The 66,071-nt window shown below is 44.7% G+C and overlaps 1 protein-coding gene across 1 annotated transcript; it reads right to left on the bottom strand.

Moving 5' to 3' along the window:
- Positions 1 to 24,358: 24,358 nt before the first annotated feature.
- Positions 24,359 to 60,182, bottom strand: RMND5B (required for meiotic nuclear division 5 homolog B). Its single transcript, XM_069244468.1, has 10 exons — positions 60,074 to 60,182; positions 58,414 to 58,590; positions 53,167 to 53,312; positions 52,530 to 52,667; positions 51,357 to 51,457; positions 49,133 to 49,299; positions 48,294 to 48,459; positions 47,426 to 47,528; positions 47,162 to 47,316; positions 24,359 to 25,390 (listed from the first exon to the last, which is right to left on the bottom strand). Exons 2-10 carry the CDS (start codon positions 58,550 to 58,552, stop codon positions 25,327 to 25,329), a joined length of 1,179 nt encoding a protein of 392 aa, XP_069100569.1. The 5' UTR covers positions 58,553 to 58,590; positions 60,074 to 60,182; the 3' UTR covers positions 24,359 to 25,326.
- Positions 60,183 to 66,071: the final 5,889 nt, after the last annotated feature.

Genomic DNA, 66,071 nt, shown 5'->3' on the forward strand with positions numbered 1-66,071 from the left:
CGCACTCACAAAGTCCAGGGAAATTGCCCTGAGCAATGTGGGGGCACCTTGGCTAGTGCCAGGGTGCCCACACACTAAGTAACTTTGCACCTGACCTTTACTAAGTGAGGGTTAGACATATAGGTGACTTACAAGCTACTTAAGTGCAGTGTAAAATGGCTGTGAAATAACGTGGGCGTTATTTCACTCAGGCTGCAGTGGCAGTCCTGTGTAAGAATTGTCTGAGCTCCCTATGGGTGGCAAAAGAAATGCTGCAGCCCATAGGGATCTCCTGGAACCCCAATACCCTAGGTACCATATACTAGGGAATTATAAGGGTGTTCCAGTAAGAATTGGTAAAATGAGTCACTAGCCTGCAGTGACAATTTTAAAAGCAGAGAGAGCATAAACACTGAGGTCCTGGTTAGCAGAGCCTTAGTGATACAGTTAGGCACCACACAGGGAACACATATAGGCCACACTTATGAGCACTGGGGCCCTGTCTAGCAGGATCCCAATGACACATATCAAACACACTGACAACATAGGGTTTTCACTATGAGCACTGGGCCCTGTCTAGCAGGATCCCAGCGAGACAGTAAAAACACCTTGACATATACTTTCAAACAGGCCAAAAGTGGGGGGGTAACCAGGCTAGAAAGAGGCTACCTTCCTACAGATGTTAGAACTTCTAGTCAGTAGCCATGGTGTACCTCCACTAAGACACACACATACTGGATGTTATTTCCTCCCAATGAAGAAGGAAATCCTGTAGGCTCAGGGTAGGTGATTTTGGAACTGGCCCAGTAATGGTGCCTCAATGGATTAATGTCTGGAGGGTACCCATGGGTTTGGCAGTGTTCTTTATTTCTTTCCCTCAGTATCCAGTCAACCTGTAGACCTAATAGGTGTTCACCATCGAAGGGCAGGTGGGGCAGCTGCTGGTGGACTTTCAGTTTAAAACCTGATATGGTGAACCATGCATGGCACCTGCTCAGGACGCTTTTGTTGACACCCTGGGCAGAACTATCTTCAACATGTAGAGCACACCATATAGTGGTGTTTGGAATGATCTTCCCTTCTGCCACTAGCTCCTTCTCATGTTTGAATTTCCCAGGCAGGTGTTTGATTAGCTGCTGCATTTCATCCCACTGTGCCCCGTCATAACTAGACAGCCAGTTACCTGAGTTTGCTATTCTACATCTGAGTGGTGGCTTCTACAGGTCCTCCCCTCCCAGCAACTTCCAAATTTATTTTTTTTGCTCTGCTTATCAGGCAAGGGAGCGTCACCCATGCCATGAGAGCTGCTGTACTTATGCACTGTGGTAACCTGTGTCCGATGTAAGTGGGGTTATTGGGGGAAGGCTTACATTTTTTGTGCCCTTTGGGTGTTAGTGCCTTGGCCTTGACTTTCCCTTTAGAGGTATCTGTGGCCGAATTTTACATACCTTTGAGCATGGACAGGAATTGGACTGTCCTATAATTTAGACAAAGTTGTTGCCACAAGGACATCATCGCCTTGTAGAGGCGTTGCATGTCTGCCTTGTGGAAAGCAGAAGCCCTTGTGATATACAGTTGTGTTGTCTGGGGGTGACGGCTTAGCTGGATAATGATCCATACCTGTGTACCCCGGGGATTGACATCGTAGTTGCCCCACAGATCATTGCTAGGCACCGGGTTGAGTGGTGCATCAACTGGATGGAGGGGACCCTCTGGCAAGTACGGTAGTGGTGAAGTGTGAGGTGGTGTAGGTAAATATGGGAAAGGGCCAGTGCCGCTCTCCTTGATTTTCTCGCACGTGAGAAGCAAGAGGCTTCAAGGCAAGTTTTTCTCAAAGGTGAACTTCGATGTCTTGGTAAAGGCTCCAAAGCCTTTTGGAGGTCACGCTAATATGGAAGAGGGCACATTTTTGTCTCGCATCTGGATTCTCACGAAAATTCGGTTGCTCTGAGTCATCGGAACTCTGCACGGAAGGCATCATCGGCCCTATTGAGGCTTTGGATCAGACTGTGTTTACTGCGAATGGCTTGGGTGCCTTGGGATCAGACTGTGTCTTGAACAACGATGGTGGTTTCAAAGCCGAAGATGGCTTTAGCATCAAGTGGAGTATTTTCAGGCTTGGTGGTCTGGATGAGAGCAGTACAGGCGCAGAGGGTTTTTGGTCAATGCAGACCATCGTTAGAAGGTGCCAAGGCCCCAGAAGGCTAAGTCTTGGTTGTGGGGGCTCAGTGGCTGGCCTTTTGGGGGCGGTGCTCTGTCTTGACTCAAGGCTTTTTAGGATACCTGGCATGTGTTTCTGCATCAAATATTCTCTCGTCCCTTCGCTAAGGTCTTGATTTGAGGCCCAGAAAGCATAAGGTTGATGGAAGCCTGTAGATCTTCGTGCTCCAAGTTGGAGGAGAGGATGGCCTCTGTGCTAGGGGACGGCTGGTGGAGCAGAATGCCCAAAGGGCTGCCCTCCTCACCTACGGTGTCAGAAGAAGGATGTTCTCCAAAGATGTCAAGGGTGTCGCCAGAAAACTGTCACTGCATTTTTGTGGTGTGCCCATTGTCTCTCCCATCTATATCGAAGGTTTTTCTTCAAATGTATGGTCAGGTGGGCCTCATGTGGTGTGGTCAGAGGTCAGGCAAAGGGTCAACATCTGCGGATCAGTCCATAGGAACTTTGTGTGATACCGAGGACAGTTCTGAAAGGGCATCTGTTCGATCAACCCAGGTATAGTCTACACTGGATATTGGAAGACGACAGACACAAAGCCCAGCATTTCAGAAGTCTCTGGGAAATGTTGTTCTAAAGAGAAGGTAATGTCTGTTTCTTCCAAATATCAGAGTTGAATAAACCAGTTGGGCCTGAAGGTAGCGTGAGGAATGCATCAAAGATCTGAGCTCAGCCATACATGTCCAAACCCGATGACTTTTATTTGGGGGTGGGGAGGCGGGGGAGGGGGGTGGGGGGGGAGAATAGGGCAGGGCACTAAAATGAGGATTTGGTACACATTGCCAGCTAAGGTAGGAGTCACCATATTCCTCGGAACAAAAAAGACGTCTTCAAAGAAAAACAACATGCTAACACATCTGAGCCTGAAACTATCTACAGCAAACACATGCTATGAACTCACTGTAACTGCTTTTGGAGGTGGTTAGGCCATTAGTAAAACCAGTTTCCTCATAGTAACATTCTTTGCAAAAGTGATTTTTGTGTTGGTTCCCTTGTGGATTGCAGGTTAGAGTGAGTCCTCTTGTGGTTTCTAAAGGAATCACAATTGCCTTTTAGCTACAATATTAGAAACAACTAATACAAGTTTTTTTTTGTTTAGTTTTTTTGCACGAGACCAGTCTCCAGTCCTCTGTTGCGAAAGTGGAGGGGCAGAAGTTCCTACGGTGCTAAAAAAAAAAAAAGTGTTTCAAAGACAAGTAATGGCTCTGAAAAATGTGGTTACTTTTTGAGGCAAAGGGAAGGCCACTACGTTCTGAAGTCTTCCAGCTCATTTTAAAATGGTTATTCTGACTCATATTTAGCAGTTTCTCCACGATTACTTTGTGCCACCTTGGTTTTCATTTTTGTTTGGCTGCCAAAACGCATCTTGTTTGCGGTAGGAAGCATAAGCAGCCAATAGCAGGCCTTTATAATTCAGCCTTCACTTAACTTCCAGAGAGATTGTAAGGTTGTAAGTCCCCTGTGTCACTTCGTGAAGATGTGCCGTTATGCACAGCAATGTTTTCCTTGACAACATGGTTTTCTCCCACAGTTAAGTGAGCTTGGCAGTTGTGCAGCACCATTGCAGATGCTTTGTAGTTCACCTCTTTTCTGAGTGAGCAGGTATGGCCTCCTCATCCCAGTACATGAAGTGGAGGCAGTTTTTTCTATTCCGCAGGCATGTTTTTTTTTTTTTTGGTTAACCCGTACCTTGAGATACTGCCCACTAGTTGTATCAAATAACTTTGATCTAGTCTGCATTGTGTCTGGGAAATACATGAAGAGAGTTTGGGGCAAGCACTGAACTGGAGAAGAAAACTTTGCACTGAGGAAGACCGCACACATATTTTTTTCAGAGCACACCAAGGCCCATATTTATACCTTTTTAGCCCCGCATTTGCATCATTTTGTGACGCAAAAGCGGCACAAACTTACAAAATACAATTGTATTTTTTAAGTTTGCGCCACTTTTGCGTTAAAGTATAAATATGGGCCCAAGTGCGGTCAGTGCATTTCCTACTTGAGAATTTTTAGTCAGGAGTTCTCCCCAACAGTGCCCTATATTACCTCAGCTGTATAACTGATTACCAGCCTTTCAAACAATATTGTCTAATTTTATGTTGCGCTGATACGTTATTTCACATGTATCTCCAGCATGGACCTTATTACCTTTTGTACTCAGGACAGTTTGTTTTAGTTAAGTGAACTATTCATTGTGTCCCTCATGACGTATTTCAAAAGCATCTGGATTGGTTTCACTATGGTTAGGTTGGCAGGTCACTGTTTCTCATTTCACACTTTCGTAAACATCACACACTTGGCAGCCCCTTACAGTGTATATCTAAAGGTTTTTGATTTGGCACGCAACAGTCATGCACGTGCATCAAGGACCTCTGCCAGATTATAATCAACCCAGTGCAGGTCTCTGCAGTCTGGAAGGACACACAGTGTACATTAATTATTTTTTTTTTTTTAAGGTCTTACTTACCATTGTGGTTGTTCGTGGTCTAAGGCTTAATGTGGAGAAGGGTGGCACAATAGTTAGAGCGGCAGACCCTGATGCAGAGATCTGGCCCAGGACCAGGGTTCAGTTCCCACCTCGGCGGGTCTTGGGCTCCTAATCTAATTAATGGGTCCCACTCTGTAACTCTGGGCAATAGCTTGCTTAATCTCCACAACGGCCCTCACAGCGCTTGGATGCCTGGCTTCACCCTGGGGCTGTCCAGAGCCTTGAGACCCTAACGGGTGAGTAGTGCGCTATACAAGTGCGAAGTTTACAGTTTAATGTCAACTCTACAAATGAGAGAGTAGAGTGAGTGGCTTCCTTGTCTTATCATACGTCATGCTTCTTTTTGATGGCCTTCCGCCCGTATTCTTTAAGTTATAGCAGCATAGCTTTTTTTAAAACATAATTTCTGTTTGGGTGACTTGTATCCTTCCACCTCTGGCATGAAGACTAATATGGGTCTGTTTCATCACTATGTGGGAGTATATCACTTCTCTCCCCAGCCCTCCCACAGCTTCAATTTTTTTTTCTTTATAAAAATATATATATATATATATATATATTTATTTATAAAAATATATATATACATACATATATATACACACAATATATATATATATGTATATATATATATATATATATATATATATGGAAAATGTCACTTACCCAGTGTACATCTGTTCGTGGCATGAGATGCTGCAGATTTACATGCTGTGCATTATCCTGCCATCTAGTGTTGGGCTCAGAGTGTTACAAGTTGTTTTTCTTCGAAGAAGTCTTTTCGAGTCACGAGACCGAGGGACTCCTCCCTTTCGGCTCCATTGCGCATGGGCGTGGACTCCATCTTAGATTGTTTTCCCCGCAGAGGGTGAGGTAGGAGTTGTGTATATAGTAAAGGTGCCCATGCAATGGAGTAAGTATGTATGTACATAATGTGTCTAAAAAATAGTATATATTTACAAATTTACAAGTTTCATCCAACTTATAACGGCTACAGGCTACCGGGGAGGCGGGAGGGCGCATGTGAATCTGCAGCATCTCATGCCACGAACAGATGTACACTGGGTAAGTGACATTTTCCGTTCGATGGCATGTGTAGCTGCAGATACACATGCTGTGCATAGACTAGTAAGCAATAATCTCCCCAAAAGCTGTGGCTTAGCCTGTAGGAGTTGAAGTTGTTTGAAATAATGTTCGTAATACAGCCTGTCCTACTGTGGCTTGTTGTGTTGTTAACACATCTACACAGTAATGTTTTGTGAATGTATGAGGCGTAGACCATGTGGCTGCCTTACAGATCTCTGTCATAGGTATATTTCCTAGAAAAGCCATTGTGGCGCCTTTTTTCCTAGTGGAGTGCGCCTTTGGTGTAATAGGTAGATCTCTTTTTGCTTTGATATAGCAGGTCTGAATACATTTCACTATCCTTCTGGCAATGCCTTGTTTGGATATTGGATTTCCTGCATGAGGTTTTTGGAAGGCTACAAACAATTGTTTTGTTTTGCGAAACTGTTTTGTTCTATCAATGTAATACATTAGTGCTCTTTTAATGTCTAACGTATGTAATACTCTTTCGGCTACTGAGTCTGGTTGTGGGGAAAAAAAACTGGGAGTTACACTGTTTGGTTTAGGTGGAACAGTGATATAACTTTTGGTAAGAATTTGGGATTTGTACGGAGAACCACTTTATGTTTATGTATTTGTATAAAGGGTTCTTGTATAGTAAATGCTTGTATTTCACTTACTCTTCTAAGAGATGTGATAGCTATCAGGAAGGCTACTTTCCAAGTTAAGTATTGCATTGCACAAGAGTGCATGGGTTCAAATGGTGGTCCCATGAGTCGTGTTAACACAATATTGAGGTTCCACGAGGGGACTGGTGGTGTTCTCGGGGGTATGATTCTTTTTAATCCCTCCATAAATGCTTTGATGACTGGGATTCTAAAAAGTGATGTTGAATGTGTAGTTTGCAAATAGGCAGATATTGCTGTGAGATGTATTTTAATAGAAGAAAAAGCTAGTTTAGATTTTTGTATAAGTGTATTAAGTAGCTTACAATGTTTTTTGCGGAAGCATGTAGTGGCTGAATTTGATTATTATGGCAGTAATAAACAAATCTTTTCCATTTGTTTGCGTAACAATGTCTTGTAGTAGGTTTTCTAGCTTGTTTAATAACTTCCATACATTCTTGTGTAAGGTCTAAATGTCCAAATTCTAAGACTTCAGGAGCCAGATTGCTAGATTGAGCGATGCTGGATTCGGGTGTCTGATCTGTTTGTGTTGAGTTAACAGATCTGGTCTGTTTGGTAATTTGATATGAGGTACTACTGACAGGTCTAGTGTTGTGTACCACGGTTGGCGTGCCCAGGTTGGTGCTATTAGTATTAGTTTGAGTTTGTTTTGACTCAATTTGTTTACCAGATAAGGAAGGAGTGGGAGAGGGGGAAAAGCGTAAGCAAATATCCCTGACCAACTCATCCATAACGCATTGCCCTTGGACTGAGGGTGTGGATACCTGGAAGTCTTGGTATTTTGCGTTTTCTTTTGTTGCGAATAGGTCTATTTCTGGTGTTCCCCAGCGTAGAAAGTAATTTTGTAGTATCTGGGGATGAATTTCCCATTCGTGTGTTTGTTGGTGATCTCGACTGAGATTGTCGGCCAACTGGTTTTGAATCCCTGGGATGTACTGTGCTATTAGGCGAATGTGATTGTGAATCGCCCAATGCCAAACCTTTTGTGCTAAGAGACACAGTTGTGACGAGTGTGTCCCTCCTTGTTTGTTTAGGTAATACATTGTTGTCATGTTGTCTGTTTTGAGAAGAATGTGTTTGTGGGTTATTAGTGGTTGAAATACTTTCAATGCTAGAAACACTGCTCACAGTTCTAAATGATTTATATGCAGTTGTTTTTGGTGAATGTCCCTTTATACTGTGCTGGTAAAGGTGTGCTCCCCACCCCATCATGGACGCATCTGTTGTGATCACGTATTGAGGTACTGGGTCTTGGAATGGCCGCACTCGGTTTAAATTTATAGGGTTCCACCATTGAAGCGAGAAGTGTGTCTGGCGGTCTATCAACACTAGATCTTGGAGTTGACCCTGTGCTTGGGTCCATTGCTTTGCTAGGCACTGTTGTAGGGGCCGCATGTGTAGTCTTGCGTTTGGGACAATGGCCATGCATGAAGACATCATGCCTAGAAGTTTCATTACAAACCTCACTTGATAGTGCTGGTTTGGGTACATGTTTAACATTATATTTTGGAAGGCTTGTACTCTTTGTGGACTTGGAGTGGCAATCGCCTTTTGTGTGTCGATTGTTGCTCCTAAATATTGTTGTATTTGGCACGGTTGTAGATGTGGTTTTTGGTAGCTTAGAGAGAACCCTAGTTTGTGTAGGTTTTTTATGACGTATTGTGTGTGTAGAAGACACTGTTGCTGAGTGCTGGTTTTTATTAATCAATCGTCCAAGTAAGGGAATACGTGCATTTGCTGTCTCCTGATATGAACGGCTACTACTGCAAGGCATTTTGTGAATACCCTTGGGGCTGTTGTTATCCCGAATGGTAACACTTTGAATTGGTAATGCACGCCTTGGATTACAAACCTTAAGTATTTCCTGTGGGAAGGATGTATGGGTATGTGGAAATAAGCATCCTTGAGATCTAATGTTGACATGTAGTCTTGTTTTTTGAGCAAGGGAATCACGTCTTGAAGTGTCACCATGTGAAAGTGATCTGATTTGATGTAAAGATTCAGTGTTCTGAGGTCTAATATGGGTCTCAGAGTTTTGTCTTTCTTTGGAATTAGGAAATACAGGGAGTAGACACCTGTTCCTTTTTGATGGTTGGGCACTAGTTCGATTGCTTGTTTTTGTAACAATGCTTGGACTTCTAGTTGTAACAGGTCTAAGTGTTGTTTGGACATATTGTGTGCTCTTGGAGGCACATCTGGTGGCAATTGTAGGAATTCAATGCAATAACCATGTTGGATAATGGCTAGGACCCATGCGTCCATAGTTATGTGTTCCCAGTTGTGGTAATATGCGGTAAGTCTCCCCCTACTGGTGTTGAGTGGTGGGGGTTTGTGACATTGAAGTCACTGTTTGATTTGTGGGGTTTTTGGGCTCTGGAATTTCCCGCTTGCTTTAGGGAATTGTCCATCCCTATATTGTCCTCGAAAACCGCCTCTCTGATACTGGCCCCGATATGTGGGTCTGACTTGTGAGGTGGAAGGCTCTGTGGTTTGGGGATGAAGCCCCCCCCCCAAAGTGAAGCTTTCTAAAAGTGCCACTGCTCTGTGGGGAGTAGAGCGCGCCCATGGCTTTGGCCGTGTCCGTGTCCTTTTTGAGTTTTTCTAAACAATTGTTCTTGGTTGAACGGCATATTCAGCACAGCCTGCTGGATTTCTGGCTTAAATCCGGAGCTCCGTAACCATGCGTGCCTACAAATGGTTACTGCAGTGTTCACTGTCCTTGCCGCCGTGTCTTCCGAGTCCATAGCCGACCTTATTTGGTTGTTAGAAATAGTTTGACCTTCCTCAACAACCTGTTGGGCACGTTTTTGGTACTCTTTGGGAAGGTGCTGAATGAGATGTTGCATTTCATCCCAATGTGCCATGTCGTATCGAGCCAGTAGAGCCAGAGAATTGGCAATCCGCCATTGATTGGCTGCCTGTGCTGCCACCCTCTTGCCTGCTGCATCGAATTTCCGACTTTCCTTGTCGGGCGGTGGTGCGTCTCCTGAGGATAGGATTGGGAGTTTGCCCTCTTTCGGGCTGCTCCCACTACCACCGAATCAGGAGTTAATTGTTGTGTGATAAACACAGGGTCTGTTGGGGGAGGTTTATATTTCTTCTCAACCCTAGGCGTGATGGCTCTGCCTTTTACTGGGTCCTGGAACACTTGTTTGGCGTGTTTTAACATGCCTGGCAGCATTGGCAAACTTTGGTATGAGCTGTGAGTAGATGACAAGGTGTTAAACTAAAATTTGTCCTCTATGGGCTCTGCATGCATTGCTACAATATGGAATGTAGCTGCCCTTGAAACCACCTGCATATATGCAGTGCTGTCATCAGGTGGTGACAGCCTTGCCGGGTAGCAATCAGGACTATTGTCTGAGACCGGTGCATCATACAAGTCCCATGCATCCGGGTCATCCCCGTGTGTGTCGGCGACTGCATCATTGGGGGTGTTGCTACTGGGGACAGGTGTGGCGAATGTAATGGAGATTGCTGTGGCGAGAACCTTGGTAGTGTTTTCTCTTTAGCCACTTTCACTTTTGGCTGCATTTTCGTCTCCTGGAATGCTAGCTTTCGCTTGATTTTTATTGGAGGAAGAGTTTGAATTTTCCCCGTGTCCTTTTGTATGTGCAACCTCCTCTGGGTATGGTCTGGCTCTCCCATGCCCAGTTCTTGTTCAAATCTGTGCCCTTGCAACTCAGTTGAAAGCCCTTGCTCTTCTGTATAGGAGCCTGGTTTCAGCTCCGAGGCTGCATGTTTCGGCACCGAAGCGTTTTGTAGGAAACCTTCTTGACTTTAGGGGTGCCGAACTCTCGGTGCCAAGATGGTTCGGAGCCGGTATCTCGCACGGAGTCGGATGTCTTCGGCTGCTGGGAGGCCTTTTTCGGTGCCAATGTTTGGTCCCCGTGTTTTCGGGTTAAGCCATGGCCTGTTGGCGGTGGCATCCCCTTGGCCTTTATTATCTTTGAGTGAGTCTTTGCCGGGGCCGGTTTACTCACAGTTTGTTGCTGTTTCGGCTGCTCACTTTCGGACTCGTCCGAGTCCGAATCTCGAATGGAGAATTTCTCCTCTTCCTCGACGTCGATCTGCTCGGCCGGTGTCGATGCCATCTGGAGTCTTCGAGCTCTTCGATCTCGTAGTGTTTTCTTGGATCGAAATGCCCGACAGGCCTCGCAAGTATCCTCCCTGTGTTCCGGAGATAAACACAGATTACAGACCAAGTGTTGGTCTGTATAAGGATACTTTGCGTGGCAATTGGGGCAGAAGCGGAAGGGGTTCTGGTCCATGAGGTTTGAAGATGGATGCGGTCGGGCCGACCAGGCCCCGCTGGAGAGTGGAAGCCCCGAAGGGCCGCCGGAGCGCTTCTTTCTTCGGTGTCGATGTGCTAACACTAAACCGGTACCGAGCGCGAACAATACCGTCAAATTTTCTGATAACTAACTAACTTTCTCGAATCTAAATACGGAGCGAAGAGGAACACGTCCGAACCCGATGGCGGAAAGAAAACAATCTAAGATGGAGTCGACGCCCATGCACAATGGAGCCGAAAGGGAGGAGTCCCTCGGTCTCGTGACTCGAAAAGACTTCTTCGAAGAAAAACAACTTGTAACACTTTGAGCCCAACACTAGATGGCAGGATAATGCACAGCATGTGTATCTGCAGCTACACATGCCATCAAACATATGGAAAATGTCACTTACCCAGTGTACATCTGTTCGTGGCATTAGTCGCTGCAGATTCACATGCTGTGCACATCCCGCCATCTGGTGTTGGGCTCGGAGTGTTACAAGCTGTTTTTCTTTGAAGAAGTCTTTTCGAGTCACGAGACCGAGGGACTCCTCCCATTTCGACTCCATTGCGCATGGGCGTCGACTCCATCTTAGATTGTTTTCCCCGCAGAGGGTGAGGTAGGAGTTGTGTATGCTAGTAATAGTGCCCATGCAATGGAGTGAATACGTATGTACATAATGAAGTTTAAAGTAATATATTTACAAATTAACAAATGTTCAAGATCAACTTCTAAACGGCTACAGGCTCCCGGGGAGGCGGGTGGGCGCATGTGAATCTGCAGCGACTAATGCCACAAACAGATGTACACTGGGTAAGTGACATTTTCCGTTCGATGGCATGTGTAGCTGCAGATACACATGCTGTGCATAGACTAGTAAGCAGTTATCTCCCCAAAAGCGGTGGTTCAGCCTGTAGGAGTTGAAGTTGTTTGAAATAATGTTCGTAGTACCGCTTGACCTACTGTGGCTTGTTGTGAAGTTAACACATCTACACAGTAGTGCTTGGTAAATGTATGAGGCGTAGACCATGTTGCTGCCTTACGTATTTCGTTCATTGGAATATTTCCTAGAAAGGCCATGGTAGCACCTTTCTTTCTGGTTGAGTGTGCCTTTGGTGTAATAGGCAGCTCTCTTTTAGCTTTAAGATAGCAGGTTTGAATGCACTTAACTATCCATCTAGCAATGCCTTGTTTTGAAATTGGATTTCCTGTATGAGGTTTTTGAAAGGCAATAAATAGTTGTTTTGTTTTTCTAATTAGTTTTGTTCTGTCAATGTAGTACATTAGTGCTCTTTTGATGTCTAATGTATGTAGTGCTCTTTCAGCTACAGAATCTGGCTGTGGGAAGAACACTGGTAATTCTACCGTTTGATTCAAGTGGAACGGTGATATTACTTTTGGCAAAAATTTAGGATTTGTCCGTAGAACTACTTTATTTTTATGTATTTGAATAAATGGTTCTTGTATGGTAAATGCTTGAATTTCACTCACTCTTCTTAGAGATGTGATGGCAATTAAAAATGCAACTTTCCACGTTAAGTATTGCATTTCACAAGAGTGCATGGGCTCAAAAGGTGGACCCATGAGTCGTGTTAATACAATGTTGAGGTTCCATGAAGGCACTGGTGGTGTTCTTGGTGGTATAATTCTCTTTAGGCCTTCCATAAATGCTTTTATGACTGGTATCCTAAATAATGAAGTTGAGTGCGTAATTTGCAGGTAAGCTGAAATTGCAGTAAGATGTATTTTTATGGAAGAGAAAGCTAGTTTTGACTTCTGCAAATGTAGTAAGTATCCTACTATATCTTTTGCGGATGCGTGTAAGGGTTGAATTTGATTATTATGGCAGTAATAAACAAATCTTTTCCACTTATTTGCATAGCAGTGTCTAGTGGTAGGCCTCCTAGCTTGTCTTATGACCTCCATACATTCTTGTGTGAGGTGTAAGTGTCCGAATTCTAGGATTTCAGGAGCCAAATTGCTAGATTCATCGATGCTGGATTTGGATGCCTGATTTGTTGTCTGTGTTGTGTTAACAGATCTGGTCTGTTTGGTAGTTTGACATGAGGTACTACTGAGAGGTCCAGTAGTGTTGTGTACCAAGGTTGTCTTGCCCAAGTTGGTGCTATTAGTATGAGTTTGAGTTTGTTTTGACTCAACTTGTTTACTAGATATGGAAGGAGTGGGAAAAGCGTACGCAAATATCCCTGACCAGTTCATCCATAGCGCATTGCCCTGAGACTGATGTTGTGGGTACCTGGATGCGAAGTTTTGGCATTTTGAGTTTTCCTTTGTTGCAAATAGATCTATTTGTGGTGTTCCCCACATTTGAAAGTAAGTGTTCAGTATTTGGGGGTGAATTTCCCATTTGTGGATCTGTTGGTGATCTCGAGAGAGATTGTCTGCTAACTGATTCTGAATTCCTGGAATAAATTGTGCTATTAGGCGAATGTGGTAGTGAATCACCCAATGCCATATTTTCTGTGTCAGGAGACACAACTGTGTCGAGTGTGTCCCGCCCTGTTTGTTTAGGTAATAGATTGTTGTCATGTTGTCGGTTTTGACAAGAATGTATTTGTGGGTTATTATGGGTTGAAATGCTTTCATCGCTAGAAATACCGCTAACAGTTCTAAGTGATTTATGTGAAACTGTCTTTGCTGTATGTCCCATTGTCCTTGGATGCTGTGCTGATTGAGGTGTGCTCCCCACCCTGTCATGGAAGCATCTGTCGTTATCACGTATTGTGGCACTGGGTCTTGGAAAGGCCGCCCTTGGTTTAAATTTATACTGTTCCACCATTGTAGCGAGATGTATGTTTGGCGGTCTATCAACACCAGATCTAGAAGCTGACCCTGTGCTTGTGACCATTGTGATGCTAGGCACTGTTGTAAGGGCCGCATGTGCAACCTTGCATTTGGGACAATGGCTATGCATGAAGACATCATGCCTAGTAGTTTCATTACTATTTTGACTTGTATCCTTTGTTTTGGATACATGGCTTGTATTACATTGTGAAATGTTTGAACTCTTTGTGGACTTGGAGTGGCAATCCCTTTTGCTGTGTTGATTGTTGCTCCCAAGTATTGCTGTGTTTGACACGGCAGAAGGTGTGATTTTGCGTAGTTGATTGAGAAACCTAGTTTGTGTAGGATTTCTATGACATATTTTGTGTGTTGTGAACACCGTTTTTGCGTGTTGGTTTTGATTAACCAATCGTCCAGGTACGGGAACACATGTATTTGCTGCCTTCTGATATGTGCAGCTACTACTGCCAGGCATTTTGTAAAAACTCTTGGCGCAGTTGTAAATCCGAATGGCAACACTTTGAATTGGTAATGTATCCCTTGGAATACAAACCTTAGGTACTTTCTGTGTGAAGGATGTATTGGTATATGGAAATATGCATCCTTTAAGTCTAGTGTTGTCATGTAGTCTTGTTGTTTGAGCAGTGGGATTACATCTTGTAAAGTAACCATGTGAAAGTGGTCTGATTCGATGTAGGTATTTAACGTTCTGAGATCTAGTATAGGTCTGAGTGTTTTGTCTTTTTTGGGTATCAGAAAGTACAGTGAGTAAACTCCTGTGTTTAATTCTTGTTTTGGTACTAATTCTATTGCTTCTTTTTGTAGCAATGCTTGAACTTCTAGTCCTAGAAGCTCTATATGTTGTTTTGACATACTGTGTGTTTTCGGTGGGACGTTTGGAGGGAATTTGAGAAATTCTATGCAATAACCATGCTGGATAATTGCTAAGACCCAAGTGTCTGTTGTTATTTCCTCCCAATGTGTGTAAAACTTGGTTAGTCTCCCCCCCCACAGGTGTTACGTGTTGGGGTTTTGTGATCTTGGAGTCACTGTTTGTTTGGAGGAGTTTTGGGACTTTGGAATTTTCCCCTATTCCTTTGAAATTGTCCTCCTCTATATTGTCCCCGAAAACCTCCCCACTGATACTGGCTCTGGTAAGTGGGCTTTGTTTGTGAGGTTGTGGCTTCTGTGGTCTGCCCTCGAAACCCCCCTCGAAATTGTGTCTTTCGAAATGTGCCTCTGCCCTGCGGGGAGTAGAGTGCGCCCATGGCTTTGGCCGTCTCAGTGTCTTTTTTAAGTTTTTCTATGGCAGTGTCCACCTCCGGCCCAAACAACTGCTGTCCGTTGAATGGCATATTTAGCACAGCTTGCTGTATCTCTGGTTTAAATCCTGATGTACGCAACCATGCATGTCTCCTTATTGTTTCTGCTGTGTTGACAGTCCTAGCAGCAGTGTCTGCAGCATCCATTGCTGACCGTATCTGATTATTAGAGATACTCTGTCCCTCTTCTACCACTTGCTGCGCTCTTTTTTGGAACTCTTTTGGTAAATGCTCAATAAAGTGTTGCATCTCATCCCAATGGGCCCTATCATATCTGGCTAACAAAGCTTGGGAATTTGCAATGCGCCACTGGTTTGCTGCCTGTGCCGCCACCCTTTTGCCTGCTGCATCGAATTTTCTACTTTCTTTATCTGGGGGCGGTGCATCTCCAGAAGAATGTGAGTTGGCTCTTTTGCGCGCTGCTCCCACTACAACAGAATCTGGTGTTAGCTTTTGTGTGATGTACACTGGGTCTGTTGGTGGCGCTTTATATTTTTTATCTACTCTTGGAGTAATGGCTCTCCCCTTGACAGGTTCTTCAAACACTTGTTTGGAGTGTTTGAGCATTCCGGGTAACATTGGAAGACTTTGATATTGTCTGTGTGTAGACGACAGTGTATTAAAAAGAAAGTCGTCTTCAATGGGTTCTGAATGAAGGCTGACACTGTGAAATGCTGCAGCTCGATACCACTTGAGCGTAGCCTGTACTATCCTCTGGTGGCGATGGTCTTGCTGGATAGCATTCAGGGCTATTATCTGACACTGGTGCGTCATAAAGGTCCCATGCGTCAGGGTCATCTTGACTCATTCCCATATGAGTTGGTGATTGCATCATTGGTGGAGTGGCTACAGGTGATGGTGGTGGATAGTGATGTGTGGATGGTGGTGGTGTCACTTGATTAGCCACCTTTGCATGTGGCTGTTTGTCCTTGTCTTGGAAGGCAAGTTTACGTTTCATCTTGATCGGAGGAAGAGTGCTGATCTTCCCCGTATCTTTTTGAATAAAGAGCCTTCTTTGTGTGTGATCTGGCTCTATTATCTCTAATTGTTGTTGAAATCGGTGTGTCTTCATTTGTGAGGACAGTCCTTGTTCCTCTGAATAGGAACTACTTTTCGGTTCAGAGGCCGGATGTTTCGGTACCGAAACCTTTTCGACAGTCTTTTTCGGCTCGGACTAAACCTTTTTTATTTTCGGCGTCGTGCCTTCTCGATGCCGAGCCATTTCGGTGCCGCTGTCTCGATGCCGAATCTTCTCGGACCCGCTATCTCGGACCCGAGAGTGCTGTGTGCCGGTATCTCGACCGGAGTCGGATGACTTCGACACCAGCTCGCCCTTTTTCGGTGCCGATGGACGGTCACCTATTTTTCGGGTTAAGCCATGGCCTGTTGGCGGTGGCGTCCCCTGGGCTTTAGCGGTCTTCTCGTGAGTTCTCTGCTTCAACGTCTTACTCACAGTTTTCGGTGTTTCTTCGGGATCAACCTCCTCCGAGTCCGATTCCTGGTTGGAGAATGTTTCTTCCTCCTCTTCGAAACGCCCTTGTCCTGTCGGCGCCGACGCCATCTGTAGTCTTCTGGCTCTTCGGTCCCTGAGTGTCTTCCGGGACCGAAACGCTCGACAGGCCTCACAAGTATCCTCCTTGTGTTCTGGTGACAAACACAAGTTACAGACCAGGTGTTGATCTGTATATGGATACTTGTTATGGCATTTTGGACAGAAGCGGAATGGGGTCCGTTCCATCAGCCTTGAAGAGACACGTGGCTGGGCCGACCAGGCCCCGACGGGGGATCGACAAAAAACCCCAAAGGGCCACCGGAGCTCTTCTTAATTCGGTGTCGATCTGTTGTAACTAACCCGATACCGAACGCAAACAATACCGACGATTTTTCCGAGATTCTAACTAACTTTCCGACCCGAAACCCGGAGCGAAAAGGAACACGTCCGAACCCGATGGCGGAAAAAAAACAATCTAAGATGGAGTCGACGCCCATGCGCAATGGAGTCGAAATGGGAGGAGTCCCTCGGTCTCGTGACTCGAAAAGACTTCTTCGAAGAAAAACAACTTGTAACACTCCGAGCCCAACACCAGATGGCGGGATGTGCACAGCATGTGTATCTGCAGCTACACATGCCATCGAACATATATATATATATATATATAGTTAAAACACTTTTCCTATAGAAACTAGGTTTTGTCTACAACTTTGGCGCCATTTGACGACTCTACACAATTTTGAAAACTAGTTTGCCTCTCAGTTCATGTGCTGTCTTGAAAGTATTGGGATGATCATTCAAGCAGGGGCCAAGGAAAAGAGGTGGGGTCCCAAAACACTTTTCCCCAAGCAATTTCTATAGAGATTTTTAGACACAGCTACCAACCCTCCACCACCCGCAGGCTTCTGCCTGCCCCTCATCCCAGGTGTCTAGTGGGAGAGCTCTGCTTTCCTGCCTCTGTCCGTGTGCTCTCTCAGTGTCTGCCCCCCCCCCACCCGTGCCCCTGCTGCCATTCGCTCTCCTGTGTGCCCTTTTTGACTCGCTTTCTTTTGCCTTTTACTCTTTCCTGCACTTTTTCTGACTTTCCCTCCACTCTCTCTCTCCCCCGCCACTGCTGCCCCTGCAGCCCCACCCCCCCAGCTTCCTCACGCTGGACTCCCGCCGCCACTGCCCCCGCGGCCCACCCACTTTTTTTGTGCACCATTTTCTCCCGCCTCCCAGCTGTCCTCTCCTCCCCCCCCCCTACTTAATGGCGCATCAAAGGCAAGCCCATCTGTGCCTGGATCGCGCCCAGCGCCAGAACCCTTAGCACTTGGCCCTCAACACTGGCCGCTCCCCCGCCTGCCTTCAAGCATCCCCACAGACCACCCACTGACCCTTCTCCTGCTGGAACTGCACCTTTACCAGCATCCACACCAACAACCCACCCACCAAGGCAGGATGCAACCATCTCAGATGTATCCTTCTCAACACCCACTCCGTCCACAAACATGCACTAGAATTATGGAATTTTATCGACTCTGCTTCCCCAGACATCGCCTTCCTGACAGAGACCTGGATGAAACCCTCCTCAGCGGATGGCTACAAGATCATCCGCAGGGTCCGCGCCAATAAACCAGGAGGAGGCACCGCCTTCCTCCACAAGAACACCCTCAGGATCACGACCAGCATCAAAGACACCCTCAGCACCGCCGAACACCTGCACTTCCAGATCCACACTGACCCAAACACCACCCTCCGAGGGACCATCGTCTACAGGCCCCGGCCCCAGACAGCAGTTCAGTGACTCATTCACTGACATCAGCACACACGCTTTTGCATCGACTGACTACATACTCCTTGGGGATTTAAACTTCCACCTCGAGAACACCAACGACACCACCACCAACGACACCACCACCACCACCACCACCACCACCACCACCACCACCACCACCACCACCCTGTTTGACAAACTCTCCAACCTCGGCCTCAAACAGCTCGTCACGACACCAACCGCCTCCGCAGGACACACACTCGACCCAATTTTCTCCGCCAGTAAACACGTTTCCTTCAGCCACACCACTGAACTCCACTGGACAGATCACCGCAGCATCCACTTCTCCTTCAAGAAACCCACAACACACCATCAATCTCACCGCAGATGGAACAAGATCACCGAAGACCAACTAATCACAACCCTACCCCAGAACCTACCCATCGACACCACTGACACAGCTGCCCGCAACTTCAGGCAATGGATCGACACCTGAGCAAACACTCTTGCCCGATCAAAAATCCCTCCAACAGACGCACCGACAGAAAGGCCTTCTGGTTTACTGCCGCTCTCCACGAATCCAAGCAGACATGCCGGAGACTTGAAAAGAAGTGGCGCCAAGATCAGACACTGGACAACCACACAGCCTTCAAAAACACATCCGCAGACACCACCAACTCATCCAAACCGCCAAGAGAACCGCCTTCAAAGAACGCATCAACAAAGAGCTCCTTGTGGCTGTGTGCGTTGTTAACATCATGAAGGAACTATCCGGCTCCAATGCCAACAACATCCCACCATCACAAGACCTGTGTGACTCCCTAGCCTCCTACTTCCACTGCAAGATCGCAGACATCCACAACAGCTTCAGCACTCAGCTCAGGCCCTCCCCACAACCAACCACAGACTCACCACTGACCAGCCTCCTGCTCTCCTGGACCCCCGACACCATCGAAATCATGGACACCATTCACTCCGGCTCACCACCCGACCCCTGCCCTCACCACATTCTCAACAAAGCAAGCTCCAAAGGACCTCAAGAATGTCCGGCCTATCTCCCTGCTCCCCTTCCCGGCAAGTAATCGAGAAGGCTGTCAACAGACAACTGACCCACTTCTTCGAGGAGAACAGCACCCTTCCCAATCCGGATTCCGCAGCAACCACAGCACCGAAACTGCCCTCATCGCCGCCTCCGACGACATCAGAACCATACTGGACAGTGGCAAAACCACAGCCCTCATCCTCCTGGACCTCTCAGCCGCGTTCGACACCGTCTGCCACCACACCCTACGCACACGCCTCAGTAATGCAGGAATCAGCAACAGAGCCCTGGACTGGGTCATCTCCTTTCAAACCAGCAGAATTCAGAGTCCACCTCCCTCCATTCCGCTCTGAAGCCACCAAAATCATCTGCAGCGTACCCAAAGGTTCGTCCCTCAGCCGGACCCTCATCAACATCTACATGGCTCCACTCGATAACATCGCCCACTCTCACAACCTCATCATCTCATACGCCGACTATACCCAGCTGATCCTCTCCCTCCCCAAGGACTCCACCAAGACCAACCTCCATGAAGGAATGAAGGCCATCGCCAAATGGATGAAGAACAGCTGCCTCAAACTCAATTCGGACAAAACGGAGGTCCTCATCTTCGGCTCCACCCCCTCTGCATGGGATGACTCCTGGTGGCCTGCCACTCTCGGATCCGCTCCGACTCCCACCAACCACGCACGCAACCTAGAATTCATCCTGGTGTCCTCACTATCCATGACCCAGCAAGTCAACGCCATCTCCTCCTCCTGCTTCAACACCCTCCACATGCTCCGAAATCTACAAGTGGATCCCCACGGAAACCAGAAGAACAGTTACCCAAGCCCTCGTAAGCAAGAAACTGGACTACGGCAATGCCCTCTACGCAGGAACATCAGCCAAAGTCCAGAAAAGGATGCAACGCGTCCAGAAAAGGATGCAACGCGTCCAGAAAAGGATGCAACACATCCAGAACGCCTCCACACGCCTCATCCTGGACATCCCCCGCCACTGCCACATCACAGGCCACCTGAGAGACCTGCACTGGCTCCCCGTCAACAAGAGAATCACCTTCAAACTCCTCACCCACGCTCACAAAGCACTGCACAACACCGGACCAGAATACCTTAACAGACGGCTCTCCTTCTACACCCCGACCCGACAACTCCGCTCAACCGCCCTCGTCCCACGCATCTGCAGAACTACAACCAGCGGCAGATCATTCTCGCACCTCGCCGCCAAGACGTGGAACACTCTTCCCACCCACCTGCGTCAGACCAAGGACCTCCTTACCTTCAGGAGACTTCTCAAGATCTGGCTGTTCGAGCAGTAGCAGCACCCCAACCCCACCACCGTGAGACACTCACGGGTGAGTAGTGCGCTTTACAAATTCCTTGATTGATTCATAAATACATTCAGTAGTTTTTGAGATATTAAAGTAAAAAGAAACTTGTATATCTGGGTGGAGCCTCAGTACGGATGTCCTGGTGAGATCTGATAGGTTGTCAGCATTTGAAGCAGGAAGTGCTCACAGCCATCTTGGGACCAAAAAAACATGAGAGCACCCCACTGAAATGCATTGTAGCTAATGGCAGGTTTTGAAGGTCACAAAAAGGAGAACGTAAAAAGGATGACAACAGATTTTAGTTGCATTATAAATAATATGTTGATGGTACCATACTAATTTTAGGAATTGTGATGTGTTCTCAGGTGATTTTACCCTGTGGAAAAAGCCTTCTGGGATTTAATGAATCATGTTTTAGGGAAAACTGTTTACTTATGATGTTTCCATAGTGGAAATGGACGGTGCTCCAATAGCTAACATTTCTGTAAATTGACACTATCTTTCTCAGACATATAAATGGAGTCTGACATTCTCAGTAAAACTTGTACTTCCAACAAGAGCAGGTAGCGAGTTGATTCCCTTGTATTCTACTGCAGTCTCCATGAGTATTCTAAAGAACAACTAGAGCAATAACAGTCTTATGACACATTTGTGAAGCCATCTTGATTGAATCAAACTGGTGAAGCATTTAACTTAGAAAGTAACAAAATTAGGGGGTTCATTTAGTCGTATAAATTATGGTTAGTGCTGTAGAAAGAAAAATTGGACAGGTTTTAAGTGTGTTCTCATATATCTTCCTCTTCTATTTCATTACAACATTCTGATATGCAGACTGAAACATGCATTTTAAACACCAGCAGCAGACTGCCAGTTAACTCTCTGGTGATCAGAAGCTTTACTACAGTGTTCTAATGAGCAACTATAGTGCTAATATTCTGAATGTATGCCTAAAGTGTGGCACATCTGAACGTCATCTTGATGGAATTGAAGTGGAAAACTTTTCTGCGCGGATACTGTAGTAATTGAGGAAATTAAGGCGCCTCTTAACAAATAAGTATCCCAGGATGGCCACCAGAGGGGAGAAAAAAAGCCTAAATGTAGCCCAGTACCAAAAGTGTGCAAAACACTTGGGGGCTGATTCAAGAAAAGTGGTTCTGCACCCAGTGCAGCACAACTTTGCTTGTACCCCCTTAGTGACCCCCTTCCGCCACCATGTGTGCACCGTATTTAAATTATGGGGCAGGGTATGGGGTCAATAGCATCACTTTCTTTTCACGATATTGATGTACTCTGCAGGAGTATCATCAAAATGTTGGTGCTATTCCTGCACAGTACATAGGGGGCCATTATATTCAGTGGCATGTCCCCTTTTAACACCCGCTCTAAGCAGGCACAAAATGTGTTGAGAAAAATGACACAAGGAAATCTCCTAGATTTTCTTGTGCCATTTTTTCACCCTCACCCCACCCAAAACAGGGGAACGCCCCCTTTGCATACATTATGCCTGGGGCAGGCATAATGTAGTGCAAAGGGTTATGCACAGATTGCACCACTTTGTAAATGTGGCTTGGCGTTTTTGGGCATCTAATGCCACATTAGCGTAAAACTTTTTTTTTTTTTTTTTTAAAAGACACTAATATGTCATTAGGATGGCGCAAGGGGATCTTAAATCAGCCCCTTAATTTTTTTGTTTTAAATAGCGCAGACTTGACCTAAAGGTAATGGAGTGTTTTACATGAGCATCAGTTACATTACACAAACACACATTCATTTTGGTTTTAGGCACGGGGAAATTAAGAGATTTGCTCAGGATGTCGAGCTGATGTCGAAGTTCAAACCTGGTTTCCCAGTTGCAAAGTCTGCAGCACTGGCCGTAACACAACATAATCTCCGAATTTTAACAAATAATCGAGTGATCAACCCGATTTAAAAAAAAAAAAAAAAAAAAAAGGAAATAATTTAAAAGCACATTGTCACTGTTTGAGAACTCAAAAAATATGTCCTGAATTTTGTTTTTTTAGAGCACTAGCCATAATTTCTTAGGATAAAACCCTCATTACAGTTTTGACTACATCAAGATGATTTCAGGCATGCCACACTTTTGTAATAAATACATAATGTTAAAAATCTAGCTGTTCATTAGAGTACTATGGGAAGGCAGATGTCAGGGACGCAGATGCAGATAAATGAGGGCAGAGAGGAGGGTGCAGAGACAACAAGTTGACCACACTGGGAAGGCAGGAGGGGCCCTGGCAGCACAACAGACCATAAAGAGCAAGGGAAAGGGGCAACAAACTAACCACAAAGGGCAGGCAAGAGAGGCTGTGGCAATATAACAAACCATTCAGGGCAGAAGGAGGAGGCAGTACAACCATACATGCCAAACAACCCAATTTAGGCAGGAACTCCTAATGGGTTTAAACCCAAAAGGGGTTAATTAAATCCGACCCCCATCTAAAATATCATCTTTTTAAATGAAAGTCAATGGGAAAAATCTATTCTCATGTTGTATATTTTTTTTTCCTTCAAACTCCCTCTTACCAAGTTCAAAGTGTGGGCAAGTAGGATACATATTGGCTCACAGGGGGCAGGCGAAATGGGGGTAGGGACATAAACTCTGAAAACGGGGGGGGTTTAGAGGCAGCGAGCTGACCACAAAGGGCAGGTGGGAGGGACTGTGATAGCACAGAAGACCATGCATGGCAAACTGGAGGGTTAGTGGCAGCACAACAGCCATGGGGTGCAGGGGCATGCATAAAGGACCATGGAGTACAGAAGGCAGGGGTAGGGCCCAGATACATAAGAAAGGGCAGGCGAAGGGCTTTCACAACAGACCACGCAGGGCAGGCAGAAGGAGCAGGTGCAGCACAACAGAGCATGGATGACAGAAGGGAGTGACAGTAAAATGGACCATGGAGGACAAGAGGGGTTGGGGGCATAGAAGTCGGACATGCAGGGTGGAGGTGACAGGGACAGGAACAGGTGGCAGCCATCTGACCATGCTAGGGAGAGGCAGCTCAACAGAACACTCAGAGTAGATAGGAGGGGCAGTGGCAGGTCCATCGAACATGGTGGTCAAAAACAAAGGAGCAGGGGCAAGCACACAGACATCAGACGGTGGGGAAAGGACGGTAGGGGCACCAAGCTAAGCAGAGACGTAAAGCAGGAAGGAGGGCAATGATGAGGTATAGAATTGGGCAACGGGGGGCAGAAGAAGTGGACAGGGACATCAAGCTAAATGGAGAGCAGTGGCAGCACATTGGACCATGCAGGGCAAGAGGGAGGGGTCTGTTGCATTGACTCAGACAACAGAGGAGGTGGAGGGGCAGCAAGCAAAGTGATCAAGGCAGGCAGAAAGGGCAATGACAGTGGCAGAACAACAGCCAAACGGCTATAAAGAGGAATCAGGGGCATGGACATATATATATCACAAAAGCATTGGGAAAGCCCGTAGGTGACCACTTGACCTTTAAAGACATACCAGTTTTGGCAGTGCTGGTTGTAAAAATGTCTTTTGGTTTTGGTCCAATAGTAAGGTAAGCCTCTGGACACGAGATGATAGGCTCCAACCCTTACAATGTGATCCCAGTAACAGCTGACAGCCCAGCAAACGCCTGAAAAAGTCCCAACAAGATTGCAGTAAGTTTGACGTGTAGCTGAGGAGTGTTTTCCATCAGATATCTATGTCCCTGGGGACTACAAACATTACAGCTTGCCGATCAAGACCAAGTTCTTTGACTAGGTAACTTTAGCATGCATGTGTGATTTTTTTTCCCCAGCCCTAGCCCCAAAGTTAACTCTGCTATGTCTAGAATCTTTCAGCACATCACACAAACATAATTATTTGAAGATTTAGAATAAAAAAAAGCGTATTTTGTTTTTAATAAATTAGGTAGTCTGATTATTTTAAATTTGTTTTACTACCCTACTCCAACTGAAGTGAAAGACTTTTCAGAACAAAGTGTAAATAACTTGAATGCTACCTGGGGGCTGGGGGTTCTGGGGAGCAGGGCTAAAGTACTTTTGTTGGGGAAAGTAGATAAGCACAACAAATACTGCTTAAATATCCAAACAAAAGCACCATCATATATTCTCTTATCCAAGAAACTAGTTTGCTCCTATACCCCTTTTATATGGTCAAATATTTGCCGTGTCCTTTTTTTTGGAAGCAATAAAACAAGTCTTGTTATTATTTACATGTGTTTTGGGGGAAAGGTGAGTAAACAGTTTTCCAAGAGTATCAAGCAGTCTTGAACAAATTCCAGCACTACAGAAGTCAAGAGAAGCTCGAAGCACCAAGACAACTCCACTTCAGTCCTGGCAGCAGGAACAGGGCAAAATCTAGCACAACAGCACCTCAGTCTCGAATTCAGCAAGCACCAGGTCATGCCAAGCATGTAGGTGCACTCAGCAAGGCAGACCTCAGATCCCATTCTTGATGCATTACAACTGTGCTTTGAGTTCCACAGAGCAATTTCCAAGAAGCCTTACAGACCAACAATGGCAACACAATGCCTCGGTCTACACAGAGTTCTATGTGGAAATCTGTCATCAGGCTGTATGAAAGCAGCAGTCAAGGCTCAACTGGGTCTAGTTCCAAAACACCTAATTCTGTGAAGAATTCAGGACTCCACAACAGAAAAATGAGCAAATTCTCCTGTTTTGAATGTGTCAGTTCCACTCCGTGTTATGGAACATCCGGTCACTGAAGGACAAAGATGGGTGTTTAAGGTAGCAAATACAACACCATATTATAAGCTTGTACTATTTACTCCAGTGAGAGGAAAGCCTCCGATTCGGAAGCCAGCATATTTTCCCACCAGCTATTGTCTGTTTTTTAAAGCATAGAGAAGACTCCAAGCACCAGTATCAAAAGATTATTCGTTTTCCATCAGCCGGGTTCTGCTCCATGGGACAGTAGGGGCACTTCAGCCTGCAGCGGAAAACACAATGATAGACAATGTCAGAGTAGAGGCAAAACAAACATTAAATGGATGAAATAGTGGGTGATGCTGCGACAAAAGTGGACTGTGACAAAACACTGCAAAGCTCCCCCTCCGCCCCCTTTCCACTTGGTTTTGTCCCCATGAATAACCCTTGTCTTAATGTGAAAAGTCTCGTCCATGGAGACGGTTCCACGGCTCAAAAGACAACAACCCACTTCCCATTACTTTTAAGATCTTTCCACACAAAGTGTTGAGAGGATTTTGTTTCCTTATCAGTACTTGTCACGTGTGCAACCCAGATGTTTTGTTTTACCAAACCTGGCAAACTTGAACAAATTAACTATGGGAGGATTGACCAGAGGTTTGAAAGCTTTAGTTCTAAAGAGAGAACTGCATTTTTTTACATGGATTTTTCGTCCTTGACCCTCTCTCTCCAGCTCCAGACCCTGAAGCCAAGAGTTATGCACATGTTGATGATATTACTTACTTAAACAAGCCCACGGACTGCATAAACCTGTCAATAGCTCTCTGAACACCATCACAAAGCCACATTCATGAACAGCCCAGGTATAATGTTATTGAAACGCTCTGCTGTGTCTTGCCGGTAAGTATTTACAAAGGAAACAAGCAGTGTAAATAAGTCTGGCTTATAAATGAAAATGCCTCTTTGTTCACAGACACTACAGGTACTCGATAATTAATTATAAAAAAATTAAAAAACACACACACAAACCCCCCCACACCCTTAGCCACCCCCACTCATGTTTTTCTTAATAAAATACAAAGTTCTAAGATGGATGCCATGTTTACAAACAAACTGTTAGCTATTTTGGAACAGTAAAACAATGATACACTATGTAAAATACCTATGCAAGATGGCAGCTCATTAAGTGCTGCACTAGGCATCCATCTTAGAATGGTATGACACCTACTGTATCACTGTTGTAACATTCCAAAATAGCCAACACATGGCTTCTACACGGGGTGGCTGTAGGAAGCTGGCTCTGTATATTCTATATTAAAATGAAATATAGTGTGCGCTGAGTCCAGGGGTTCCCCAGAAGTTTAACAGATGCTAAAGTTGATAATACTAATGCTCTCTTTTGTGGTACTGTGGTCGAGCAGTTAGGCTTATCAGAGGGTAGTGCAAAGCATTTGCTGTACACACACACAAGCAATAAAGGAAGCACACACTCAATGACTAACTCCATGCAGATGTTTTTTATATGGCAAAAATATATTTTGTTACTATATTTCTAGAACCACAAGATTTAGTTTGCAGGTAGGTACATTTGTAAGTAAGTATCAAACCCACGTATCAACTTCACTTTGTTTCAATTTGGCAAGCTATACGGTTTTCGAATAAATAGCAATAATCTGTTTTAAAAGTTGACTGCAATTTTCAGAAACAGTTCTGGGGGGGAAGAAAAGTTAGTACAGTTTTGAGGTAAGTACAAGACTTACAGTTCCAGTCTCGGGGGGGGTTAGGATGTCCACAGGTTGAGGATCCAGGTAACCCCAAACACCCACCAGCAGCAACACGGGGCTGGCCGGGTGCAGAGGTCAAAGATGAAAATGGAGTCCTATGGAGATTGAAGGCACTCAGATTCAGGCCTGTTTGCAGGTAAGTACCCATGTCTTTGGAAGGCACACCTGGGGGGTTTAGAAGAGCACTTGGGGAAGGGGGTGTGTGGAGGGGGCCACAGGTCAGCACCAAACACACACCTTCAGCAGCACAGGGGTGGCAGAGTGAAAACACAGCGTTGGGTTTCCAATGCTTTTCAATAAGGAGGTCACAAAGATGCTGCAGGCTAGGTCTTTGGGGGGGGGGGGGGGGGGGGGGGGGGGGGGGGGGGGTTGGTTCCAGAAAACCACAGGCTGGACAAAGAGGATAGCCACCTGCTGGATTTCGCTGGACCGGTGGTTAGATTCCCCAAGGCCAGGGGCTGCAGGTACAGGGAAACATCTGGTCATCAGAAATCTTAGTTCGGTTCTCTCGCAGTCAAGGGGGTCCTCCGGATTTAGGCTGCAGGCGTTGTCATATTGGACAGGAGGGGGCAACCCTGGGTGGACTCTAGGGTAGAATTGCCTGGGGATCAGCCCTACTCAGTTGGGCCACCTGGACATGGGCGTCGGGTGCAAAGTGGGCAGGACTCAGATCTGAGTCAATTCTGGAGTCCTTTGCTGGTGTTTCTTTCTGGATAGGGCCAATGTCCACGGGCGATCATGGTCCTCGGAGGTACAGGCAGTGCTTTTGAAGCCTTTAAGAGGTGTGCTGGTCGTGCAGGATGCGAACAAACACAAATGATGGACAGAATGCAGAACCAATCAAACATTCACCCCCCCAGTCACTGATCTGAGTTTAAGCAATCAATTCTTTTGCTCACCATGCCACCCCAGTTTGAACCCAGCCATATGCAAATCAATCTGGACCCTTTTCCCCATGGGAACAGTCCAGCCCAAACTGCCAGGCCAGGTCCTTCCTGGACCGGAAACAAGCATTCTGGGACCAGTTTCAGGGTATCACCCTTCATCAGGTAGGCTAGGTTGAATCCAGTGGCACAGTGAACCCAGGACCCACATCTGGGCATACCCGGCACACTTACTGCGACAAAAGCAAACAAACACAAATGATAGACTGAATGCAGAACCAATCAAACACTTCCCCCCCCCCAGTCACTGATCTGGGTTTAATCCATCAATTCTTTTGCTCACCATGTCATATAATGTTTGAACCCAGCCTTTTGCAAATCAGTCTGGACCCTGTTCCCCATGGAAACAGTCCAGCCCTAAGTGCCAGGCCAGGTCCACCCTGGACCGGAAACAAGCATCCTGGGACTGGTTTCAGGGTATCATCCTTCGTGAGCTAGGCTAGCTTGAATCCAGTGGCACAGTGAGCCTGGGATCCCTGCAGGATGCGTTGCATTTTTTGTAGCAGGGCTTCAGAAGCTGGAGACAGGCCTGTAGGGCTGGGGCCAAGTCAGTTGGTGTCTGCAGTCTTCTCTGCAGGGGGTCAGCTTAGCAGTCCTCCCTTCTTGTTGTCTTCTTTTGGTCGCCAGGAATCTGATAAGCTAGGTTCAGGGGAGCCCTTAAATCCTGGATTTAGGGGCGTTACAGGGGTCAGAGAGAAGTAGCCAATGGCTACTGTCCCAGAGGGTGACTACACCCTTCCTGCATCCACTCCCTTCATTAAGGGGAACACAGACCTAACCCTATTGGTCTCTGTCCTCCAAACCAAGATGAAGGATTTTGCAAGGAGGGGAGTCACTTCAGCTGGGACCACCCCTAAGGTGTCCAGAGCTGAAGTGGTCACTCCTTGTTTTTCCTAACTTTCCTGCCATACTTGCCCTCAAAAGTGGGGCTTTGTCCAGGGGGCAGGCATCTCCACTAGCTGGAGTGCCGTAGGGCACTGTAACAAGAGGCCTGAGGCTCACCGCCAGGTGTTACAGTTCCTGCAGAGTGGAGGTGTGAAGTACCTCCACCCAGTGAAGGTTTTGTTTCTGGCCACAGAGAGGACAAAGGCTCTCACTCCATGTGGTCAGAAACTCATCTGAGAGTGGCAGGCTGGCACAGACTGGTCAGTCCTGCACTAGAAGTTTGGCTAAAATACAGGGGGCATCTCTAAGATGCCCTCTGGGTGCATTTTTCAGTAAGTCCAACACTGGCATCAGGGTGGGTTTATTGTGCTGAGAAGTTTGATACCAAACTTCCCAGACTTCAGTGAAGCTATCATGAAGCTGTTGAGTTTGTAATAACAAACTCAGCACATGCACTTACAATGTCTAAAAACGGACGTAGCCACTGTAGTGGCATATTGCTCATGCAGTATGCCCTCACCTGTGGTATAGTGCACCATGCCTTAGGGCTGTAAGGCCTGCAAAAGGAGTGACTTACCTATGCCACAGGCAGTGGATTGTGGGCATGGCACCCTGAGAGGGGTACCATGTCGACTTTGTCTTTTTCTCCCCACCAGGGTGCCATGCCGACTTTGTCTTTTTCTCCCTACCAACACACACAAGCTGCAATGGCAGTGTGTATGTGCTTGGTGAGGAGTCCCCCAGGGTGGCATTATACATGCTGCAGCCCTTGGGGACCTTCCCTAGCCACAGAGCTCTTGGTACCATGGACACCTTTTACAAGAGATTTAACAGTGTGCCAGGGGTGTGTGGTAATTATAGAAACAACAGTACAGTTTTGGGAAAGAACACTGGTGCTGGGGCCTGGTTAGCAGGACTCTCAGTCAAGTCAGCATCAATATCAGGCAAAAAGTGGGGGGTGGGGGGTGGGGGGCGGTGGTAACCATGCCATAAAGGGCACTTTCCTATAGTGGCCATTTGGAACAGTAAAACAATGACACACTAAGAACAATACCATTCCAAGATGGCACCCAGTTTAGAGGTAATGGCCATATGTGCTGCTGTATACTGCAGATGAAACAAGTGGCAATTAAGCATCCCAACATCTCCACCAAGCGAGCTGCAGGGTGCTTTGAAACAAGGGAAGAAATAGAAGAGGGGCATTAAAAGAAAAATAGAAAACTAAAATATTAGCCCACCAGCCCAGGAACTTAAGCACACTTATTTTCTGTTGGCTGTGCACCACACACACGGCAACAGAGCCAGTAACTACAGTGGGTGGGCCCACTGCCCCATGTACAACCTTCTACACACTTGGGGTTTGTCAGAGTGTGTGGCTAACACCAAAAACTATTATAATTGGTGAGCTTCTATGTAAATACTCATCTATAGACTTTACCAGTGTAATAACAATCCTCCCTTAATGGAAAAGGACACCCGACATAACATTGCCCAGAGAACAAATCGGGCCATTGGCCTTTATCGCTGGCTTGTCACTAAACCAATTCAAGCCTACAGTTTTGAGCATGCGCTCTCCTACAAGGCAACCAAAAGACAGTCCTAACATTAGAATATGCCCCACCAACTTACGGTCCCTTTCAAGGGGGAACCAACCTTCATATTCAAAGTGCAAATCTAAGTGGGGTAACCTTTAACAAAATGCTTGTCTACTAGGGTAATCAGTGAGAATCCATTTAACAGAACACCTCAAGAGTTAAAAAAGTGCAATAAAAATTCACCATTTAAGTTGCAGTGAACTGACCATATGCTTTTCACAACACATAAGTCAGACTTACTGCCTTTGTATGAACATATCAGACTTGAGCATGTAACATAACATTTCCCAATGAATAATACTGCCTGTAGACGTTATAACTGGCTTGTCACAATAAAAGAACCAAGGCCTTATGTATGGAAAATATGTTTATCAACAAAGCAGTCGTAAAGTAAATTATCTTAAAAAATACAAATATGTACAAACAAACAGCAGGCAAAACAATATGCAACGCCTCCAAAGAGAAGCTCTACTCCCAGAGTTTGTCAGAGGTGGTGGCAAACACCAAGTCAAAATCCCTGCTTTCTGAGATTCCATGTAACAGAAACCTATCAAACCTATCTACAGGTTTTAATACTGTAGTAAATGTCCACCCTTAAAGGCCTTTAACATATGCTTTTCACAATAAATGTCACGCCTCCTGACTTTTCAGTGGAAGCACAAACCTACCGACTTGAAAGCTTGTAGAGAAGATAAAGCTTAAAGCTCTTTTTCCTAATGATCACAAAAGGTTTGGCCACAGGTATGCTGTCAAGTCACACCTCTAAACGTATGGAACAAGTCCATTTCCCCTAACACCCCCCCACCCCCGCAACACCAAACTTCTAATTTCAAGCCCAACATACATTACGTCCTATACAAACATTATTTCCAATCAAACAGTTGCTGACTTTTAGCAGTCCCTCTGTGGACCCGAGTTCTTAAGTCACAGTTTAAGACAAGGTCAGAATGACTAAGGAGGTGCTCCAGTGACTTTCTCTGCATTCACATACCCATTTTTACCAAGATTTCATTCAATGCAGCGTCAATTGTTGCTGTGTTGCCTTGAGCAGCAGCATATCTACTACGACCGGCCTGCTGCTAATGTCTTCCCCTACGCTGGTTACAACCGAGAAAGAGCTTAAGGCTTCACTCGGGGTATGTAAAGTGCCATGTAAAAACCTAAACAATATAACTGACAGACTACGGGGAAGCAGGCGCAAAAGAGGGGGAATGCATTGAATTACACCAGAAATGCATTTCACGTGCGCTGCTGTGCCAGTACATATGCAAAGCGTTTGACCCTTTTATTTTTTCTTTGCATAGGGAATTGTACTGGGAGGGTATGCTTCTAGTACAAACCCTATGTTAGGCAGCACACACTTGCCTTTATGCCATGCTGCGGGGATGTGCGTTTGGCAAGGCTATCTGTGAAAGCACTAAGGCTTTTGAGGCTTGGGACCTGTGGGACATAATCCTTTTTAATGTATGCATCATGCTGAATGTCCTTTCTGTTGCATTGTTGACCTACTTTGTAGTTAGTGTAGGGTACATTATCACCACTATAGTTCTTTACTTCAGTTTTGAAGGTAGGAGGACAGCCAATCTCGATAGGCAATCTGTTTGTTGAGTCAATATTTATCAATAAATAACTTTATTTTGGCTGAAAGCCATAAAAGTATCCAATAAATAACAAACAATGACCGTACAGTAAGATTATGAATAGGTAAGAAATAAAAAATTCCACATGAAATACAAGAGAAAAAAAGCAAGTATTTCTACTAGATTAAAATATTAAAACTCAATTGTTAAAACAATGCAGGGCGACTGTCACATTTTAAAGTCCTGAGGGCCTGTCTAAACTTGATTCCATATAGTGATCTGTTTCTACCTGCAATAAATAAGCTAAAATGAGTTGTTGATACACGTAGTTGTGAGAACAATACAAACTAACATCAAAGTTCCTTGTTCATTAACAGGTGAGCCTTCAAGTTTTCGTGCTCATAATGATTGACTGTAGCATAGAAAGATAATGGCTAGACCAATCAATCAGCCAGGATTTCTCTAGTTCTTACGGCCCATACGTTTTGTAGGTACCTAGCAACGGCAAAAACCACCTTGTCGCTTGTGTCGCTTGCAAGGATTCGCAAGGATGTATTGTATTTCCTAATCCCCATTGATCTACATAAGGGGATTATCCACTTCTCTGGTTGCTCAGGGCAGAAGTGGCAAAAACTCTATTTGTGGACCTCCTTGCACCATCTTGCAGTAAATGTATTAAGAGGCAATATTCCCAGCCTGACGTGGAGTTTTGACGTGGGGGGGGGGGGGGGGTTGATGTTATCCATATAGGCCTCAAACTTGGGGCTACATTTATGGTCCAGGAACTGTAGCGTCTTGCTACCAAGGTCCCCTTTGGTCCAAAGTTTGGCCAAAATGAACTCCCAGTAACACCACCTTATTCGTACCTTTTCTTCCCTAGTTAAGTTGTGGGGGTCTCTCCACACCTCGTCCATTTTGATAAGTTGGCACATGTCTCTAATATATTTGAACCAGGGGATTTTTAACACACCTTGGTCCACTAAAAGCTCGGCAACTGCTGCTTGGTAAGAGGACAAGTATTTGGATATCCAAAGACGGACCCAATACATAAGGGGTCTTAAGGCAGTCTCATTGTGGATCTCATTTAGAGCTAAATCAAATCGAAGAGCTGTGAGTGGAGTACTTGTCGGTAAATGCAAAAAATTAAGAATAAAGCGATTTTCCACCATTGTCAAGCAACTAGAGTTGCAGTGCACCCATAGTTCGGCACCACAGATTGAAGCAGCCACGGCCGCTGCCTTGTATACTTTGATAGCTGGTGAGATTTCTCCTTCTGTGGTATTAGCTATTTTTCTCGCTATCACAGCTGACCTCTGTCGAAGGATGGACACACTCTTCTCAATCTGTGCCGACCACCGTTGGTCGTCCGATATCCTAATCCCCAAATAGTCAAACTGGCTAACTCTCTCAACCGGTTGCCCTGCTAGAGTCATTTTCCCCCTAAAAGACTTGTGAGGATTAAAAGCCATATATTTGGTCTTAGAAGAATTTATTTCTAGACCCCTCGTGGTACAAAATTTAGAAAAAGCATTGAGTTCATTTTCAAGGCCCATTGGGGTTCGTGAGCTCAATAAGGTATCGTCTGCAAACATTAGGATAGGGACGTGAGTTCCTGCTAACTTTGGGGCATCATGATTGCAGTGCATCAGCTGGTCAACCGCGCCATTGATATAGAGGTTAAACAGCGTGGGGGCCAGAACACACCCCTGTCTGACCCCTCTATCAATGGATATGGCTTCTGTCAAATCTCCGCCTTGGGACCAGCGAACCTGGGCATGAGTGACCGCATGGAGGCACCTAATCAATTTCAGCATCTCGTTTTCAAGTTTATAGGTGTCAAGAACGTTCCACAATAAATCCCTTGGGACCATGTCAACGCAGCTTTTAGGTCAACAAAGGCCACGTACAAGTGGCCCTTGTTTAGTGACAATTGTTTCCAACAAAGGAGGTTGAACCTAAATGCCTGGTCGATTGTGCTCACACCCTTCCGAAAACCTGCCTGGAGATCGGAAAGGATATGTAGGTCCTCTATCCACACCTGCACTCTAGTCAAAACTTGCTTGCAGAAAACTTTTTGACTAATGTCTATTAAGCTTATTGGCCTGTAGTTGGAAGGAAGTTCCCTTGAGCCCTTTTTAAAAACGGGAATTATGATCGCTCCTTGCCATGTGGAAGGGAACCCACCACCTCTCAGAATCTCATTACTAAGTGTGTTTAGATATAGGGACCAGGTTCTAGGTCGGGACAAGTACAAATCACCTGGAATACCGTCTAACCCAGGGGCCTTCCCTTTACGTAGCGACTGGAGAGCCAGAGTTGTTTCTTTTAAGGAAAAAGGGGCCAGGTCGAATTTAGATGCAGCGACTGACCCGGAAATAGGTAAGTGGGAGGGCCCCTCAATGGATGGCGGGACAATAGAGCTACTAGTTTGAGCCACCCTATACACAGCTCCAAAATGTGACACCCAGAGTGCTGGCTGGATTACTGGGTGAGTCTCGGCGTTGTCGGAGTATCCTGTATCTGCCACTAGTTTCCAGAACAATTTTGAATCCTTCACTTGTAGAGCATAAACCAAAGCCTTCCAGTGTTTAGATTCCCACTCTTTTTTTGCGCTTTTCAGTACTGTTTTATATGCAGTCCTGGAAGCTCTTATCGCACAGCAGTTCCCTGCCTTCAATGCTTCCAAAAGCCGTACTTTGGCCAGTTGACAGGAGCTAGAGAACCACCTCAAGGGTCTGACCCTGGTTTCTGCCCGCCTCCTTGTTACATGGAAGAAGGGCCTTAACTGGTTGACCATAATGTTATGCAAATTAATTAAGTCAACCGATACGAGGTCAATGTACTTCAGGGGGAAAAGCGTCGATATCACTACTTTGTATATTGATACCTGGAAATTTACATCATCTGCCACCATGTCCCACCTTACGTTTTTATGTTCATTTGTCGCAACTAGGGTACTACCCTTCACCCACTTTGCCAGAAGATTACATTTAAATGGGGAGATTGAGAAAGATGTACAAAGAGCTTGGTGATCGCTATCATCACGTGGAGAAACTACCATGTCAATAAGGGAATTCCAAAGAGAATCGTCTACTAGAACATAGTCGAGACGGCTCGTATATAGGCCTTTCTTAAACGTGGGCAGCGCAGGAGTGTCTGATTGCGTGTTCCCGTTGACTGTTCTAAGCCCCATTGTTTTTATCGAGTCATCCAATAGATCTACTGCTCCCCCTGAAGGCTTTATTGCAACCTGAACCGGACCTGATCTGTCCCGTGGGTGGACAAACTGGATTCTTTTTTGTTGAAGATCGTCCTCACAATTCAGCTGCATGTTGAAGTCTCCAGCAACAAGTAAGCCCTGCCCCCCAGGTAGATGGTTCAAGAAATCTGTAAGAAATTTTAGCTGGACGATCTGAGACTTTTGTGGGCCAGGCCTAATATATATGTTTACAAGTATTATACGAACTGGCCCCCTAGGGCCACTAAATTCAACCTCCACAGCTAATATATCCCTAGAGGGGGAGGCCATCTCCTTTGCCTTGGGGAACAAATCGTGCTTGAGCCAGATTATTAAACCCCCGGATGCTCTACCAGATGGAAATGGAAGTGCAGCCTTCTGAAAGGACCTGTATCCTGTACTATAAATTGTGGAGGGGGCCCATGTCTCCTGTAGAAAAATAATGTGATGTCGGTCCATAAGAATACACCACACTGAATTAGTTGTCTTAGATGACACACCGCCACATTCCAGGATAAGAAATTAGTTAAAGGTTTGTTGCAATCCCCTGTGTTGTAGAGTCTCACTAATCGCTTGTCTTTGAGGGGAGTAATTCCACAATGCCTCCCTTCTACGTGGGCGTTGCAACATACTCCTGACTCTATTCCCACAGTACCCAACGGTAGAATGCTTAGATCACATAGAACCAAAGGCTTTATGCCCGAAATGTCATCCTTCCCTACCTCCTCTGATGGGGCTTTGCGTCAATCTACAATTGAGGTTGAGCTACTCATACGTCCCCGTTTTGTGGAGCATAAACTGGGAGAGGGTCTGGAGTTAGGCCTACTTCTAGGGAACAAATTAACCATTGGAAAGGGGATCGACTGGACAAGAGTTACTTGGGACAAGGTACCTGGTCTCGATCTAAATTCAAGAGCTAAAAGGCACTTTACTAGAATCTGGCTTTTCAACTGCAACCCTAGGAGGTCTGTTTCTGAGCTGTAACTTGTGAGTCTCTGGGCGGTTATTATGTCATCCTGTATAACAGACCTGCATTTTTTTACACCCCTTATCCAGTGAATAACTTTGTTCTTCAGTGAATCCTCTAATTCCCTTGTTCCATATCTCAGCTTGGGGAAGTTCGTCATGTAGACATCACACTGTCTATGTGTCAACAGGCTCGGCGAGGGGCTTGACTGGAAGACTTTGTTAACATTGGCTAAGGGCTTGTCTCTGAGCTTCTCTTGGTTGACCCTTCTGTTCAGTTTAGTATCATATTTATTTGAGTTAGCCACTACGAGAGCTATGCGCACTTTCTGTGGGGGATGGGGTGCTACTCTTGCATTCTTCCCCCTATACATTCCCTTCATAGGTGTGTCAATTTGCTGGATATATGTGGATGGAGAGTTAATTTTAGGGTTAAGAGAAGATTTCCTTATATCCCCAATCGCGGCTGTTAAGCTGTTGAGTTTTGCATGTACCATGTGACTAAGGGAAATGAGATACTCTTTTAAACTCACTATATCGGATCTTATCTGTGCTAACTGGGCCTCTAGAGGTCATTCTATCTGGATGGCTACATGTGTTATTGGCTCCTCAGCCTCCCTTGATGTACCGGTTTCTGGGCTAGGCATTACCACGGAAGCCAGGGGTAACAAAACGATTAGAACAGGTTGTATAGGGAGATACACTGTCCTGTTGGTTAGCCACACATAGATTCAAGCTCTCTGTGTGGTTAGCCAGGGTATCGGGCATGATGTGCTCTAATTGGGGCCCCTGTGCTGGCACAAGCGATGACTCATTGTTCACAGGAGTCAAAGGGATAAAGAAGGATTTAATGTCTCTAGTTGTAGCGTCGGGTCTTCTCTTAGGGGGCTTAGAAGATTTGGTAGCTAACATGCTCTCAACTTCTTCTATTAAGTCATCAATTTGGGATAGAGTCCAGTTTTCAACGGCATGGCGAGGTATTTTCTTCGTCCCCCCGCCCGGTGGAATTACCGCTAGCTTGCCTTTTCCCCATCCTGAGTGCGATGAATAAATAAGTTCCACAAATTTGAATATGGCAGAAAGGAGCACAATAACAAAGTTGTGGGGGCTTCAGCTGCGCACAACAGGCACAAGCGAGTCCGACAGATCCCAGCTAAACAGGCACGGTATCAAGTTTGTAAGAGCTTGGGCCACCCCTGGCTGCCACAGACGGAAACCAGAGGGCGGATTGATCCCACCCCCAACACCCGCAACAAGGAATAACTTTTGCAAACTTTGCCAACGGAAGTTGAGCGTAGAATGACTATAGAGATGAAACAACCTTGACGAAGTTAAAAAAAGAAAAATAGTTTAAAAAGGGCTACCTTCAGGCAGCAGATGGTTGAATGACACAGTAACCCAGTAGTGGGGAAAACGTCAGAGGGGTGGCCCAGCCCAGCCTCTTCCTGGCGTAGGACGGCCCATCCTTGGCCCGGGTGCCGCCCGCGCACATCCCGCGAAGCGGGAGCGCTGTTCAGCAAAGAGGGCCTCCTGGCCCAGCCCCCTCCTCTGGATGGCGTTGGAATGCGCTGTTGAGTCATACAACTTCTATATGCCAAAAGTTGAGCTCTCCACTTTGAGGGATTTGTTTTCAGGACGTTTGCAGCATCCAGTGCCTGTAGGCTTTTGTAAATCTAGATGCCTTTCACTTTAAAGATAACCTGAAAGTCATGTGCATAGTTGTAACAGATGAGTTTAAAAGAACTTATAAACTGTGGCAGTTGGGGGCAGGTATATGTTGAATACGGGAGGGGCAATTGATGAGCCGTGGGGACACCTACCTTTTGGTGGAATGGTAGCAATGGGTATGGAGGTAGAGACAGTAGTTAACTTGTATCTGTAAGGTGAGACTGAAAGGATTTTATAGCCACAGCATTGTTTTTTCTGTTGACTAACATGTGGCGCTCCACAGTACCAGAAGCTGCTGAATAGTCCATTAGGAAAAGAACAGCAATTCCCCAAAGGTTTACTTTGTTCTTCAGGTCAAACCAGAATAGAATTACTACTGAGTTAGCGTCTCTACTAGCACAAGAACCTGTCTGTTGGTCAGACTAGGTGTGTTTTCTCTAGGAAATCGGAGAGCTGAATGAAATTTGGTTTTTCAATTAGTTCATCCAGATAAGGCCGGTTTGATCTAGGCTTGTCATTTTTGGGCCCTTTTGGACGAGTCCATGCCTTTTCGGGTTTAGATTAATACATAATGTTTTCAGTTCACTGGGGAATTCTCTGGATGATTGTGATTTGTTAATTATTGGAATGGCTTAAGAAGTAGCTTTGAGAATGAAGCTGAATGTGTTTGGGAGCAACGGTCTGAAAGTGATAAAGTGATGCTGATTAGCACATTTGTTCATTTTTCGAAAAATAGACTAAAACAAGCACTGTTAGGGGTGTTTATCTATGGTCATATTTTGGCCCAGTTGACAGAATGATGCGGTCGCTGATAGTCTTTGTTAAGAAGGGGGTCTTCAGATCTGTTGCTGTTAAGGTCAAGTAGGTGTGTACTCGGAAGCGAGTGCAGGCACAAGCATCTAAAAAAAGGGATGACTGATTACCTTCTCTTCTGCAACATCGATTTTTAAAGATGCTTTTGCAGTGTATGCTGCCCAATGCTACTGCGCCACTCTTAAACTGTAAAATAAAATAGTCCCACATGCACTCCAATGGAGATGGAGGGACACCTAAGTAGCCAATAGAAAACGGTGACTCCTGAGGGTTGATCCAGGAAGTGATTGACAACGTCACATGTCAACAGCTGAAGATGCCTAGGCTACACAAGCCAATGAACAAAGGAGGCTGATCCAGAACCCCTTAAGGTAAAGAATACAATATGTTCAACAATAAATAGTGCAAGTGCCAAACAGGTCAAACCTAAAAAGGGGAGCCGAGCAGAAGTTAACTATATATGTTGACCATACCATGCACATGGGAGAAATTACACAAAGATTTTTAGGATCACAAAGGAATACTGTAACTGGGTTCAGAAGAAGCAGACTTTTACAGTAAAACAAACAGTCATCTTGTTGTGCAGCAGTCTGTATATGACCTCTGTTCCGGACTCAAACGTACAAGAACTGTGCTGCAGCATACGAATGACTGCTCCGTAACAGCAAGGTATTTAAAAAGGATATAGTCACACCAGCAGAAAGGCTGCCACAAAAGTGCAGACTTCACTCACATACACACGCTCCATGATAATTAAGTCATAATGCCACTTTCTGGCTGAGTGCTAAAGGCCCAGCTGAGCATTCTGCACCACACCCACGCTCCTTCACTTTGCCTCACACACAGAGAATTCTCAACCAGTGCAAAGATAAAAACTATCACACTATACAAGGTATGGCAAAATTATGGCACAAAGGGAAATTCATAGTAAAAAATAAAGTCAAGGTTCTTGGTAACAGGATATCATCCCTCTAATCACCACATGAAGTGCCTCAATTTTGTCTACTTCATTTGGCACAGGTTTTCTGTAGACAGCCCCACAGAAAACTATCTGCAGACAAACCCTGAAAAGCCGCCTTGTGTGTCTGAAACACCTCATGTGTTTTCAGCTGTTTGTATGAACCAATTATTTTTTTGTGTTGGGGAAAAGTACAGAAAACACAATGAAAATAAGTCAGATGCATAGTATTAATGACAAGCTCTCTTGCACCCTTTACCATACTTGGGAATATGAGAGAAATGTAGATTTCTGGCTCACACAATCCTTTCACTCTTCTGTAAATGTGAAGGAGGGGCAACTGGTCAACTGTAAGTATTTTTCTTTGGAAAACAGGTACAGAGCACCAGCACCATTAGTTAAGCAGTACTAAACTATGGTCAAAACGAACAAAGCCCCAATATACATGAGCAACAGGAGTACACGATCAGGGCCACTGGAAACACAATTGTCTTACCATAGCGTTTTCCATATAAACATCATTTGGCTGCACTTGTTATACAAAACACTGTGTGCGCCATAATGTTCAAATATTAACAAGAAGGTTTCTTTCTATATCAAACCGATTAAAAGTTTCTTAATATGTCTGGCCTGGCAGTGCACCAAGTGTGCAGGAATTAAAAGGTTATTAAACAGTAAGAGTACTTGTGCAGCTTAAATAAGTTTCTGGATTCACATGCTGTCACACAATTCCTCCATCTAGTGGATAGGTTAAAAATTGTCTCTGCAGTCCTATTAAAAAAAAAAAAAAAAAAAAAAAAAAAGGGCTTGTGTACAATCTGGTGTCCTGTCCATTTCTCTGCGATACAAGACGCCCACCCCGAAAGGCCCTGTACATGGGTACTATCTTCAGATTATTTTTTTCCCCCTTTTGGTTGCTCTTATCTTTGTTGCTGCCTTCCCATTATTCTATATTTTGATTAGACCTTTGTGTTCTTCAGCCTCCTCATTTCCGGGGATGTGGGAGGGTCTCAAGTGAATCCAGAAAATTCTTCAAACTGCAAAAATACTCCTATCCGTAAGTAAACACTTCGTTTTGCAGCATGAATATGTTCTGGATTCACATGCACTGCATTGACTATGACGCAGTAGTCTCCCCTCTTGGGAGGCTGGGTTGAAAGGAGTTTGTGGATGCGAACTGGTGCTTTAGTACTTTTTGTTGCTTTAGCACTTTTTGCCCAACCTGCATCTCTTGGTTTGCTGGGTTATCTTGGTTACCCACACAACAGTGTTTTGTGAAACTCTGTAGGGAAGATCATGTGGCTGCCATACAAATACTGTTGTGGGGAACACTCATTGTGTTTTTTCATTGTTTAGTGTGCTCTTGGCTTTTCTCAGAGTGCTACATGTTTTGTAGCATGCCTAGGTTATTTGAACTATCCATTGTGCAATGGTTCCTTTGCTGTCTGGTGAGCCTTTGTTTTCTGGTGGGTAGGACTGAAGAACTGGTTTACTTTCCCGATTTGTCTCGTTTCTTCTAAGTAGTAGAAGACTGCCTTTATTTTTAGCGCTAGGAAAAAAGCTGGTGGTTGTAATGATTCACAAGGAAATGTGAGTTGACTTTTGGAAGAAATTTTGGGCCTGCCCTCACTTTCACTCTGTTCTTGTGTATTTGTTAAGTAGGGTTTTTGTGTTGAGTATGCTTGTAACTTACTAACTATCCACAGAGATGTGGCGGCAATCAGGAAGGCTGGTTTAACTTTCAAGCATTTCAGGTCTGCTTTATTTCAGCTTCAATGGGGACTTCATGAGTTGTGTTAACACTAGATTCAAGTTTCACAGTGGTCTGGACACTTACCTTGGGGGGCCTATCCTCTTTACCCCTTCTAGCACTCTCTTGATCGTCACTATAAATAACTCCTACAGGTGTAGGCTACTATGGTAAAGAGGTGACCCTCAAGAGAGGGGTATGCTCTTTGAGCCCCGCACTTACCATGTCTGGAAATATAAATGACAAAATGATATGACTCGAACAAATGTTCTATTTATTCTTTATATCCTCTTTTTCTATTCACGTTGATAATTTATACTTAAGATCTACATCTGATGTATATTTTGTAAAATGCTTCTTAAATTCCACCCCCCAACAAATCCCACTAAAATGAGTGTCATAAAAAGAGAGGTATATGTTGAACCCTCATCTAACAGGTGGGTGAGGAACTTGGCCACCATTATGTGTTGTGCCCAACTATCTTGGAGTTTTTGTCTGTTAAACAAATGTATGAACTTGCAACACTTGACCTTGTGCTACCTCTTCTAGGTTAAGGACCTTGTTGGTTTTAACAGGAGACCTAAGTGGCTAGAGACTAAGGCCTCAGGAACCATCCTGCCAGCCTGAGGTATGTTAGCTCAGGGTGGTGTACTTGGCTCCTTTGCATTGTTAGCAAGTCTAGATGAAGTGGAAGTCTCATCACCCTGACTTGTGCCATCTCCACCAGATCCGAGAACCATGACTGTCTGGCCCAGTGAGAGGCAATGAGGATTAAGGCCATGGGCACTTTTTTGCATCTGTTTAATACAAGTGGTATAACTGAAATTGGAAGGAAATTAATATGCAAATCTCCCAGACCTGTTTACAGACCCAGCATCCCCGCAACAGTTGGTGAGGGTCCCTGGACAACAAAATATTTTGGGCCATATGTATGAACACATTTTTCCATAGACATAGAATGGGTAAAAACCTTTGATACATCTGGCCGTTTGTGTTTTCTTGTGCTTTTCCTTGTATGTAAGAAAAGAAAAAAAAAATCTTGTATGTTGCTGTTTCAGTTCCCACTTGTGAAGAGATGGCCAGCCTAATCAGTCTACTGCCATGTTTTGGACTTGTAGTAGGTGGGCAGCTACTAACTTTATTCTTCTCTGGATGGCCCATCTCCGTATGTCCTGCACCAACCGGGATAGTGCATGCAACCTTGTTCCTTCTTGTTTGTTGAGATACAACAGAATGGTTGTGTTACCTACTTGAATTTGGACTGTTCTTCCACTGACATGGGTGTGTCTCTGGAAGGCTGTTAGTGCCAAGAAGGTTTCCTTCAATTCTAGTACGTTTATATGTTTTACAGCCTCTTGCTGGCTCTGTAGGCCCCTGTTGATCATTCTTCCCCTGTGCAGAATGTGTTTGTTGTGATGGTCACTGAGGGGGTTGGGAGTTAGAAAGGCCTGCACACTGTGGCACTTCCTGTGCTCAACCAGCTCTCTCTATACTTTTTTTGTGTCAACCACAACCTCCTCCCAACTCCCAGTTGCCTGTGACCACTGACACTGTAAGCATTCAGGTAGTGCCAATGCCATCATGCAAACTTGTTTCCCCCTATCTCTTCTGGTAAAGGTGAACTTGCTCTGTCAGCGCTAGGGCTCCTTTGGAGATTCAGAATGCTTTTGCCTCCGTTAGGTTTAATCTTGCCTCTAAGAATGTCTTTTCTCTTTCTGGCAGCACTGGTGATGATTCCTCTGTTTAGGGCAAACTGCAATCTTTGGTGTGTTTGAATGACAGTGGTTAGTCTCTTCAGGCACTGTGTGAACAAACTTGCCTTTACTAGGCCGTCATCTAAGTAAGAAGATACATAACCTCAGTCTTCTCAAGTGTGCCACAACTAAAGCGAGGCACTACCCTTGGTGGAGATTTTATCCCAAAAACCTAGAAATCTGAACTGGTAAAGTACCTTGCCTAAGACAAACCTCAGGAACATCTTGTGTCTGTTGTTAATCTGCATATGCAGGCAGGTGTCGCTGAGATTTAGAGTTGCCATATAAACCTCCCTTCTGCAGGTGTGGAGTTACCATCTTGAGCCTTTGCCTCTTTATTAATTTGTTTTAGGCACACAGGTCCTGAATGGATCTGAAGGTGCTGTCTGGTTTTGGTACTAGGAAATAAACAGAGAAGACCCCCTTGGTTTTCCTTATCTTTCGGAACCCTTTCTATTGCATGTTTAAGAGGTCCTTGATGTCCTGCTGTGGCTGCAGCCTTTCCTCCTTGTTGCAATACCTTGCTGTTGGCCTCATTTTTGGTGGGGATCTTAACAGTTCTATACCATAGCTATCGTGGGTGACATTTAGAATCACTTTGTCAAACATGATGGTTTTCCATTTGTTGAGAAAACCTTCAATTCTGACCCCTATCAGCATCAAGTTTAAGGAGGGGCTTGACTGTAAGTCACTTGTTTGGATGCCCTGCTCCTCTATCCTTAGCTCGGTCTTGTAAGAGCTGACTTGCTGTGCTGTGGTATTGCTACTGAGATGATGTGCTTTAGGAGTTGGGTTTTGGCACAAAATTGGTGTTAGGTATGACTGGTTATCATCCTCCCCTTGCTGGGAGCCGTCATCTTTGTATCGGCCAACGACGGAAAGGCCACTAGAAATGGGGACCTCTCAAGACTTTTGCAGTCTCCCACATCAAAAGGAGGAGAGTCCCCTGTGGTGTGGTTATTGGCAACTTTTCATGCAGTGGTGGCTACTATTGCGTCTGGAGTAACCTGTGATCTAATGTAAAGTGGATCTGAGGGAGCAGGTCTATATTTCTTATCTACTATAGGGGTGATAACCCTAGAGAGGAGAGGCTCTTTCAAAACTTTTGTCTGCGTGGCAAAGCATGCCAGGGATCATAGGGAGAAACTAGATATCCCTATAGGTATATGTAAGGGTATCAAACGGGATAACCTGTTTGATGGGGTCCCTGAGCAGCTCTACATTCTGGAAGGTAGCTGCCACTACCTACCAGTAGGATGTACTATACAGGGGTGGGGCACAAATCTGGGTCATTGCTCAATATGGAGTCGGGGTCATATCTAGCTCATGGGTCTGGGTCCTGCTGTGTCCCACCCAAATCTTCCCCAGTTTATACAGGGGATCCCTGAAGTGTAAAGTTTCCTGTAGTAGGCGAGGCAGGTGAAAGAGGAGGAGAGGGGAGGGAGGGAGAGAGAGAGGAGGGGAGGGAGGTGGAGGAGAAGCAGGGGGTGAAGGAGATGGAGTGGGTGGATCAGGAGGAGGAGGTGGTGAAGAAGTCTTGTGAGGTGCGCTGGTAGCCTTGTCCTTGGTAACCTTGGTTGGAGGTGGAGAAGTGTCCAAAGTCTCTTGGAAGGACAGTTTCCTCTTGAAGAGTACAGGGATAGAAGCAATAATGCGCCCTGTGCCCTCTTGGATATGGAGGCGACATTGATAGTGTCCAAAATGGATTCCAAAGGTGAAGGCATAGCTGAAGACTGGCTAGAGTGTTTCTGCTCTGATGGTCTCGGCTCTTTGGTTTTCAGCATCCAAGTTTCCGGTCGGTGTGATTTGGTCAGCACCGAAGCAGAGGTGGTAGCTGGTCCGATGGAGTCTGAGCCAAAGTTCGGACCGAGATGGCAACGATGACTCGGACTGAGTTGCCAGAGGTCGAAGCGGAAGATGTGGTTTTGTTCCTGGCTATTTTTGGAGCAGTGTCTAAGGGCAAGGCAGCGGACACTGTTTTTCGGATCTGGCAATGGCCTGGTGGCAGCGGCAGTCCGGCGACCCCTGCAAGGGGCTTAATAGTCTTAGCGTGGGCAGGAAGGGCGACAGTACTCACGGGTTGGGCCTATGTCACCTTGTGGCTTTCGAAATCCAACTGTACGTTGGAGTCCTGGATCCTAAAGGCCTCCTCTTGTTCCAGCTCCTCCTGGGCGTGGTCCTTCCCAAAGATGGCCGGGTTGTCGTACTGAGTCTTGTGCGCCATCTCCAACCGACAAGCTCTTCGGTCCTGAAGGATCTTCTTCGACCGAAAGCATTTGCAGGCGTCGCAGGTAGCTTCTTGGTGATCGGGGGAAAGGCACAAGTAAACAACAGATGTTCATCAGTGTGGAGAAATTTTGAATGGCATGAGGACATAACGAAATAGCATCCGTTCCAAGAGCTCAGCATAATGGTCAGTGCCGCTTAGTAAGGTAGGCCTGAAATGGACGAGGCCACCACAGGAAGCACGCGTTGGGTGCTCAGACCAACGAGTGGAGACGAACGCGAAGATGGAAATAAGCGATAAAGGAACAATACCATCAATAAAAGAGAAGATGGAAAGAAGATTATGAACTGAAGCAAGTCAGAAGACGGAGCGAAGACACACACCCGAATCAGACGGGGGAGAGAAAATAATCTAACAAAGGAGTCGATGCCCATGCGCAGTATCGTGGAGAACAAGGAGTCACTCGATCCTGTTACTAGGAAATGCTTCTCTGAAGAAAAACAACTTGAAACACTATGGACCAAATACTAGATGGCAGGAGTATGCAGAGCATGTGTATCTACAGCCTCACATACCATCGAACATCACTTTACAATATAAAGTAATCTGCAGGCTGCAGCATTCTCTCTGACCAGTAATCATACAAACTTAGACCAATTTAAAACATTGCAGTATTTTTGACATACAATATTTTAATCACAGCCAAAACATGCAATAAATTTTACAACAGTTTAAAGTAATTTGCATGCTGCAAAGTTGTCCCCGACAGGTACTCAAGTTGTTATGTTGCTTTAAATTTATTAGCGTAGCAAAAGTAACGTGTCGCCAAAACAAACGTATAAAAAAAATTGTGGCCATCGTTTTAAAAACGTTGTTATTATGCTGCACCAAAGGGCGGAGGGGGGCAGAATGGAACACTAAAGGGAAAAACATCAAAAAAACAAGAAAAAAAGAAAGGTTGTCCGATTTACAAAGCACAAGGACACTCACCAAGAAATGAATCACTGAGAAAAACACGAAGACAAAGTGAAGTCACAGAAGCTGACCAAACAAAAGCCAGCAGATAAGTGCGACAAGATAAAGAATGGTAAGCAATGCCCATGAACTATGCCCCATTTAAGTTAACAAAATATCTTGCATGCGCCAGCTCAAGCAAGGCCTAAAAGGGCTACAAAGACAATTCTGGACCCAGCCACTAGATGGCAGAATAATACACAGCCAGATAAGATTCGTGCTGCCAAACTGTAATAACTTAAGAATTCACATTCGTCTATCAATTGCGGTTATAAGCCATTTAAAGAGGGCAAAAAGTTGCTCAAGTAGTGTAATCATCCCCATCCGATAAGCTAGGGTATTACTTAAATGTAATTTAATCAGTGGGAATAGAATTATTACTTTTTTCATGATTTTGTTCTTTATTTGCTAGGACCCCAATCATCCTTACATTATAGACAAAGTTCCCAGAACCGGTGTGGTGTTATTTTATCGAGGCTCGGACTTTAAAATTACAATTACCATGAATCTAATTGAACGTCCCTCCTACTGAGATAAATACATATTGAGTATAAAATGTACTACGCTGTCCTGCAGAGCGGTTTTTTTAATTGAATGCAGTGCTACATAGTTGACCTTGCCGTATTTTTTAGTTGACACTGCCGGATAATTTGGTTCTCTGCTGCCACATTCTTCCAGGAGCCCATGATTAGAGCGAGCAGAGATAAGAGATGTGGAGGCAGAAAGGTGAGCAGATTGGGGAGAGCAAAGGGAAGGGGCAAGAGACCAGAGGGAAGAGAAGGGGGTAGAGAAAGCAGTGGTGTGGGGAATGAAGAAGGCACCAGAGAGCACAAAGACAAAAACCGGTGAGGAAGGAGGGGGCGACCACAAACACTTACTTGCCCCCGCTAATGAGCTTGTTCAGGGCATCGCGGGAGATTACGTGGCCACACATGAGCTTCGTAGGAGGGTTGGCATCGGATGTTTGCTGCCGCAGGATCGGACAGGCGAACACTGAGTGGTAGCCACACTTCTTCCCAAGGTCGACCTCGATCTGCCGAAAGGAAAAGATACAGATAGTATTAGGACGGCGAGAGAACAACAAAGGGAACAGTTACAAGCATACAACAAAGATCACAAGCAGAGGCCAACGCAAAACGCACCGGCAGCTCGTCCTTGTGACTCCAGACTCCAGAGCACTGCCTCTGCTCAATAACTGCCTTGATGTTCATAAGCACCGGCAGTGCCACCGACCCTGCAGCAAAACTACAAAGAAGAAAAGGTGAGGCCACCCCGTACAGACAAGGAAGGAACTTAAGGTCGGCATTGCGAGGTAAAAACGGAAAAAGCAGGACATGATGAGAATCTGGGGGTTAAAAATACAGTGGAAGGAGACTGGTGGCATGAGAAAAGGGCAGAGCGGAGACTACGGCGAAGAGCTACGAGGAGCCAGGTCTTACAAGAAGGAGAGCATGGTCAAAGAGGAGTAGGATAGAACTGATCGCAGACAGAGGACAGAAGTGGATGCTGAGGTAAGCAGAGGGTGAAAGCAGTGCAGTGTGTGATCAGTGTCGGTTACAAAAGTGTGACCAGAAAAAAAGCAAGGACATGGCACCGAGTAGCCAGTCAGCGAAAGAGGTAGAGAGTGCAGGCACAGCTAAGAGGGAGAAAGTTCAATGCTGAAGTATGAGAGTGTGAGCTGATCAAAGAGTGGTCGTCATGGGACAGAGCTGGGCTATGAGTTAGAGGGGGTGTAATGAGCCAAAGTCAAGATGGGAGAGAGCAGGGCCACAAAGAAGTCTGCTGGTCATGTGGAATGAAGAAAGGACAAATGAAGGTACAGTGGGGATAGAAGAAACCAAAGACAAAACTGATAGGGAGATAAATCATGGTTTAAAAAGAGTAGTCAGCGACAGAACAAGAACAAAGATGGGGAGAAAGAGTACAGAGCTGGAAGGTGAAGTAATCACAATGGAGGAAGAGTGAAAGGATAGACAAAAAGTAGTCTGTAAGTTGCAGCTCTGTCCATACCTGACACTAAGGGGAGACTCCACGGAAAGTCCCAGTAGTGCACAGGCGTCACGTGTGAACTGCTCACTGATTTCAGCCCACCGCTCAGAGTCCAAAAGATGTGAATATGGAGACTTCTCAATTCCATTCCGCAGGTATACCAGGCTACCCATCATCACCTGGATATCTGGGGATTGCAAAGAAACGTGACCTAACCGGGTTACATGCCTTTTCCAACAGCGATCCATCAAAACACCAGCCATTACAAACAATTAAAATAGTCTGCCCCACCAAGACGCCTAAGTTGCATGCTTCTAGCACGGTGACTCACCAACACAGATGTAATTATTAACTACATCCCACCAACTCTCTCTGGACTACACATCATTGCAATGATAGCCAAGCAACCACCTCTAGAACCATCACCCCGAGTAACCCTAAGAATTTATTACTTACAAACTTAGATATGGTCTCATTACCTAGTGCTAACTTCCAACATATCTCATAATCTTAATGGTAATCCACAAATAAAATCAATATACGTGTTGCCCATAGAACACACTAAGAATACTGCCCACTGCTCGCAATATACAGCATACCCAGGGAAATTCACAATTTATTACTGAAACCTATGTCCTTAAAACACACGTCTACACTGATTATGCCCTTTATCAAAAGTAACCCAAATACTACCCAAACAAGCACAAAATTAGTGGGAAACTGCAACTTGCACAAGGTAGTTAAGATCATTGCATAGTCAGAAAGGTGGCTACATTCATCCTAAACACAAACCCTCCCAAGAGCCACAGAGTCTTTTAGGGTGATATCCATTAGCCCCGCCCCCACGCCGGAGTACTCACCTCGCTGGTGCAGCCTGGCGAAAGGCTGGAAGTGTCGAGCATAGGTGAGTGCTTCCAGCTGCTTCTGAGCACCACCTCCGAGGAGGCTGATAAAGTGTAGGCGGTGAAGTTTAAACTCCAGGGAGCTGTTCAATTCTAACAAGTGTTGTCTGTGTGACACAGCCCACCTGCAAACACAAAACAGTGTGAGCTTCAGCAGCCCCACAGGGGAGTCGGGGAGACGAAAGTAAAGCAAGAGATAAGGAGATCAGAAAGGATGGCTGCATTGTAAATGAGTCGAGTGGTACCCAATTTGTAGAAGTGCTTTTATTGTTTACTCTTGATCACTTTATGTTCAGCTACATGGGTCAGACCCACGCAATTATTCAGCACCCAAAGCTACCCAAACACTAGGGAAGAGAGCGGACATCACTAAGCCAACTTGATACATTGTAAAAATCTGCCTGTGGTCTCTGCCTAATTGACTGGCTGTAGTAACAGATCATAAGTCTCCAGAAGTTAAAAAAGGCTGCAGATGCGACCCAAACCTCCCCCACCCCATAAAACCATATAACCCAATGTCATTTCTTTGTAGAACCTCCACGATTAAGCACTCTTACTGCTTTTCGAGTCACATCTTGGCCGAAGAAGGTATTAAGATCTTGGTTTTTGTGTATGCCGGCCATGCTTACCTAGCTGTTAATAAAATACCTCCTCACAAAGAGAAACTGGCTTAACAATTGCAGACTTATCCAAGTTCTGAACTGCCTACCACTTCATGGGCCCGTAACTTCCCACTCTTACTAACCCTACAGAGTTAAATGCAGAAGAGAAATAACTTGGCTATTCAACGAGTGAAACAGGACCTGAACTCCACAGTGCAGTAGAGATTTAATTTTTTTTAAAAAAACACAATCCCAGCCACTAAAATGACTGCCCTTGCCCAGTAACTAACGACTTTGAGGGCCCAGAAGAGAAGCTCACGGGGGACTGGTGTTTACAAACTCATCTCACTTTGTAGTCAGAGAAAGAAAAGTCCAGTGAATTTTGTGACAATCTTGCTGGGGTACAGATACAGTGTGAGAAAGGAAAGGCTGCAGGACGTCATTTTTTAGTAACACAATATAAAATGGAAACACCTGTAAATGAAATATACACACTTAACAGTTAAGAAAGGAAAAATGGAGCTCATTTGTTTGTAGTTCTGAAGTGTGATGGAAACAAAGATTTGAATAGAATCAGAACAAATCAAGATACTTTACTTGGTGATGCAAAGTAATAAATATTCATTGAAAGTCTTTTTTCACATATCACCACTTGTGTGCAATATGGTTTTATCAGTAAAATCGTATGTCTGTGCAAATTTAGCCACTATTACAGTGGAAAAATGTGCTGTCAATGACAATGTACTAGCACACAATGCTTAGTTACATTACAAAAAAAAATCCCTGCCTCATGGCCACTAAAGAAAAGGGGATAGCGAAGGTTTGTTAAACTAAAAAGTGGGTGTGGTTCTAAAACGTTTGGGAAGCACTGATCTGAAACTCTTTAGAAGCATGTGTGCCCCTGGAAGTTCAACCTCAGGCAGCTGGATAAGTAAACAAAATGATCACAGCTGTGTGGAGGGCAAGCGCTTGATTTATGGAAGCACACTATTTGTGCCCAATCAGAACATGCACTCCTGGCTCTCAACATGTGGGCAGAGCCAAAGTCCCTCCTTGGAGATTCTTACACAATTGTCTGGAGACAGCTGAGCGATCAAGGCTGACCATAAAAAGGAGGCCATATCCTTGAATCAGATGGCTGCCATATAGATGCTTAGGGGCAAATTCTTAGAGGGCAATTCACAAAAGCATTTAAGGGTACAAGAAGTAGTACTACGGTAGTGTTCTTTCAAGTTCTCTTCAATGCCTTTGTGAAACAGCCTGAAATCCCAACTATATTTTAGGGAAAGTGCAAAAGAGGATAGCCCTTTCTATTTATACTCACTGCAAATGACATTTACAGAATATTCCGATTATGCAAAAGAGTACTACAGGAATCCTGCCAACAGTTTAGAGATGTAAGCATGTTTGCAATTATCTAGAAACAATAAGTGCTAGGAAGGTTTCATATTAGTAGTTACACTAGTAAAGTGCCAACCCACAGGCCATGTCCCCCTGTAGTAAAGCTAGAAAGACCTAGGATACTTAGTTAAACAAAATCTGTTTGACAGAAAGTGCTGGACAGTATGGGGTATTCTTACTCCAGTGCTGGCCGTAAGTCGTGTTGCTGGAGAGCTTCTAAGATGCGGTTCAGTTCAAGGAACGGCTGCTTGAAGCCGAGGTCCACACTGAGCGCCGACTCCTTAAAGAACAAGAAGAAAATAAAATTATTCCTAACCTATTCCAACAACCCCACCACTACAACACTTCTGTCAGTGCCGTGCAATTCCACCAGTGAGTGTAAACCCACCATACTACAAAGCCAGCAGCCTCACTTCAAAAGAAGCATGGCTGAATGGACCAAGAACATACTCTTAATACTGTAAATTACCACCCACAGGGTACACCCTGGCACAGCCATCTTTTGGTCTGATCCAAGTAAAGTTAGTAAATAATCTTAGGGGCAATGCTGTTGCCAAAATATTACCCGCAGTCAAATTTTGTGAGGGAACAAACTACCAAGTCAGAGGGCCCGAAAACGTACTGCCATATATTTCCAAAACACCAGTGTTCAGCAGCCACAGAAAGAGACGCAGAGGCCAGCCACTGTAATCAATGATCACCTGCCTCTGAATACACGTCCCTGTCTACTAGTGCAGGAAAGTGGAACCACAAATTCTGCTATGGTCCACAATGCATTAGCACAAGGCAAAAATACCAAAAAGGTTCTCAAGCTAAACAGCTCTAGGTTTGGCAATGAAAACAGATTGTTGCCAAAACTTTCCTTAAAGTGCTCAGATGTGGTGAGCCACGGAGCAACAACTAGGTGCAGTAGAAAGCTACTGCCAGACCTTCTAAAGGTTGAAAGATTCTACCCTTCCTATAGTACATGCAGAAAGTGCTCTGAAGCATGCTATGGCTGTATGTAGCCATTAAAAAAAAAAATAATAATAATAATAAGACAGCCTAGGAGACTACTCCGTTACTCATAGAAAGTGGCAGAAACCACATTATAAGGCAAAGCTTTCCTACAGATTGGCTAACATCACTCATCACAACGTTGCCCCAGTCAGCAAGTTCTTATTGCCAAATTAGATGGCATAACTTCTACAAAGCAAACAATCTCGGAGTAATAGATACTATTACACATACCCTGTACCATGCCACTAAGATTCAAACTGACACATTAACTGCTACAGTTACTTGGTCACACTCGGCAAGCTTGATCTGCTGTATCACCTGGCACACTCAGCAACCCCTAGCCACTGGATTACCTGGCACAGCTCCTCTGCTACATTCAGTAGGCCTTGCTGGTATAAATGTTCCACAATTGCCATCTGCAGAAGCTGTTGTTTGTCACGGCCTTCCCAGACACTATTTGATACAACGGCACAGATTTCTGCATCAAAGTTCTGTAAAATTAAAGCCAAGAGAGATCAGGGTCCACTGACAGTCAAAAGAGGAGCACTGATGGCGCACACACACCATGCAACATACACAATACTGTATGCATTTGAGGTACTCTCCATGCCTCTACATCCACACCAACCCACAACTGTGAGTAATGTAAATAGTTCTTCCCCACTGCCATCCTCCACCAGACAATAGATTGCTTTCTACGCCATGCTGAAGCCTTGCCCTGCTGCGGGAAAAGATGCCCCCTCTCAACTTTCTGGGAAGTATACTTGGCTTCTCTAGCCCACACACGAGGTTCTCTGTATTTACAATTACTACAATCACACCAACGGTCTCTCCCACCCAGAACCCACTGGAACGTTTGCACAAAATATTCTTCTTGACTCCATGTAGTTCATACAATGTCCCACACTGTGCCAAAACCCCTGCATACAGCAGACCCTTCCAGGCAGTGGTCATGGACCAGCATCATAGCACCTACTAAGATGTACTTACTCTATCAATAGCTTTCCCCACTCGCGAAACACTGCTGTGGATGTCTTTGTGATCAGATGCCAATTTTTGCACTGTGTCCTTAATCTTGCGGCAGCACTGGGACATCACCAGTGAAAGTGTGGGCGACAGAGGAGTTCCCTGCAGAGCTAATTTACACAGAAATGTAAATTCAACTGTGAATAAAATGCTGCCAGTCAGCAACTGATTACTCAATATAAAAGATACCTCTTTGTCTAGGAATAATTTAGCTCTGCAGTGTGTAAAAGACATGCAAATTAAACAAATAAAAGGTAACAGCAATATGTCCAGAATAAGTTCTGAAGCAAAGGAATACAGCAAACATACTTCATTAGGCTGGGCTAGATCACAAATGCCTCAATTAAACTCTGTGTGACTACAACGCCTGTGGCTGGGGCATTGTTGAAGATTTACATAACTGTATCCAGTGCTGACCCTCGGGCAAGAGAATGAATGTCATGGTTACCTGAAGGAATCAATTGCGACCACCCTACTAGCTGGAGATAACAGATGTGAAGTCATCAAATCAGCTGCATAACATCATTTTGCAAAAAAAATGCAACCCATTATCTATTTATGGTTTACAATAAAGAGGAAAAAAGTGCAATGAGAAAGACATTTTGACTGGAGAGTCTAAAAACAGTGATTCCCCTTCTATAGCATTTAAGGCGCTAGAATGTGGCTTTGTGCAGGAATAGTAATTGTGGTTTCTTTACAGTGAAACTGGGAATTAAATCAACCTCCCTTGTTAGAGGAACATGCAATTGCTCTGCATGCCATATAAATATTATCTGTCTACCAAGTTGTTGTTTTTTCAAAAAGTAAAATAGAAGAAACTGTACCCACGGACTTTGCAACACTCAAAGCGACATCTTTACAGTTAGTACCAAAGTGGCATAAAAGCATTATCTAATACAGTTAATAGACGCTCATTCTTATTGTTAGTATGCCAATCTACATGTCTAATACAGTAAGCAGAATTCTGCTTCCTCAGGGCCTAATAAAAGCACGCACCTCAAAATTAATAAACAGTTCGCAATTTCTCTTCTGAATTAACGGATTAGTAAAAATCCATTCTTATCGATAGTATGACAACCCAACCTCATCAGTTAACAATGCTTTCTTCTCCGCTGATCCAAAACATTAAGTAAAAATCTTTCTGATAGAAAATTTGATAATCCAAACGTTTTCTAAAAAATAAGGATGAGAAGGAATCAATTATAATATAATTATAGGGTCCTCGGCTACACACCATCAAAGGGGCATCACACTCAGTCAAACTGTGCCTGTGATAGGGCATTCAGACAAAGGGTTAGCAAAGAAGGGCTGAAACTGGAAAACCTTATAATTTTAGATTAAGAATGATTCATGCCACTCTTTATTTTTATACAACTTTTTGACTATCAAACTTTATACCAAAAAAATGTGTACGTATCATGGATCAAATGAGATGGAAGCCTTAGTACCATCAAAGCTGGGCTGCCATACTGTCCATAAGAATGGACAACAATTAATCTGAGACATTGCAGACTGTTCCATGATTTTCCCAGTATCCATCTGAGCAAGAAGGCTTCTCGGGATTTCCAAGCATTCATCTCAACATGAAGCTACTACACTGAACTTTCTAGCATTCAGCTGCACATCACTGCTTTCTTGCCATAACAATGTTTAAGAGAAGAACACAGACAGGCAGACTTCATTTCTCATCACGCATCTCAACAGCACATGGCATTGTTGCATTTTCCCACTCTCCATAGCCTTCAAATACCTGCCCACGGGCATCCCAAGCTAAAAGTGGCTAACACATGGACATCACCTATGACCGGAATCCTGGCTACCACAGTAAAACACCCTCCATCATGTTTCTCAAACACCACTACACAACATTCCTATTCTGACACCAGGACCCCATAAACATACTCATCATCCTCACAAAACTAAAATCAAGAGCCTACCAGCCACTGGAAAACATCCACTTCTCCACCTTAAAATCATGTTCATCAATTCACACTCAGCAATAATTCATGCCACCATCATCACACAACAGAACCTAGATCAGAGGTCTCCAACCTTTTCTGTAATAAGTGCTACTTATGTTCAATGAAAACCATAACAAAGTTACTAAAAATGTTGGTGTAGTAATAGTGAGAATATCAGACACAATTACATTATTGACCACCCCATTCAAGATTATCAGCAATGACAACCTACGTGCATCAGGCAGGGTTGCAAGCAGTACAGTAAAAAAGGCTATATCAATATGGAATGTCAATGCTTTGTTGCCCAAGGCACCTTCCAGGACAGCCGCAAGACCGGATAAAACCTCCAACTGCGGAGAAAGCCTAAACTAGATCCAGCCGACCATGATAACTTCTGTCCCATAATCCACCTCACATTTGTTGTTGTTGGGGGTGGGGGGGGGGGGGGGAAGAATCGAGAAGTCAGTTATCTCCCAACTTCAGGAGCACATCAGCAACAATAACCCATTTCAAGGCTATAAATTTAAGTTCATGCTGCAGTATTCAGACAGCAACACTCCTAATAGTCAATGGCTCCCTCTTCTGCAATGACAAAAATAACTTTTGTCTCATGGTCTTGTCTGACTTCTCTGCAGCTTTCAACACCACTCACCATCCAGCACTGATCCATACCATGAAAACTTGTATTAGCTTTACTTGCAGAATCCTACAATGGTTCACATCCTACCTCGCCAACCACTAGCAACTAGTTCAGATAGGAACTACCAGATCCCAACTCTTCCTATCACCTGCAGAGTACCCCAGGGCTACGTGCCATCACCCATAAAGTTCAGCCTTTATATGGAACCCCTGGGAACCATCCTTAAGATAGCAACATCAAGATCCATCACTATGTGGCACCCAACTAAGTCAAAATCTTCTCAATCAACAACACTTAAAGCCTGGCTCGAACATACTCAAACCTGGAGTCAACAAAATACACTATTCTAAGCCCCTTGAAGGCCGACTTTATCCAGTTTGCCAGCATTACCAAACATTCTATGATTCGGCCATCACCCTCCAACTACACTCCAACAAGCGGAATAAGCCAAATTTCTCAGATTCTCCATCGACTCAAACCCCTCACTCAAAGAACATAGCCCCAAAAAGGTCAGGATAGCCTGGTTCCAACTCTCCTGAAAAAAGTGAAACACTTGTTCTCATGAGACAAATGGCAGTTCAAAGCCCTAGTTCTCCGCCACCTAGATGGAGGTAATACCTTGTTCAATGACATTGTAGAGACAACCCTTGTTCCCCTGAAAGACAATCCAAGCAGCAGCATGTCTCATCAAGATGCTGAAGAACTCAGACCACAACACTATTCTACTAAACAATCTACCACTGGATCACCCCCTGCAATCCCAGAATATCTTCAAGATCAGATGTATCACTTACAAGGCCTTCTCGTCAAGATCCCTGTTTAGCTACATAACAAAGTATCAATATCTGGAGGTCAACACCAGATGAGGAGTTCCAACCTCGCCTTGCCAGATTAGAGGCTAAACGCTGCGGGCAGGAGAAAACAAGAAAACACATTTTCTCAGCATATGTCCCCAGTCCGACATCTAGGCAGCACAACTCTAACAATTCACAAAGAAACTGAAGGCTCACCTCCTCAAAGAACACTACCTCAGAGAGTCTGACTTCTCACCTCTTCCTCTAGCTTTACCTCTTCCCTCTGTCCCTTTCTCCATGTATCTCCAGGGGGACTTGCTCCCTGTACAGCACTCCACTGCAAACTGCAAGCCAGCTAGGTTTATGCTTTAGAAATACCAAGACCTATATATTTAAATGTTGGGAAGCACACTCTGTATTAAGCACTGGGGAAGCGGAATAGGAATACTGCTGAGCACAAAACGTGTTGGTGACCATACTGTAAACGAGAATGGACTTATAGTAACTATTACATTATGATGTACCATATTGGATCTAACTGTAAATATGTAACTTTAAATGAACAAATACATTTTTGTCGCATGTATATTATGTACCCATCACTGAGGACCAACATGTGCAAGGACTTTGCCTAATTGTGTAAAAACCTTTGAGCAAAGATGAGAAATGAACCGCTGTCCCTACAAATGGGCATAGAAATTAATCAAGATTTGCAGGAACGTTTCAGGATATGGCCCATGTAACAGCTTTCCTTAAGAAAATCCTTCATTTGTGGTTGGTATACAATTGACGGGGTGATAAGGTATTCAAAAGGGTAACTGAGTAGGTATTTAAGTGATTCAGAAGGGTGCCAAAAACTTAGTATAATATGGTCGGACTGCAGGTGAAGTGGAAACTGCAAAGGTTGCTTTGCTTGGAGCCAGTGACATCCTTATGAATCACTTAATATGTACCTTGTATAAGTATCTTAATCCTTTAAATAAAAAGGTACACCATAGTTTACAACAATTCTTTGACATCTGAAATAGCCATGTCACTCTGTCCTGAAGATTACCTTTGGGGAAACTGGCAATTGTGGTAAAAACATCAGCATATAAGGACCTACGAATACTACAGTTTCAAACTGTAAAATAGTTTGGCTATAATCATTGCCTATTTATTTTTACAAAAAAAAATGTAACCACCTACATTAGATACAAATCACTTTGCCATACGTACTACTGTGCCTCTTTTTCACTCACAAGTTCCTGTTTATTTGTAGCTTTTGGCAATATTTGTTTCTAAATATGTGTTCGTGATGTTTACAAGTAGCTTTTCAAATGAAAAAAATGTGTCTGCAAATCACAGCATGCGATGTCCTCTTCTCATTAAATTGATGGTTAGAGCACAGTAATGTAATTATACATTTCGAGTGAAAAGTTTCCATTGGAAATATTGTTTAGCTGTCATTTGTGCCAGGGACAAAAAATAGCCAGTAATGCAATATAAGTTGTGTTGAATTGATAGCTGAATACTAGACAGGGCAAAAAAGATCGCTAGCAGAAATAAGAAAATGGATATAGCTGACAAAAACCAAGTGGCACACGATCTTAATAAAGAGAGAACTCAAACCACAGAGGTGGTAATGTGCTGGGGTCAGTGATTTCCTCAGAACAGATCTCATAGACAACTGGGGCCCAGTTATTTTGTTTTGATGGTTGTTTTCCAGTGGTCCAGTATTTTGATGCGGCAAAGTCACTGTACTGTTTGATAAATGGACATGGTGTAGAGGGGACGTGGGGTGTGTCAGTCTGTACTGGGGATGAACAATAGATACCTGCACTTGAGAGTTGCTCTCGGAGCTCGCCAACAGATCGGAGGAGTTCATCCAAGTTCTGGTTGCTGTGCTGCCCATAACTCAGGAACTTGTGCAACACTTTCTCCAGCTCCCTCTCCACACAGGCACACTGTTCCATGGTGGACAGCTCCAGCAAACTGGGAACAGGGCAGAAGCCTAGGGAGAATTCACCAGCAATGGTACATGTCATATCGATTTTATAGCATTTTATTTGCATTGAGTAGCTTCAGTGACTCAACAAGATCTGGTTCCAGCCCTCGCACAGAGTGTCGTCCAAACGCCAACCATCCATTAGCAATACATGCACAACTACCCAGAGGGCTCTGCTGCACGACTCGAGGCCCCAGAATTCTGCACAACCTGGATGTTTCCCATGTGCCCAAAGTACCCAGTATTATTGGTTACCTAAACTTTGATCGGCACGAAATTCAATGCGTTTCAGGTCAAGAGAGGAAAGCATCCACTGGCATGAATATAGATTAAAGCTCTCCTACATGCATTTCTTTTTCCGCTTGTACTGGGAGATCAAGTTACTGAAGAAATTGCGCCAACGGACTCATTAAATAAAGTATTGGTCAAAAATAGCCTGGAAAAGCAACATACAAGTTTAGCATTTAAAGATCATTTCAATACTATAAACATTTACTTTGATAGACGTTTGACTTGTAATTCCAACAGCAGTACGTTGCATTATCTGGCACTATAGACTAGAAGTCCTGGGAGCTTCTGTTGATAAGGATGGGGTCATCCTTATCAAGTTTGCTTTAGAAGGCAGCTATCTCGAACTTCCACAGCGGCGACGTTGGCTGCCGCAAATGCCATTCCTACCGTTCAGTGCCTTTCCGCCTGTTTGTTATCAACATCTGGTCCAGAAACTCAGTGTCCAGGACCTCTTCGGCATTCTAGTACCTGAAGGACAATTAAACGAACTAGGGCTAGCACAATTTCGTGAAACAGATATTGGTGGAGATGTGACGGGCACTAGCAGAGGACTATTATGACACCAGCACCACTGCTCTTTATTGAAGCAGCAGTCCCAAAATGTAAATAAATGTATACATGTCACTCAAAATGAATAATATTGCTGTAGCATTTGTTGTTCTTTCATGTAATAAATACAACCATCTTAACACTACACAACCAGTGCAAACGTGAATACAGTCTCCCTAATTAAGTCCCGGAGCCCACAATTTCAGTGCTGACCTTAGCAAACTCCTGCTAAAAATTGGGTACGGCATGTCACCGCCCTGCACATCATGTGCTCTACACCTCCCCTCCTTGGACAGATTCAATGCCCCCCTACATCTTACCAATGGACAAGACAAGTTATTCTGAACACATCCGTAAATATGCCCCCGCCCAACGTTTCCCAAGCCGCAATGTATGGTCACACTCTTCATGGCCAGGACAAGCTACCCTCCCGGCCACAATATGTACTGGCTCGATTACCGCTACACCTAAAAGGCCATACATACTCTGCGGAGGGATATAACGCTAAGTGAGAGCTTGGTGTTGCATCTAATCTCATACACAGCTTCATAACAGAACTCAAGCTATAATCCCGATTTTCCTCCAGAAGCAGCCCGTATACTCCTCCCTAAAAATCCTATTCCACCACCTTTCTCCACTGTCATCTCACCTCCCCTCCAGTTCAGTTCAGTCCCTCTTCTCTCCCGGCTGGCTGTTTCGCAGCACTTCCCAGTATTATGTCACGTCCGTTTCACTTAACCACTTCCGGAACTGCTTGCTGTCATAATGGAGGCGGGGCTATGGAGTAGCGCGCCTATGGTGAACGGGATTCCCTTCCTTCCCCGGCGTGTATTGGCAGTGTCGGAGTCACTGTATTGTAGGTTCGCGAGCCTGGGGTCGGCTGTCAGCTTTCGTGCGGTGCGGAGTGAATGTGTTCATATAGGTGTAAGAAGTGGATTCCTGAAGTATCGGACGGAATTTCCACCCCCAGATTTTGTATTGGGGCCGGGCAGGACCCAGATGATAACACCTCCCCACCAGATTTTGAAGTGGAACTTGAGGACTAAATAGCTGCAGACAGAAATGGACTCTTTGAAATCACACTGCATGTCTCCTTGAAATCTACGTAACTTGAAGAGCAAACTCTGTGGGGGCTGAACCACCTTTTATTTTGTTAATGTTTTAATTTTCGTCGCTTAGTTGTTAAGCCTTTCCTAAACCGTTCCGTTTGTCCGGCCAGGCTCGCTAGGGTGCCTCCTGATCGGTATTGAATCAGCCCCACCAGTCATTTCTCGTTAGAAGCTTGTGCTGGTAACGTCTTAATGATTAACCCGTCAGAATACTGGCCGGTGCTTTTTTGCCCTAATTCTGTCAGGACCCGAGGCTCAGATTATGCTTCTCTTTCTATGCTTTATTTTTACAGTAGCCACTCAAAACACAGTTTAAAAACACTACATATCCCATGAACATGTTAACATCACATGACCAACCATAGAACCCGAGTCCTAAATAACCTGTAAGAGACATAAAGGCTCCTTTTTCTTTGCTGCTCTGCAGTCAGTTAAGTATCATTAATCTATTTTTTGCATGTAAGATAGCCATAAATTGGTTTATGACTTGATTTCATTATTCACGTGCTAATTGGCACTTCGCGCTTGCCGTTTACCTTCCTGTAGATGTATTTTTCATTTGCTGTTGCCAAGTCCTGTCTCGCCACTTTTCAGCATAAGCGTGTCATTCGCAGGTTTTGGGAGTGTTTAATTCTATGTCAGGACCGGAGGCTCAGATTATGCTGTCTCTTCCTTTACTGAACTTTCACAGCAGCCAATAACAAACTTATAAAGATAAAAACTACATTTCCCAAGAAACACATGTTATCATGCCACATGCACCAATCACATATCGTGACCTAACACCATAAATACTCTGACCCCCAATGTCATATCCTCTTTCTTTGCTGTGACATTTTTCTCTATTCTTACATTTTCTATGATGTTTATACTGTTATTTAATATTGATTGAAACAAATTTAGCGTTGCGATTTCGTGTGCTGTAAGGCTTTACTTTGCATATTTTATGCCAGCGTTTTTGTTTACTTTGGTGGAGCGGGAGCACCGCGCGCACTGCGCGCAGTCTGTTTTTCTTGTCAATTGTGTTTTTGCCGGCGCACGCGTTTTTACGAGCCGATTTGTTCCCTTCAGTTTCCCCTGCAGATCGGCTCGTGATTTTAGCGCGCTAGGGCAATTCTGTTTGAAAGGAGCCTACAGGCTGGAAAAGTGTGTCCCTGACGCCCAGATAATAGATTATCTGGGTTGTAAAATAATATTAGGCTTTGCCTAGAGTGATTTTCAGGCAGCTCCCTCCTGTCATTATTTAAGGGCTTGTTTTTTCCTTTTGTTGCCTGAAGAGGGGTTTTTCACTCTCCCTAGATATTTTGTTACTGGCACCCTTATTGCCATGGCGCAATGGAGTGATCAAGATGCTGGGTACTACCCTGAGGATAATGACAATCATCTTGAGGTGAATTTAGTCGAGGCACTCGATTCTAGAGTGCAACAGTCTGTAAATGATGCCTTGGTGAGAGCGTTAGGCCCCCTTTTCAGGGCAATTGCTAGAATACGCCCACTCTCAAGGCTGGGTGCCGGATACGTCTCCTACTACCCCTGAAGGGAGCAACCCTCAAGTAGCTTCCAAATCTAAGACTAAAACTAAGAATCTGACAAATGAAGATTCCTCGGAGGACATTCATGCAGAGGTTTTTGCTAAACTGCGCAAGAAGCGTATTGCTAGCATAATTACAGCACCTTGAATAATTCCTCCACTTCAGGAGACTCCTCTGATATAGATTCGAATGACCTTACTGCACCAATCCCCAGTAAGAAGCTAAAAAGCATTCCACTTCTCATTTGTTAGATTTCGACCCCTCAGAAATCGTGCACCCTAGGTCCTCTATCTAGCTTCCATCTGCAGAAGTGGCGCAGTACGTACATGATAACCTTAGGAAAAGTTATGACAAGGAAGTTCGTACTTGCTCAAGACCGAATGCCCTAGACCTGATTTAGATAATAACGTAGCAGACACTCCAGAGATTGATCCAACCATGGTTACCTTTCTGAAAACGTTTTCCAAAGATCCTAAAAAAGGTTTGGATAGATCTTGGCATTCTTGTCAGGATAAACTACTAGACATGTCAGGCCCTCTGACTAAAATCCTGGATTTAGCGGCAGTGTCAAAAGAATCAGGCATACCAGTAGATACAGATGTCTTACTGGGTTGGGCTCAACGTGCGCTATGCCAATTAGGCAATACCAACTGCGCCATTTCAGCTGAGCGCTGAAAATCTATTCTTATGCGCATGGATCCGAAACTGGTGGATTTAGCAGCATCTGAAGCAGGTCCAGCTGCTGAGGGCCTCTTATTTGGATCTTCTTTTATTAAAGAATTAGCAAAATTTTGTTCCACCTTTTCCACCCTCGACAAAGCACAGTTGTCCCTTTAAAAAGTTTTTAGACAAGGCCTTTTTGTCAGGGCCGGACGTTATTGTGGACGAATGTCTGGCCGGGGCTCCTTTACCAGTCCCCAAAATTACTATCGAAGAGGATTTGGTAATTGGTCTGATGCCCACTAGACACAGAGGTGGTAGGCCTAGATACCGCAGAGGACAACAAGGAGCGATCCAGGACGCCTCCTACGCTGGTAAGGCTCATTCACCCTTCTCAGGTTATTCTTGGGGGAAAAGTAGGTCTGTGTGAACAGAATTGGAGAAGAATTTCTGGGGATCCTTGGGTTCTTCAGACGGTATCAGATTTTCATCTGGAGTTCATCAGTACTCCACGTCAGTTGGCCCCTCCTCTTCAAATTAATTTTTCCCTAGAAAGTCAGAAATTTATAGATTCAGAAGTGCAAGTGCTATTAGACAAAGATGCAGTAATTTTTTCAACCCCTCACCCAGCTAGATTTTGCAATGCCATTTTTGTTGTAGACAAAAAAGGGGGAGGTCATCGTCTGGTTCTGAATTTGAAAGACTTCAGTTCTTGGATTGTGTACAGACACTTCAAGATGGAGGGGATTCACATGTTAGGAGATATCTTAATAGAAGGAGACTGAATGGTAAGATTAGATCTAAAAGATGCGTACTTTTCAATTCCAATTTTTCCTCCCCACAGGAGATTCCTTCAATTCCGATGGAAGGCTCACTGTTTGGAGTTCACAGCTCTCCCATTCGGCCTATCCTCAGCACTGTGGTGCTTCACGAAGTTGTTGAGACCAGTAGTGGAGACTTTGAGAACCAAAGGGGTTCGCTTGATCATTTACCTGGACGACATCTTATTGATGGCCCAGGACCCAACAACTTTACAGACCCATTTGAATTGGACAATCAATCTATTACAGGAATTGGGTTTCCTTATCAATGCGCAGAAGTCATTGTTGAATCCAACTCAAGTGATAGAGTTTTTGGGTTTCAAGATCAATTCGCTCCAAGCTCAGTTGATTCTTCCCTCTTTAAAGATTCGCAATATAAAGAGGGAATTGAGGGCATCCCTATCCAGCCCGACTATCTCTTTAAGACATATTGCTTGGTTGGTGGGCCTGTTAGCTTCATCCATTCAGGCAATCTTCCCGGCTCCTCTTCACTATCGGGCTCTGTAAAGACTGAAGATCAAATATCTGAGACAAGGTTGGAGTTACTCAACCTTGATCCCATTGTCCTCGGAGGTCATGGAAGAGATTCAGTGGTGGCTTTACCACATGGAAGCTTGGAATGTCAGAGCCATATTCGGGCCCCAACCAGAGGTGGTGATAGAATCAGACGCCAGTCAATGGGGTTGGGGAGCCCGTTGCGGATCGGTGGTGACCGGGGGCCGCTGGTCCTTGACAGAACAATCCTTTCACATCAATTATTTGGAACTCCTAGCGGGTTCGTTTGTGATAAAGAGCTTATCCCCCCTCAAGACAGACTGCTGCATTCTGCTAAGGATGGACAATATATCAGCAGTGAGATATGTCAACAAGCTAGGGGGAACGAAATCCAGAGTTCTAGCGGATATAGCCAAGGAATTCTGGCACTACTGCTTGAACCACAGATTAGTAATTGTCGCTGAGTATCTACTGGGAGCGCAGAACACTTGCAGACTGGAATTCCAGGTATCTGAAGGATACCAGCGATTGGAGGTTAGATCCGGTTACCTTTCTACAGATAATGCGGGAATGGGGTCCTTGCGAGGTGGATCTTTTTGCGCCTCGCCTCAATACCCAGATTCCAAGGTTCTTCAGTTGGAGGCCGGACCCTCTGGCCTCAGCGATGGATGCATTTCTACAGGATTGGTCCCCTTTTCGGGGCTACTCTTTCCCTCCGTTTCTATTGATTCCCAGGGTTCTGTCTCAGGTTCGGAGACAGAAGGCAGAATTGATCCTGGTGACTCCTGTTTGGAGATCTCAACCCTGGTTCCTATTGCTCTCCAATTAGCGTGCGCCCCTCCGTTACTCATCCCTCCTCGTCAGGACCTATTATTGAGTCAGGAGGGCCTTCAACATCATCTGATCTCATCGAGGACTCTTACGTTGATGGCATGGATGGTTTCAGGACAAATTGGAAAGTCCCAGGCATTTCGCAACAAGCTGATAACTTTATCAAACAAGCCTGGGCTTCTAGCACCCACAAGAGATATGCTTCTGCTTGGCGCAGATGGACTAGTTGATGTAATGGAAGGAATATCAATCCCTTGGAATCAAGTGTTGATTTGATAATTAATTTCCTAGCGGAGTTAGCCTCCTCAGGACTAGCCTATAGGACAGTTAATAATTTTAGATCGGCTATTTCGGCCGGACATAGACCTATTGATGGTAAACTTGTGGACGAACATCCACTTATTTGTAAGTTATTGAGAGGTATTCGCTTTTCTAATCCACCTCACGCCAAATATAGCATTTTGTGGGATGTAAATGTTGTTTTAAAATGTATTGATGCCTGGCCAAGTAATACGTTTCTATCTCGTAAACAATTATCAGCAAAGCTGAACATGTTACTCTGTTTGATTTCCTGTAAACGAGTTTTGGATGTCAAGGCCTTGGATTTATCTGGTAGAGTATATTCTCCCGAGGGTGTTACTTTTTCCATTTCTAGAAGAACCAAGACTAATTGCAGGTCAGTATCCTATCCTTGGTATCCGGATAACTCAAAGCTATGTGTAGTACAATGTTTGAAAGACTATGAGTTGGCCACTGAGGAGTTCAGACAGAACATGAACGTCCAGTTATTAATTTCCTTACAGAAACCCTTTAAACCAGTCGCTTCAGCCACTCTTTCGCGATGGGTTAAATGGTTAATGAATGAAGCAGGGATTAATACCGATCAGTTTGGAGCTCATTCTGTGAGAGGAGCTATAGCTTCTAAATCATTTGGTTTAGGCTCTAATTTGCAGGATATTATGAAGACAGCTGATTGGTCTTCTGAAAATACTTTTCATAAGTGTTATTTTAAACCTGTTGTTGATGTTGCCTCTATTGTTATTAATCAGCTTTAAACTAGCATAATCTGAGCCTCCGGTCCGGACATAGAATAAAAAAAATTCTAGCTTACGCGTCAAGAATTTTCAATTCTATTAAGGACATGGAGGCGAGGATTATCCCACCTGTTACAGTTATTGAAGCTTATATTCAAATGTATA

The sequence above is a fragment of the Pleurodeles waltl genome, chromosome 7 (genome assembly GCF_031143425.1).
Source record: "Pleurodeles waltl isolate 20211129_DDA chromosome 7, aPleWal1.hap1.20221129, whole genome shotgun sequence".
Taxonomy (NCBI): Eukaryota; Metazoa; Chordata; class Amphibia; order Caudata; family Salamandridae; genus Pleurodeles; species Pleurodeles waltl.

Coding starts and splice junctions, on each gene's coding strand:
- RMND5B (XM_069244468.1), bottom strand. CDS start 58,552: ATGGAACAGTGTGCCTGTGTGGAGAGGGAGCTGGAGAAAGTGTTGCAC. Junction 51,458..52,529: donor TAGCAGAGGAGCTGTGCCAG/GTAATCCAGTGG, acceptor TTGTTCTTTAAG/GAGTCGGCGCTCAGTGTGGA. Junction 47,317..47,425: donor GTCACAAGGACGAGCTGCCG/GTGCGTTTTGCG, acceptor TCCTTTCGGCAG/ATCGAGGTCGACCTTGGGAA.